At 44.3% G+C, this 72,089-nt stretch overlaps 1 protein-coding gene across 1 annotated transcript; it reads left to right on the plus strand.

Annotated features, from left to right (window-relative positions):
* The first annotated feature begins 31,854 nt into the window (after positions 1-31,854).
* LOC123401887 (U-box domain-containing protein 4) lies at positions 31,855-34,748 on the plus strand. The gene has a single exon (XM_045095745.1). The coding sequence runs from the start codon at positions 32,137-32,139 to the stop codon at positions 34,321-34,323; it is 2,187 nt and encodes a 728-aa protein (XP_044951680.1). The 5' UTR covers positions 31,855-32,136; the 3' UTR covers positions 34,324-34,748.
* The last annotated feature ends 37,341 nt before the right edge of the window (positions 34,749-72,089 follow it).

Genomic DNA, 72,089 nt, shown 5'->3' on the forward strand with positions numbered 1-72,089 from the left:
CATTAGAACTTTGAAAATTAATACGAAATAATCTGTAAGTCAAATGAAAATAATTTATATATGAAAGTTGCTAAGAAAAATCCCACGAATCCAAATACGTTGTCCGTTCATGTGTCACATGCCCCTAGCATGATGAACATGTACATTTTGGCGTTAGGATCACCTGTCCAGTAGTAGCCACAGACCTGGGAAATATCGTGAGATATTTTCCCGCTCCGTCCATGACGTGTAGTACTGCGTTAGCTCATCCCTAGCACTGCATATTTCCATGTCATGCATTGTGATGCATCTGCTTGCATTTGTTTATTGTTTGTTCTCCCTCTTCTCTCCGGTGGATGCCAAAGCTGACGCTGCTACTGGGTACGACTACCCCCGTGATGACCAGCCTTTTGCAGTAGAGAAAAAAGGCAAGCAACCCCCCTTGATCATCACTATATCGCCTATTCTTTCTCCCTCATGCTTGCATTAGATTTTGCTACTGTTGTAGATAACTCTTATTCTGATGCATAGCATGTTTTTGTTAAACTTCTATTGTACCCTACTACATATTAAATGCTTAGCATATGTGGATTAGTGATCCCAGTGACCCCCTTAGTCCTATTTGCCCCTGCTTTATCATCGAAGACTCGAAGACCCGAAGACTCGATCAACTGATGGACAAGCCATGACCTGTCACATCACTTCACACCCCTTAGTTGTACGACTCTGCAGAGCTACTATCGAGTATCGAGGGTGATACCACGTAATGTACTCCCAATGTTAACTCTGTAGTGTAGTTAAACGGAGGTGGATTACAAAGGGTGATTCCTCCTGCACCACTTCTGATAAAGACTCTGTCGTGCAACCCCTCATGTGTGGACCATTGAGGGTGATTCCTCTCCTGATACAATTGCCGATACCAGATGACAGAGCCGAGGAGATGGTTGATCCCACTGACGACTACTACCCCGACAGAGCCTACTACTACGTGGAGTCCGCTAAGGACCAGGAGTAGTTATGAAGTTCCCAGGCAGGAGGCATCACCTCTTCGATCCATGTTATGTTTTTGCTAGCCTTTTTAAGGAAAACTTGTTTGCTTATGTCTATACTCAGATATGATTTGCTTCCGCTGACTCGTGTGTACCCGAGCTTATGTATTTGAGCCCTCGAGGCCCTGGCTCGTAATATGAAGCTTGTATGACTTTAATTTGTGTCTAGAGTTTTGTTGAGATATCTTCCCGTAAGTCCCTAATCTTAACCGTACGCATTTCGTGTATGATTAGCATATGATTAAGTTGGGGGCATCATAGCTTTGTCTCTTCGGTGTTGAGGAAGCTATTCACATGTTTGTGCCTTTGCCCTTTTGTATGCCCTGTAGTGCTTTCGACCTAATTTAGCTAGGTGTAATTTCTCCTTTGTATAAGTTTTCGTTCGGTTTTCCTCTAATAAACCGAGAAGTTTCAGCCTTTGGCTTCTTCCTGTGCAACTACTAAGCGTGCACATGCAATGCACTAAATTTGCGAAAAGAAAATCCTTTTCTCATAGAACCATTTTGAGACATTTTTCGGTTCAATCTGATGTATAATCTAAGATGCATTGTCTGTGTCACATTTCATTTCGAATGCAATAACAAATTGAATTATGCATGCTCACTTAATCACCTAAAATTTGAATACATTTGATGACCCACAAGTGTAGGGGGTCTATCGTAGTCCTTTCGATAAGTAAGAGTGTCGAACCCAACGAGGAGCAGAAGGAACTGACAAGTGGTTTTCAGCAAGGTATTCTGTGCAAGCACTGAAATTATTGGTAATAGATAGTTGTGTGATAAGATAATGCGTAGCGAGTAGCAAGTAACAATAGTAACAAAGGTGCAGAAAAGTGGCCCAATCCCTTTTGTAGCAAGGTACAAGCCTGGACGAACTCTTATATGAGGTAAAGCGCTCCCGGTTTGGAGATGAGATGGTGCTGATGAAGATGTTGATGGAGATGAGTCCCCTACGATGAGAGGAGTGTTGGTGATGACGATGGCGACGATTTCCCCCTCCGGTAGGGAAATTTCCCCGGCAGGACGGCCGTGCCGGAGCTCTAGATTGGTTCTGCTCAAGTTCCGCCTCGTGGCGGCGGTGTCTCTTCCCGAAAGCCTCTCCTTGATTTTTTTTGGGGCGAAACCCTCCTTATATCAAAAGATGGGAGCCGGAGGGGCAACATGGGGCCCACAAGCCACCTAGGCGCGGCAAGGGGGGTAGGCCGCGCCTGGCAGGCTTGTGGCCTCCTGGTGGCTCCCCTCCGGTACTTCTTCCGCCCAGTATTTTTTATAAAATCCAAAATAATTCCTCGTTGATTTTCACGGATTTTGAAGTTGCGCAGAATAGGTATCCCAAACTTGCTCCTTTTTAAGACCAGAATTCCAGCTGCCGGCATTCTCCCTCTTCATGTAAACCTTATAAAATAAGAGAGAAAAGGCATAAGTATTGTACCGTAAAGTGTAATAACAGCCCATAAAGCGATAAATATCAACATAAAAGCATGATGCAAAATGGACGTATCAACATTCACTCTGCTTTTAACCAATAATAAAGACAAAATGCTGAAACAAAAAGATTTATGCTCATGCTGACTTTAAATTCACACAATACAAAATCGAATACTCGTGCATTGCCTTGGATTAATCAAAAATTATTGTAGTTCACAACCTTTCCTGTGTGACTTATGAGTGTGTTGGAAAAATATCATCTTATACTTATCAATGCAACAAAATCCATGTCACTCGCATTCAAATCATCATGACTCAACTTATAAAGTCTACCTTCTTGCTATTGCTTTGTGCTAAGCAAAGAATGAGGACGAAGATAAGGATATTTTCCATCCAACTTTGACAAATATCTTATCCACTCAACTTCGATAAATAAAAATATAGTCTCCATCCTAATTTCATAACTCACACTCATTTCAAAATAGTTCGGCCATCAATTTCATCAGCTATACGTGGATTGTTCCAAAACAACTTCCACATCTGTATCCAGATATGTTTCCTATGGTATAATTGTATGCCACATAGCACATATATTACTAAATAAATTAGTAGTCAAATCCTACACACTACTTTTTCTTTTCAAAATTCAATTTGCAAAAAACATGTTCTCTTCCTCTTTGCAACCCTTCTCAGCTTTGCTAAGAGTTTCGGTGTTGTAATTTCCATGCAATAAAAGCCTCACTTCAATATGAGGAACCTGAAACTTCTGGTTTTTTCTCTATGTATAAGAAGGCGAGAATAAATCAATATAATTAGTACTTAAGCACAAATCTCCATCTTACAAAAGGAAAACTCATAGAAAATCCACATGTCTGATCCAGAACACAACGATGCCTACAGCAAGCTCCCATGGTTAAATATAATATGAAACAATGAAACTCATAGAAGGACCACCAAAAAACTCTTGTGCTCCTCTACTTATAACGATAGAGTGCATGGACGATAAAACTGCAAAGACATAATAATATAGTTCGTGGGCACAAAAACACATAAAAGGAAGTTTCAACAAAAAGGATAACTTATAACTTTTACCCGAAAACAGATTCTTCATTAATACTTGCAGTGCCTCAATGACGAAAATTTAGGAGGTAAATTATAAGTTGAAGGAAATATCACACACTGAAATAGTTGAAACCATAATCAATACAAAAATAGTTTGAGGTTCGACACTTCAATAACACATTAACTAAATAAATGTTGCTCGAAGCACACCGTACCTCAAGGTAAAGATGAATGTTCTCGCACATGGATTCAAGAATATGCATACTTAAACTGGAAGCATGTCACATCCCAAAAATTAATCATATTTTTATAAATTAAAATATTTCCTAGAATAAATAATTTCAGAAATAATTTGCTTCATGACTCTTTTCAAAGCCTCTTTCCAAAAACTTTTCTTTTCGAGTGGCATTTTAAAGATCTTTTAGTGCTTGAGTCCTTACTTGAGATCATTTTAATTCTTTATTAAATCAAATGGGCGTATTCTTTTACATTTGACCATGTTTGGTTAAATCTTAATTTCTGGTTTCCATTAACTTCGGAACCACTTGTTTTTCCCTAATTATAAAGTTCTCCTCCAAGTAGAAGTTTTTGAAAATTATGTTGGGACTTGAGTGCTTCCATCAAAACATTTCTTTTCCTCTCACAAATTCATTGGAGACCTTTTCATAAGTATTTTGCCAAGTTTCACCTATTCGAAAATGGCTTTTAATTTCTTTAAGGGTCTCTTTTTGTACAACAACCTTTTGATAACCTCCTAAAAAATTCTACAAAAATTTGTAGGTGACATGTGATGTCCCTCGATCAATGTTATGCAAAAACATAAGCAAGTATTTGGGAAAAATTGAGCATACCATATTCCTTCCTATTCTGGTCGAGTTGGTGTTTTGAACTACAACCACTGGATATACTCTTTCAAAAATTCTATGAAAATTTGGAGATGTCAAGGGACTCATGTAGATAACTTTTATGCAAAAACCAAACTTTGTATTTTGGAAATTTTGAGCGAACCCTCCTCCTTTTCATTCTAGTCCAGTTTGGTATTTTGTACTGCAACCCCAATTTTAGTTTCTCCAAAGACCTTGAGATTTTTACTACTATTAGTTCACCCTACTAAAACCTTAAGTCCATGAGTTGAGCCCCATTGGAGGATTTTAAATGCATGTATTAACTGCCTAAACTTGCTGTCTAGAATTGTTTTTCTCAAAACTTTGCACTAGCAAGTTTTACTTTTTGCCAAACTAACTTTACCATCATGACTAACACCTAAGGAGACCTTGATCTAGAAATTTTGGATAGCATCAAAACTCCTTAGAGGCCCATGGCAAACTGTCGAACACCTTGAGTTCATGTACTGATTTGGCATATATTTTTGTTTGCATTGTTGAGTTGCTCCCCTGACCCTAGAATCTTATCTAGCAGTTTTGCCCTGACCTAGAACCTAACATTGGGGAGGTCCATAGCAACCCGAGCCTTGTAGGATCGCTAGACTTTTCGTCGAGCAGGTGACGTGCATGCTCTAGGCGTGGCCAGAGCGCATGTTTTGCAAGCGCGCTCCGGAGCCGCCGCACCCCTGTCCCTGCCCTTTTGCGAGCCCGTAGAGCCGCGCCGCGCCCCAACCAGTAGTCGCCGCCCCTGCTGTACCCTGTTGCTGCCCCTGACGCGCCCGAAGCATTGTCGTCACTGGCAAAGCCGCTACAGCCGGCGCCCCGCTTCAGCATTGCCATGGCTAGAGCTGCTCGAGCCCCTCCAAAGCGCGAGCCGCCCATGGTCCCACCCCCTGCATCGCCCTCCTGCTACTACTGCCCCTGCTGTGCCCTGCCGCCGCCCCTGTTGCCCCTGAGCGTCTCTAAGATGGTGTCGCCGACGTTCTTATCGGGGAGCCGCCGCGGAACCGCATTGACCGGCTATAAAAGGAACCCTGAGCCCCTTGGGCGGTTGAGCAACCACCCAGAGCCCGCAGCTGTCTTCCCATGCCCCTCAATTCGGCCGGAGCCTCTCGCATTGCTTCTCTATGGCCGCCGCACCACCGGTCGTCTATGGTTGAATTCAGGTAGCCCCAAGCCCAGTTGTTCTTCTCCAGCCCCTGCTAGACTCCCCAAGCCCCACCGAACCCCAATCCCCCTACTAAATCAGTGCCATGGCCGCTGTGAGGCACATCCCTGATCACGAGAGCTCTCTGCCGCCGTGGAGAGAGGATGCTCAACCCGAGATCCCCGGCGACCCTGTTGCCTCCAGGGGATGGGGGCCTCCCTTCCGAGCATGATGGTGTGCTTAGCTCCAGGAACTGAGCCTCCTAGCGCTGGCGAGCGTCGCTGGAGCTAGCCTCTGACCCTGCCCCGTGCGCGCGAGAGGAGGAAGGGAAACCCGACAAGCGGGCCCCGCCTATCGGTGAGCCAGCCAAGCTCCCGAGTGGCGCATGCCTCGTAGTGTGTTTTCCTTTTAGTAAAGCGCAATTAGCTTGTAGCGTTTCAAGTGAATGTGTTTTCTCTACTGGAAAGCGTATTCATTACTGAAACGTTTTCTTTTATAGCTGATCTAAAAATCAGGTTTGACCAGAACTTTGACTGGCTATAACTTTTGAAAGAAAACTCCAAATCAATCGATTCTTTTTCCTACCTCTCTCAAATTCCCTTTGATTTATTTACAGATTTATTTCAAATATTTTCAAACAATTGTTATGCGATGTTTTGGAATAGTGTGTTGAATTGAATTATTTTCAAAATAGGAATTTGGAGAGAGGAAACTTCCTTCAAGATTTTGGGGTGTGCACCACCCTCCTCAACTCCAAAGGCAAGCATCTTGAACTCTTATTTGCATTAAGTTGTGTGATGTTTGTTGAGGTGCATTGAATGCATGATTTTGGTTATGTTGATAAAAAACCCCCACATAAAATCACGTCTTGCATGAGTGCATGAGATAGGTATGTTGTTGATTTTATGTGATGCAGATGGTGAGTGGGTACTGCCTCATGCCTCGTTTGCCATGTTGGTCTGGACAACCTCGGAGAAAGGTTTGTTGTGGTGAATATTTGACCATGGTGCTGACATCTCGTGGGACGAGAGTGGTTAGTGAAGGCATGTCGGGTGTGATGGTTGTACCACTGAGATATATCAATCAGAAAAATTGTGTGAGACTAACCCTTGCAGGAAATCTTAAACCTCCTAAGTCAACCATTGATTGAGTCTTGTCAGTGTGTCACCTTACATTTCGTGCTGCCACAGGTCTTCCCGAAAGGGAATACAGTTTAGTAAGTCGTAAACCTATTACCAGATACACACCAAGTAGAGAGGTCCGGATGAAGGTATCCATGGCCCCAGACTAAACCCAGTCATCCGGTCAAGGGGCATGGGTGTTTCCGGTCTAGGATCGAGAGGGAATGACCATTCCGTTGTAGCACATGGTATAAATTTGATCCCATGCTAGTCGAGGTTGGAGCCTCCCCGTCTTATGGTTTTTCCCTGGTAGCGTAGTCCTCGTGAGTTGAGTCTCCGCGGGGGAAAATGGGTGTGTGCTGGTTCTAAGTGTTTACTTCTAAAAAACCGTACATGAGATTAGTCCGAGTGACTATTTAAACCTGTGGGTTGTGGGTAAAGAGTACAGTCTCTACAGTGTCAAAACTATTCGAGTAGCCGTTCCACAGTCAAAGACAACTGGTTGACTAGTCAAGCGTCGAGTTTGGTGTCGGTCTTTGGAGGAATTAAATGTAAACAGGGTGATCCAAATGATCCGGGATGATAAGTATTATTATTATTTCTATGAATTCTAATTTGGACTAATCATATGTGGTATATGAAATTGTTAGAGTATCCTTGGCACTGTTCTACCTCATGGATACTCAGTGTTGATATTATATAAGCCCTTTCTATGGTGTCATTTAGACGCCCGACTGTGGCAACTGTTATTTCTATCATATAAGCCCTTTCTGCGGTGTCGCATAGACGCCCGACTGTGGCAACTGCTATTACTTTCATATGAGCCTTTATGTGGTGTTGCTCAGACGCCCAACTGTGTCACGCATGCTATTACTTATTCATCATTATATTCATACATCCCCTTTTTGTGGTGCCGCTCCAGACGCCCAACTCTGACATGTTTAGTAATATTCCATTGACAAGTCCTTTTATGTGGTCTCGCTAAGATGCCTGACTATGGCTTGTATTAATTGTCCTTTCGAGGTGTCGCCTCAGACGCCCGATCGACAAGCTTAAAATTGAGTATTATCCTTCCTTGCTTGCTTATACATCATTGATGGAAATGGTTTATCTGCATGAATGCATCCATGAATTAATTCTTATGGCATGATAGAGTTATTAAGTGAATTATGCATGCATCTCACCTGCTTTAATTTATCTGTTTTCTTGATGTTTGCGAGTACACTCAAAGTACTCACTCGCTTGTCCATGGCTATTGTCTTGGCCAAATTTCACCGAAGAGGAGCACGATGCCATCAGCTCCGGAACCTAGGAGTCAAGGATAGCAGCCTTGAGAGATAGAAATTTATCCAGGTCAGCTGTTCCGATGGGAATGAAGTCCCATGGGCACGGGAGATTCCTCGAGTCGCTTCCGCCGTCAGCCTCACACTTTCGCCCAAATCAGTGGACCTTCAGGGTCTTGTAACCCAGATTTTGTATTTTTCTTGGGATTTCTGTATCAAATAAATGTCCACCAGCTAACAATAGTCCTGGGGCTGGTGAACACAAATGCCTGTTTTCTGGAAATTACCTTCCAAAAAACCAGTCGCCACAAGGCACTTGCAAAACCTCCTTCAGTATCATCTTTGTATCGTTATGTAGCATGAATCTATACTTTGTTAGCAAGTGGCTACATAACATGCACATAAATCACAAAAGGAATTAGTATTATTAGGACATGAGCAATGTGTCATAAAAACAATAAGATGGATTGACATGAATGTGGAGAACAAACCTGTGTTATCCCTCCAAGCAATGTACAAAGGATCGCAAGATTGTATATAAGTTAAATGCACCGCTTTCAGAACTCATAAAAACTGCTCGATAGAACGATTTTTCTAAAGCATCATGGGGGCAACATTTCAATTTTCTAGAGGATAGTCAAACTAAAATGGAAAATCTGCTATGTAAGTCTAACCCTGCCCAGAATTTCATGTACACCCTAGGGTGTGCATCAATAGTTCTATGCATATATTTTTCCAGCTCCAGACAATGATCTTTGAAATATTTGGGATGATACCCTATGCAGTTGCATACAGATGCCAAATACACAAATCTAGCGACTCAAAAACTGCAAAATATTCACGATGAACTGGAACATCACAATACATAGACTACCAAAAAACTGTAGAATACATAGTACCATCTATGAGATGAATACTAAATCCCTAAAGTGCAATATTTCTTGGCAATCAACACCAAATTGCCTACCTAGTGAAATTGCATAAAGATGTTAAAAAACAGGAAATCAAGAGCCCAAAAAACTGTAAAATATTCACAACGAACCGAAAGATCACTACACATCGACTGTCTGCCTTCGTGTAAGGCCAAGAGACCAATAAATTGTAAAATACATAGAACTATCTATGAGATGAACAACACCTCCGTAGAGTACATTATGTTTTGGTCATCAAGAGTAATCCCCTATTCCATGCCAATTATGAAAAATAGTACAGATGTATGGTGGCATACAGAGAACAACTAAAATATATAGCTCCTGAGCCGACGTCTCATTTTCGTTCATTCCAAATAGCTGCACACCATATTTGAAGAATGTAATTGGAGTTTATATCTAAACAAAAAGGAAAACTTCAAGCGAGACTGCTATATTCTAAAATAAAGGTACACCATATTTCCCTAAGGCGAACACACACAACTCTCAAGCAAGTACATATTACTCTCTGTGAAAATATATTAGTATTTATTTGCTTAAGGTTTCTTAGTTTGTGTAAAATTGTTGTTTATGGTGATCTCTTCCCCTACCCATTTTCTCTCTTAATTGCTAGTTACATCGTGCTAATGTCAACTTTTTATCTTGTTCAGACCCAAATTGTAGTGAAAGCTAATCAAGGTATAGTACATGAAAGTAAAATGTGGTCCCGGTAGAAGTAACGTATATGAGCGAGGATGTAACACCGCCAACAATAAGGAGAAGCAGCTCCAACAAACAAAACACAAGTTGAAAACATCCAAGCTGTTGTATACAAAACAAGTCACACAGCCTGACCTTTACTCCAATATCTGACCAAAATTTAAGGTGTGCACTTAAATTTTTCAAAGTTATGAACCTTAGCTCTTGAAGGGCCAATCCATTGGGCTAGTTGCTGGCCTGAACTATGTGTCCATGAGGCACGACAACGTCGAGAATACGTGCATTACCTATTCACTTAATCTTCAAGACAGCCTTACAACAATCAAGCTATTTTTTTTCTCTACTTACGTATACAACAATCCTTTTCGGGTGCAGGCATCAATGTAGTGGAAGCTTTTTTCAGGTTCAGTCATTCAGACAAATTCACAAGAAAATCGTGAAGGAAAGTATAGCAAGTGGTTGCACGATAAGTATTTGTAACATGGCCTCCAATGCCGGTTTGAACATGTGGTTCAACAACCTCCGGACTGAACAAAAGAAAATCGTGCTTACAACACTAAGGATAGTTTGTACTAAAATAATGCAACATTGATTAAACATTGCTCTGGGTAGAAAAGGATACATGTAATACACTTATATTGTGGACGGAGGGAGTATTTTGAAAAAGGCATGGCCAGAAAAGTCAGAACCACAAAACTATTTGCGAAAGATTTCTCTGAATTTACATATTTTAAACATGCGGTGACTTGCCACTCTATGTTAGTATGCTTCTGCCAATTTATTTTCCACGAGATGATCCAAAAATGTTTTTCTGGTTTGAAAGCATTAAGTTAAGTTGGTAAGCATTAAGTTAAGTTGGTTGGACACATTATTCCATTCCAGATAAGTACTGATAGATTTAAGCTGGTTGGACATGTTGTTTTCATTGTAAACAATAATATAACAACTTTATATTTGCAAGATCAATTACAACCGGACACAGGAAGACTCGTCCCAGCTTCTTTCTGGAGTTCTTGTACACCACTTTAAGCTTGCTCTTATGGCAGTCGAGTGTGAGCCCAGTTGTTTGAAAATAGCCATGCAGTGCCCATCTCAATATCCTTTCTCTCTCTCTCTCTCTTGTGGCTGGGTAGGAAAGACGGGACAAACTGCAAATATACAAGGTGATTGAAAGGGCAAGCGCTAAGCCTCTGCCGCCGTTGATAGCCTGCCGGAGTGACCCCTCTTCGCCGCCTCGCCCGGCCTCGCCCGTGGCCTGCATTTGGCAATACAGGCATTGCAATTGATGTCCCAGTCAGTGATTATAAATGGCACGCGAAAACAACTTGAATATTTGGAACAAAGCATAGCTGAATGAAATGCTAAAAAAATTCCCCACCAAGGCAAGGTGAAAGTGATGTGCAATGGAAACATCACGAGCACGAGGAGGACCAAACATAGAGAACGTTTGATTTAAAAAAAAAACTAATACACCTAACATTTAGGAATGGAGGGAGTATATTGTTTGGATGGGGTATCGGATCCTTTATATGAGGATCATATAAATTATAATTATATGCGTATATTTATTACCAATGTGAAATATTATCAACAAACATTATAATAAATCCACGAGTATTTTTGTAATAATAAATCTATAAGCAATATTGATATGAAATAGTGTATACAGAATACTGAAAATAAAGAGATTTGCATCAAAAGTATAAGGCATGCATCATATCGACGAAGATGAAATACTTAATTAGCAATACACGTATGATGAGGAAAAGGAATGATGATATGACCACTAGTTAAAATTGCGAGAGAAGGGAAATCATGGCATTCAAATTTGCAGCAAAAAATTAGCCTAAATCAGTATTATCTCTCGCAATCCCTATGATCTCCCGTGATTTTGGCCGGCATGAAAATCATCGCGGACGATTTTCCAGCAGCAATTGTGCTGCAACCATGGCCGGGTTTCACCTATGATTTAGAATCAAGAATATGATAATACTTTGGATCGGTTGAATCGATGTCGGTAATTGTCCGATCAGGCGCTGCGCGATGGCGTGATCCGTATATGCTTCTGTGGCACGCGCTGGGCGATGTGCATGAGCGCGTGCGACTCGCATAGTAGTTTTCAGAACCCATGATCGTGGCTGCCTGGCTGGGGGATACGGGAAACTCACGATTAGATCTCGGATGAAATTAGGAAAACTTTCTTTAGAATAGTATTTAGGAAAACTTTATTTTAGAAGATGTTAATTAGGAAACTGGACAGGCCTCACATAATCAACTCGTACGAGCCTATATGTCGGCTACAAGGAGTTCGGGATCGACCTATATAAGGGCCCTGAACGAAGAAGTGGATGTGTGCGTGGCCTGCCCAGCGCGGGTAGTTGCGACGGCTGCAGGCATGGGCTAGCTGGCTGCGACATTGCGTTTCTGTCGATCTTTGTCCTAGGCTGCCTACACGTACATACCCTAGATGGAGGCCCCTGTATCAGATTATATAATCCGGTTTTTATAATTTATTATGTCTCCAAACAGGACATATTATATTGCAGTTTGTAAAAACTAGATGACCAGATTATTAAAAACACATAATCTACTCTACCCAGCTAAAATCAGATTATGGATTACTAATGACCCATTACCCTTGAAAACTTGGAGATAATTACCTACTGCCACCGCCATCATCCTCCAAACATGCCCACCTAGATTATTACCTTTGCAGCTAAAAAACAGAGGGCATACATGTCATTGTACAATATAAAACCTGGATTACAGTTTATATAATCTCGGCTCCAGACATGCCCACCTAGATTATTTTTACTAGCAAAAGGACCCGTGCGTTGCAACGGGAAAAAGAATACCACACACTCTTAATTAACAAAAAGTGGTCTATAATTTAAGCATTTGTAGCTACGATCCAAACAAAGATCTTAGCTTACAAAAACACAGTTTAAGATTTCACGGGTCTTCTATTTTAATACGGCTTGAATGTAAATTTAATACGTATAAAGAAATGGTCAAGTGATCTTTAATTTTGTCTCTAATCCTTTGTTGAGATGTTCATCCACAATCCAATAGTGTCGGTATGAAAGAAAGACGGGTAATGCATTATTGATTAGATTGCATCCTACATAATATTTTTAAAATTGTTAACAGGTAAAATAATATCATATTTAGATTCTATATTTTTTTAATCAAAATTCATATATAACATGTTTAATTTGGAGTTAAGGTTTAGAAGATATTAATATTTAAAAAAAACATTTAATTTGTATTGTCGGTTTAATGTCAGAAACGTCAAAGGTTTTTTTTATAAAATAGAATGACGGACTAAGAATACCTATTTTTTTTTATTAGTAGGTATATATAAATCATATTATATAATCTATCTTCATAATTCAGATTATTATAATCTACTAGTACAAATGCCCGTGCATTGCACCGGGTTAGAAAAAAGTGCAGAACCTACTTGTTTTGTCATTATGCGGCATTAATTTTAATAAATGTCAATTATAATGTTAAATGTAAGACATCTATTTTTGGACGGAAGGAGTTTCGTTTAAAGTTTTAAAATATAATGTAATGCTTACATAAAAATTGAATTACTTTTTTAATAATAATTATCGTTTTTATTGAGTGGTAATAATGTTCACTGCACAACCTTGAAGGAGCATTATTGGTAATTTGGTAGTATACTTCATTTGGCTGATCCTAACATACCCACCTCACAATAGGCCATGAGCAGTCTGATAATTAATGCGGTAAGTCACAACTAAAAACTCGTCATCCACAATACTCTTGTGACATGCACAAGTTGAAAACCTTATGAAAACAATTAAATAATTGATTTGCTGCAAATTATACTTTCCCCCAAAAAATAAAGAATCAACTAAGTATAAGTATCATATGTTTATATCTAACAATGACCACAGGTAAACACCAGTGTTAACATACTCTCTTTTTTTAAAGGAAATGCTTGAAAACACACCTGCCTTGCTACCCAGTTGCCGGAAAATTATGTATGTTGTGGTAATTGGAGGGGGAACCTAAAAACCTGTGAAAAGGCAAATCAGTTCCATGACAACACATGTCGATGCTTAAGTCGAATATACAATAGAAAATTCATTGCACTGCGACACAGAAAAAAAATCAGTTAAAGCAGAAGCCGCAGCAAAGTATTAGAGCTCTGGATCTGGCAAAACAGACCCAAAAAAACATGACCTCAACTATCAGTTCTCTAAAATGCATGAACAAAAGAAAGGAGAAGTGAACTTCAGCACAACCATCTTCAGAGCTTGTGAAACAGTCATGCTGCCATGAGTGACTGACAAAGACAACACACGAATCAAGATACAACATCATTTGTCCCAACTACAACCTGAACATGAGCCACACTCGTTTATCTCACTACAATCTCCAGCATTTGTCCCAACTACAGCTACAAGTTACCTACCATCAGCCTACATTATTACATCACATCACTATCAAGAACAGCCCTATGCGCCCCTGGACACCATCACCGCCAGAGGCCCGCACTCCATTGCCTGGGTTGTCTTGAGGCCCTTCACCACCTCCACCATGCTCGGCCTCTTCCACGGCTCGTCCACGGTGCAGTCCAGGGCAATGGCGAGCACACGCACCATCTGCTCCCGCCACACGCCTGAGACTGGCAGGCAAGGATCAAACAGCTCGTTCCTGGTTCCGCGGGCAATCATCCATCGTGCCCAGCCAACAACGTTCCCACCCCCTTCCACGTCTTCTTGCCCTGTGGGTGGCCGTCCTGTGAGCAGCTCCAGCATGACGACACCGACAAAACTGGAAAACTAATACCTTGAAGAATGGAGCAATTCTTCAAGATGATGTCTTCGCAGGTGAATTAAACTTAATGACTTTTCTGATAATTTGAATGTTTTTCCAGTAAAAAAAATATGACGTGGATTCTAGTGTAAACAACCTAGCCCCAAAATTTGCTTAAAGCTCCTTACCCGCATGTTTGATGGTCATGCGTGTAGCAGCACGTGGACTTTAGTCCCACTGGCCCAAAAAGGTCAGTCCGAAACTGCTATGATTTAAGCCAATATGCACCATACGCTAGTACAGTTCAATGTAAACTGGCTATGTGGTAAAAAATGACATATTAGATGATACAGTTAAGTTTCTTTCAGTAAATAACCCTATATCCCCTCCCTCACACCACCATACAAACACAGAAATTTGCTATGTATGTAATCCTTGAAACTGCACTGTCATTTTTTACTCTAAGCATGGTGTGCGATGTTGAATGCTAACATGTACAATGACCTCTCTGTTGAGATTTTTACTTAAAACAATGTGAATATTATCTGAAATCCACTTTAGTATGGTTTCCTAAGACTTATGAAGCAGAAAGTAATTTTATCTTCCTAACTTCATAATTACTACAAGTAGTATGCCTTTGGTTTTGCTCAGTTGCCACTTTCCAAATAATTATAATTCAAGTGCAGCTGTTGATTTTTCTACTGGTGATGATCCATGGCACTACAAGGAATATGCTAATACACGATGCTATTTTTTCGTCGCTACATCGTCACGGTTTTTAATTTACGACGATCTCACGACGAAAAACCAAGCGTCGAAAACGGAGCGTCACAAATGAACAACAGCGATGTTTTGATCAAAATCGTCGTAACTTTTACGACGATTCCTGGATTGTCGTAACCTTTACGACGATCCTAAATCGTCGTTGGCAATCAAACCCAGTCCTACGTGTCAGTCCTACGTGGCAAAATTACGACGAAATCAAAACATCATGGTTGAAATCAGCCCAACCCATTTCAATTGATCACATGGGCTGATTTTATTTTTTTGGGCTTTTTCTTATTGAGCTTATTTTTGGGCCTTAGCCTATTTATAACCACTTTTAATTTTATTTTTTTCGAATTTTGGTTTGTGGCCTTTTACTTTCTATTGATTTTCTTTTTTGGCCATTTTATTTTTGTATTGGTCCAACATGTCATGCTGATCTTAAAATTTTGTCAAATTTTGGACCTCGAGATTTTTACATTTTGATATGTAGCATTATGAATGCACAAATATATCTGATCCAATATAGGTGACAGCACAAATTAGAATCAACCTAAATTTAATACGAATATAGTATTTTTGACCTATTTCAATCCAATGAATTTAAAATAGAACTAAGAACACATAAAATTGATCAAATATACGACTAAATAAATCTATTACAATCTTTACAACACAGATCTGCTACAATATGCTACTCTAAACTGAGTAAGACTTCACAGCTTCACACTTGTGTTCACACTTCATGGCTTCACACTTCACACTTGAGCTTGTGTAAAAGTGGAACCAACACAATTTTAAGTCTACAATACAACAATTGATACTAATCAAGGATAAAAACAAGCTGCATCAGAGCCTCTCATGATTCTCAGTTTCTGATAAGTAGTGGTAAACAAGCTGCAGATTATTGAATGATGGTAAGCATACATGAATAGCTAAATAATGCATGACGACTCATTCAAACAATATACATGTTATATGATGTGTATAGGAAAAATAATAATAGCATACACATTACAGATACACAGATAAAGGTGAGGTAATAAAGTATATACATTGTCCATCCATGACACAGAGGCCTGAGGCACATCTTTCATTTTCTAGAAGAAAAGAAGGGGTCTGAAGTTCCGTTTCAGGGAAGCTTCAGGAAAAACTAGGAAAAGTCAATAAGTACTGTATAAAAGTCTATCAAGAATTCCTGTAGTCACACAAAGTTCCAGAAGTAAGGCTAGAAATAATACTTATAGAGGCAGAATGCTATTCAATCGAGACAATGGAAAATACTGTACAAATATTTGACATCTACAGAGTCAACTGTAGACCATTTAGGAAAAAATAGAGTTAACTAAACGCAGGTTACTAAATGTTGCTTCCTTTGCTCCTATACGTAAGGAATGTTGTTAATGGAATATACTAATGTTTTCATTTTGTGTTAGTTCCTGTTATTTAGGAAAGACCAGACTATAAAGCTCAATTTGCAATCTACTTCTCTAATTTTTTTTCTCCCTTCTGAAAATGATGTTCAGTTAACCTAGTTAGTAACTAGTTTCTGTTCATTGACTAGGCTTGGAAACCGTAGTTCAGCTAGTGGGATTCACAAGTCAGACTTCTCGCTTTTCGACAGTGCTGACTGAATTCCTTCAAACTGGTCTCTCATGCAACATATCTAAGAGTAATGACAATGGCAGAACTATGTATCACCGTACAGCATGCTTTTGTCTGTGAATGAGCATTCCAGATTTTATTCGAAAAGGAAAACAAGTAAATAAGATGTCCCAATCTACCACACATTGCTAGCAGGAACATACCTAGAGGTTTGATGGACGAGCTAAAGAGCGACAGCGAAAAGAAAGCAGAGTACACACGGCGCACGGGCTGTGAATACATCTACGACATCCATCTCCAAAATCATGGAACCAGGACCAAAGTTCTTACTGAGCACTCGACCCTCTAGCATATTAACAAGCATTCCAGATGATAGATCAGGATGGACTTATTGTCAAAATACTTGACAGGAGATTCACTACTGACTATCAACAGGGATCCATTTCCCAAATGATCATAGGCTTCCGTTCGAACCGACGGTGAAGATGAAATGTTAATGAAATGGTACAAACACATTATATGACACCAAACCAGCAAGCCACACAAACATACCAATGGAACTGTAGCATGTCGAGGAACGCCATCAGCTTGGGGCGCGAGTAGTTCACTGGGCTGAGCGTCAAGTCCTTCCTTGCGTCCATATGGTCGTCGTCGTTCCAGATCACATCGAGGGGTATCTGCGCGCTCTGGCAGTTCTCCACGACATCCTCGACCACTGAAAGGTTATGGTATCCCCACCTGCATTGGTGGAACCCTGTAAACAAGAGCAAAAAACAGTAAGAGGTTTGCAGATTACAGTGATGGAATTCAAATACTCTGTTCTGGATGCGTTAAAATTCAAATGGTTGCAAGGTAAAAAATAATACGAGTATGATTTACAAACCAATTGGACCACATGTAGGTACTGTGCAGGATAACTGCTAGTATGATTTATTGTTGTTTGGTATTGTCTTCTCAGGTCTGTTGACCATATTCAGAGCAAGTGTTGTTTTGGTTTTTGCAGCGATATTCTCAGAATCACGAGTGTGAAATGTCAATAGAATGTAAGTTATGTCTACTAGTATCACAGTGAGAGACGGCCAACGCAACAGTTATCTACTTAGTACAAAGATTCATAACAGAGATATTCAAGATGGTCTCAAATTAGTGCGAATCCAGAAATTGTTGCTTTTTTACAAATTAGAGAGAATCTAGAAATTATGGTCTCAAATTATATATGGCCGAGTGATCATGCGAGGGGGCTAGATATAATTATGCTTCCTATTTATTCTTGCTAGAATTTGGCTCATTCTATATGTAGTACTAGTAGCATTGGCTAAAGGAAACTAAACATGAACAAAAATACAAACTTCCAAGTCAAAGACAAGTTGATGCATGGTCAGTTTGGAGGATATAAATGTCTATGACCTCTCTATCACGCTGTTGTCTAGCTTGTCCTACCCAACACGAATGTTCCATTGTTTAGAGTTCAAAAGTTAAAACAGTTATCAGGGGGAAATAATATAGACAGCTGCTATCATTTTCCTAGAAGAGTTAATACCACTATTGATACAAAACTTGTAGTGGTGGAAACAGAATCATACAAGAACTAAAAAACTCCAAAGAAGTGGTCCTTCAATTTAGCTAACAGAACATTTCCATACAATTCACAGGTTAAATTTGAATAATTAAAATTATTATTCACAGGTTAAATTTGAATAATTATTATTCACAGGTTAGCTAAATTGAATAATTTGAATAATTATTATTTACAGGTTAAATTTCCATACAATTTAGCTAACGGAACATTTCCATACAATTCAGAGGTTAAATTCATTGTTGCTTTTTTGCAATTATTAGTTAGTGAAAAATTACATAGAAGAAATTATTATTCACAGGTTAAATTTGAATAATGAAAATTGATCGTGTATATCACATCTGAATGAATAGAACTTATGTACAAAAAAAGATTTATTGGTACTGTTGAACGATGAATTTTGTCGACATGTTATTCAATGTGATATTTCCTTTTTAAGGCTCAAAAGTGGTGAATCAACTAACCTGGAGTTTAATGTTTCATAATGATTTATTCCCACAACAACAGATCATCTTTTATGTATCTACAAGATTACAACAGTAGTTGCAGACAATTCTCAACGCCTAATAGTTTCAACTTCTACAATGTTAGTAAACTTTTTTTCAGACTACATGAAAATGTCAACAAAATCTATAACAATTTCAGTAGAATGTTTCAAGCACAAGAACATTGGCACCATACTATAGTACACCACAAAATATCATTTTGAAAGAAAAATAGATGTCTCTGCTTTGCATATCAAGTGATGCTTGTTGTCTTGGTAACACAACGTAAAACAATGATATAGGTCGCGTGTTCAAATCGTGTGCAGCGGCTATATTTTTGTTTGTGAGAGACAGCAACCGCAACAACTGCAGTTAAGAGAAAATAGATGGTGTACGTCGGATTTAACAGAATTGTATGGAAAAGTTCTCTTAGCTAAGTTGAAGGGCCACTTCTTTGGAGTTTTTTAGTTCTTGTATGATTCTGTTCCCACCACTACAAGTGTTTGTATCGATGGTGGTATTAACTCTTCCTAGAATGATGGCAGGAATCAAAAGTTAAAACAGTTATCAGGGGAAATAACATGTTCGGACGACCAACTAAGAATTAATGGAACATGAGAGCACTGATTCATCTCAAATACAAAAAAATAAGACAAGACTCCGAAGTAATAGGAAATGTAATTCAGACCTATCTGCATTGCAGCCCATAATTGCAAGCCAAAGGGACAAAAACCCATGATTATGTAATTCAGACCTATAAAGGCGCACAGAGATCATAGGAAATTGCCAAGGACATGTCCATCCAGGCCAAGAAAGAAACCGAGTGCTGCTATAGCTGTGAACTTTGCATCAGACATGGAGCTGCCGCCTGCTGCTAGCGTCACCTAGCCATTGAGCCAAGCAGCCTTACGGTCCGAGAGGTCGCCAAGGAAGAGAGCCACCTCGTCGGAGGCCTCCATGTCGGCATCCTCCTCCCGCTGCTAGACGCGCGCCAACTGCTCGTCGAAATGCTCAAGTGAGTTGGACTGGATGGTGGAGCACTTAATGACAGCCGTAAATACACCCAAACTGTAAACAACAAGCGTGATTAGGATCAAAGCCTAGTACTACTTAGCTCATATAAATGAATCGCTCATGCCTCCACAATTAACCCGCATCCCGAGCATGTCCAGCAATTGATTGATTTTCTAACCAACGGCGTCCTAACCCAGCATTTCCTGATTTCGAGCGCCTGCACGGGCACGGTTTGACAGACGAACCCAGCGGCCAACCGAATCGCATCGGATCACCGTAGACGGGATACAAAAATTGGAAGCGGGGAGGAGGGGGGAGGGGGGCGTACCAGCTCGCGGTGCTGCTCGGCGCGGGAATTCTCGAGGTGCGCGAATGCCACGACGACGCCGACGCCGAGCACCAGCCCCACCAAGGCGCCGAAAAGAAACGCCATGGCTCGCCGCCGTGGCGCGCGATCGAGGTCGAGCTGCGCGTGTGGCGGGTGGTGCTCGATAGGGGCCGGAGAAGGTGCGTGCGCCGGAGGAGTGCGGGTGCGGCCCCCTCACCCTCCCCCTTTTTGCCTTCTGCCGCCGACCATGTTGATGACGTACTCGTCGAGCTGCACGAGGGAGCCGTGGCGGACGAGCCCCGAGCGCGCCTGGTCGCTGAGCTGGCCAGCAAACATCGCGGGGCACGTCTCGGCACCATCGGAGACGAGGACGCGCCACCTGTCGCTCCGGGGCGTGCCCCTGCCGTCGACGTTGACGCAGCGCGGGTTGACGAGCAGGCCTGAGGTTCGTGTCCCCCGCCAGCGCCGCCCCCATGCCGTTCGGGGTCAGCCTCGCCGACGCCATCGCCTCGCGGTGGACCAGATTCGCGGGGGCCCCGCCTCCGCGGCATGGTGGGGCGAAGCTATGGTAGAGGGAGGCTACGGAGACATTGGATCTGGATCTGGATCGGGAGACTGAGGGAGGAGGCTGGAGGGTTTGTCTCGCACGTGCGTTCAGAAAAGGTGATATGTGGAATGGATCGACGGTAGGTTGTGGACGGCATGGTGTGGACGGCTCAGATCGACTACAGTGAGGGTGATCCGTGGGCTGCCTCCTGATTGGTTCCAAACGTGAGTTTTTTTTAAATTATGCTTTAGTGCTTAAAACGGAGTGTTTTATGAAGCAACTATCAAAAATATTTTGTAAAATGACATTACTAAAATTTACACTAAATTTATGCCACATTTGATGGATGATAACCAATTTTTATGCATTTCCGACTCTTTTAGCTATTTTTGTTCATTTAAATAAATTTCTGTTGATTCGGTAGGAAGCGGGTAAAATTTAAACAACACGTGCCCATACCTGGCCAAACGGGCCGGCCCGGCCCGCCGTAATCGTGTCAGGCACGGCACGGCCCGCCTAGGCCCGATTAATATACGGGTCGTGCCGTGCCGGCCCGCGTGCCGGCCTCCCACGCCCAAGCATGGCACGCAGGCCTAATCGGGCCGGCCCGCGGCACGCTAGGCCCACGGCACGCTGGCTATTTTGATTTAAAAAAAGGCAAAAAAAAAATCAGCCCCCTCCCTTTCCCGCGCTCCCACCTCCCTTTCTCGCCCTTCCCTCCTTTTTTCGCGCGCCCCTTCCGCCCAATCGCTCCCACTGACGGCTGACCGCGCCCCCGCTCCTTTTTCGCGCGCCCCCTCCCGCGGTCCCGCTCCCGCCCAGTCGCTCCCGCTGGCTTTTTCGCGCGCCCCTCCCGCGGTCCCGCTCCCGCCCAGTCGCTCCCACTGGCTTTTTCACGCACCAGATCTATCGGCCGCCTCGCCGCCTCCTAATCGTGTCGTGCTGGGCTGGCACGCGGGCTGGGGGTCGCGGCCCAGGCACGACCCATGGCGTGCTCGTGCCTGGCCTGGGCACGATTAGTCTGTGTCGGGCCCGGCCCGTATCGTGTCTGGCCTGCGGGCAGTCGGGACGGCCCGGCCGGCACGACCCGTTTGGCCAGGTTTGCACGTGCCTCATAGTTTGCTCTTTATAAAATGTAGTTGCTTCACAAAATGAAAATATTACCAGAAACAAAGATTGGATGATGAGCTCACATGGATTGTTAGATGTGGCTAAAATTTTGTGGAGAGCTATGTTTTGGGCATGTAGATTATGTGGAAAAAATTCAACTCATAAGGATATTCCTATCTAGTACTTCCTTCACAAAGTTGTTAGCTGAACACAAACTTTGGAAATTTGCTGAGAAAGATTTACTGGGCAAATCGTTACGAAAGTTTTCATGAGGCAATGATTTGGATAGGAAATTGTGCCCCAAAAATATGAGGGTAATCAAAGAAATAGAAATAGCACTTCCTTCACAAAATGCTATTCTAAATAGAATAGGAAAATGAATATTGTTGAATTATTTTTGAACTATGGAAGGGAGGGTTTTCACATATTTGAGAAATATATGATCCAAAGTATTTATGAGAATTTTTCGAGAATTTTCAGAATGACAGAATAGTAGGTTGCTTCACAAACTAGGATGAGGTGGGAAAGAATGGACCCACGAGTGACATGTCAACATAGTTAGAACATGTTACGACATTTTTATAATTGTCGTAAAAGTTATGACGATCTCATCTTATGCGGTTACGACGTTTTTGACTCACATCGTCGTAATTTATATGTAGATTTGATCCCCTGAGACGGTTTACGACGATCTCGGATGAAATCGTCATAGATTTATGACGAATTCATCAACGACATCTTAAAAAACGTCATGTATGAGCATATTTCTTGTAGTGTGGCCAATATTCAGATTACAGGAGAAATACAACTTACCAGGAAAATCAGCCCCTTTAAGTGCGTAAGTGGTCCGAGGAAAATTGGGGGAGTAGGAATTGATCAATGAGCAGCAACACCACCTGGTTTACCAACTCACATACCCACAAAACTGGAAAAAAATCCACACGACCTGACAACAACAACACATCAGAGAAATGAGGTTCTCCAAGGGCTGCCGATGGAAGGTGACGCTGCAGGTCGAGCCGGGAGGCGCTCCGGTGGGGCCCGGTCGAATCCAGGCGGATCTCGCCTGGGTGGATCCATTTTTAGCGGATTTTTCGTGGAGGCGGTCGGATCCGGCGAGATTGAGGCCGACGGCTTCATGGAGGTCCCTGTCCAGGAGAAAGAGGGAGAGAGGTGAGAGGAGATCGAGAAGGAGGAGAAGGGAGAGGGGCGAGGCGGCGGAGCGGCCAGAGGTTCGGAAGGTACCGGCGGCGGGGCGTGGCGGAGCTGTGGGATCGCTGGCGAGGCGGTTGGCGGGCGCGAGGGGAGCGATGGCAGCTTACCCAATGGCCGGCGCAACACCGGACCGACCGTCGCCGGGGTCAGGCGGGGCGGGGAGGGGCGGGGCAGGAGGTGGCTGGAGAGTAGCGTGCTCATGGCCGCGGTGGAGGATGGGGTCGGAGAGAGGATACCGCGGTGGAGGACGATCCCGTGGTGGAGGTGGATAATGTGAGCTGGGGTGTTTTTTTAATAAAACTGAAACGTTTTTTGTTCACTCAAATGAGGAGTGCGGGTTGAATACCCAATACATCAGGTTTTTTTTTGCAAAATGCCCGACGACGAACGACGAGAAACCCAATTTGCTTTATTATTAGGGAGAGATAGAGGTTTCAAACAAGGCCTAATATGTCTAGTTGAATCTGCTTTCTCTTTCTTATTTTATGGCAGTAGATAGAAGATGAAATCTATCGCAGCAAGGGAGGTGTCATCTACGCAGAGTCAGCGATCTGCTCGACGAGCATGGAGCCTGGAGAGGGGGACTGCTGCGCCAACATTTCATGCCTATTGACGTCCAGGAAATACTGAAGATTAAAGTGTCTCCTCGCCTAGGGGACGATTTCTTGGCGTGGGGGGCTAATCGTACTGGTATCTTCACCGTACGGAGCGCATACCGGCTGGCGCTCGAAGGGAAGCTGCGCTCCTCTACAACAGCATCGAGTACTGCTCTGGACGGACGGCGTGCCGTCTGGGCATTACTATGGGGACGCTCTGCTCCCCCGAAGGTGCGAGTATTCGCTTGGAGATTGGCCACTAACTCTCTCGCTACTTGGTCCAACAAACATGAACGTCATATGGAGGCAGTGGCGGAGGCAGGAATATGTTTTAGGTGTGGCGAAGTTTATGAAACAAAAAAAACTACGTCCAAAAATCACAAGTAAGTACATGGATTTCCCATCATCAATTTATAATCTTTATGAAACAGATGAACATAACAAATCATGAATTAGTTATTATTAGGATATAATCGTACAAAACACTTTATACATGGGATGATAGTTAGAAAGAATACATACCTATAATAAAGTTTTACTTTTATTAAGTACATCGTGGCAGTGGCATTCTTCTAGGTTTATTTTGAATTTCCTTCTTAATTTCAGTAAGAACAATTCTTTTAAGTATCCATATCGCAGCTACAAGAGGAAAATAATCAATTAGTTTTTTAACTATGTGAGTATTGAAATAAATATAATGCGCAAGTACATATGTGATTTTCCGTAAAAAAAATGTACATATATGATTGGATCTAAAACTGGAGAACATACTCGTGTACCCCGTTTTTAATAGTTTATATCTAGTTCAATATCAGTCAACGACAACTCAACATGAATAACATGCAAGCGTCAAGATCTGCTCACCCTCGCGGCCTGGCCGGGTCACGGTCGTCGGTTGCCACTTGACGGTCGAAGGCGCCGCGCTAGCACGTTGTCGTGCCCTACTGATGTATCCGTCGTCGTCTCAACCATGCACGACCGCTGTTTCACGAACAAGCACACAAGTAGTTTGCAGTGCAAGGTTTGGTCGTGTAGTGCCCGCACTCGATTTTATCATCATGGAGTTGTGGCGAACCAGGCCCGTCAAAAGACATCTAACCAAGCCCAACAGGAGCTACGTATATGTCCTGAAAAGCAGTATAATAGTACGTATATTTGCAATGAGCAGGTTTGCTTAGGTATGGCGAGCGCCAAAGCTCGCCAGATAGCTGCCTTCGTGTCACGCCCAAGATGCGACCCTATCCTCAATTTGGCACGAAGGCCTCGTCAGGGATAGAAGCGCATCTCGTCGTGTCGCAAGAATGGATATCGTTACAAGTACATGTACTGAAAAGAAGAGATATATAAAGAGTTGGCTTACACTCACCACAAGCTACATCAGAGTCACATCAGTACATTACATAATCATCAAGAGTAAGAGCAGGGTCCGACTACGGACGAAAATAAACGACAAAAGAAGAACGACGTCCATCCTTGCTATCCCAGGCTGCCGGCCTAGAACCCATCCTAGATTGATGAAGAAGAAGAAGAAGAAGAAGCAACTCCAAATGAACAATCAACGCGCTCGCGTCACGTAACCTTTACCTGTACCTGCAACTGGTGTTGTAGTAATCTGTGAGCCACAGGGGACGCAGCAATCTCATTTCCAAAGGTATCAAGACTAGCAAAGCTTAATGGGTGGGGTAAGGTTAAGTGGTGAGGTTGCAGCAGCGGCTAAGCATATATTTGGTGGCTAACTTACGAGTACCAGAAATAAGAGGGGGAAGATCTACGCATAACGGACGTGCCTACTGATGATCAAATGAATGATCATGAACACCTACCTACGTCAGACATAACCCCACCATGTCCTCGATCAGAGAAGGAACTCATGAAAGAGACAGTCACTCTTACGCACACAGTTGGCAAGTTTTAATTACGTTAACTTCAAGTTATCTAGAACCGGTGTTAAACAAAGTATCCACGTTGCCACATAACCGCGGGCACGGCTTTCTGAATAGATTTAACCCTGCATGGGTGCTCCAACTAGTCCATCACAAATTACCACAAGCCGCATAGAAATCCTCAATCACGAAGCTCGCGATCTCGTCGGATTCCCTAGTGGAAAACCTCAACTCTGAGATTACCCAAAGCATCACCGGAATCCCGATGCACAAGATATGTCGTCAAAGGTAAAACTAATCCAGCAAGGCCGCCCGACGTGTCGACGATCCCGATAGGAGTCGCGTACCTCGTTCTCAGGACACGGCTGATGAGCTAGACGTCGGGATCGCTAAACCTCCGGGTGACCAGAGGGGCGCCGGACATCGCTCAGGTGGGGCCAACACTCATGAGGAGCACTGGCCCGGGGGTTGATTAAGTTATCCTCGGGGTCCGGAAAGTCCCTATGCAATTTTATTAGGTGTTTAGGCAAATGTAGTACCAAAGTTGGGCCTTGCCAGACCAGCTTTAATCTAAAACGAATTATCAAGGGGGTCCCCATAACAACCCCGACCGTGTTAGGAGCGCTCATTTATGGAACATAACACCGGTAGCCGGAACTAAGGGGGCAAAGGTGGAACAAAACACCAGGCTAGAAAGGCCGAGCCTTCCACCTCTTACCAAATATATAGGTGCATTAAATTAAATAGCATTAATATGGTGATATAACAAGGAACCCATGCTTTCGCATGGAAGCAACTGCACCTGCAACTAGCAACGCTACACAGGGTTAAGCAAGCAGTAACATAGCCATTCAGTGGTTTGCTAGGTCGAACAGGTTGATGGTAATCATGGCATTGTTGAGAGGCTGATATTTAACAGGTGGTAGGCAACGAGACATAACCGATAGAAGCGGTAAAACTAGCACGGCAATGATAGTAATGGTATCTGGGGAAATGATCATCTTGCCTGAGATCCCGCTTGAAAGAAGAATGCCTCCGTGAAGCAGACGAACCGACGTAGTCGAACGGGTCCTCACAATCCGGCACGTTTCGGAACTCTATCGAGACGAAGCAAACCGGAAACACAAATCAACACACGGAATTCAACTCACGATGCACAACACATTTGATGCATGAGCAGCTGAGTACATGCAAGTCACGGCATGACAATTCACACAATCAAACACTACACGTTAAGTGAAGTTCAGTATGCAACGAGTTGCATATTGACGAAACTCCACGTTTATTATTTAGTTCATCCCGATTAGATACACGACAATATTAAATGTGGTTAAACATGGCAAGAGGTGAAGCGCAATTAAACTACCTATCTAGGCATTTTAAATGAGGTCGGAAATGTCATATAGCACCTCCGAAACGACCTCACATGTTAATTTACAATTCTGTCCAGATCTGAATTAACGCATTTATTTGGTTGTTAAACAGCAAAACAAATAGGTTCACGTGATTCTACGCGTCATTTCAAGCAATCTACACATAAAGAACATCTCCAACGGAGCTACGGATCAAAAGATACGGACACCGCAAGATATGATGGCATGAATGCAAAATGTGTGCAACGGCGGCTACGAGCACTTCATCACATGCAACCAGCAAGAGAAAATGAAACTACACGAGATTCTACGCAAGTTTCATATACGACACGATCAATTCGGAGCTACGGTTCAAACACTACGAGCAAAACAAGAAATGACTACAAGCTGCCAAAATCAGCCACATAGCATTTTCAACGCCTCACAACTTCGGCTACCCAACTCCGATATGCTCAAGCAAGGCATGGCACGGAAGAGGGCAAGAAGCACTACTACAAACAACTAACAACAACTAGCATGGCAGCAAGGAGCACTAGGAAAAGAAGACACAAAATGACATCTCACGCACTATTTCAGACTTAGTGAAAATTACACCTCATGAAAGTGCAGTTTTCGATCGGAAGCAATATTGACAGCAGCAAAACCTATAGCTACAGGACTCCAAATGGCATGAAACTCAACAGAATGTTAGAGAAACATAAGGGGTACAACTAACTCCATTGGACCAACCCCAAAAGAGCTACAGATCACAAGATGCAAGCAAGACAAGACAACAACAAAATAATAACAGATTCCAGACTTAGAAATATTTCAGCAAGTCCAAAACACCACTATTTCTAGCAACTTGAGAACAATCAAAACACACCTAAACATGCATTTCTATTGCAACCAAAAATACCAGGGGCTAAACAAAACATCCAAGATCAACTCTCTAGTTGACAACTCCGTCAAACGACGCACGGAACAAATCCTACGAATTAAACAAAAGGGCATCGCGGCAAAATACCGCGCGAACTAACTTCCTCAAAAGCTAAAACTACCCCGGAAATATGTGGGGTTTGCAACACAAAATAAAGCCACACATTAAAGCGGGAAAAATAACCTATATACGAAAAAGTATACTACCGGCAAAGCCCTACACGTAAAAATACAATTGACTTCTCTAAAATACATGCAAAAATGATCCCTAAAACATGGGCATTTCTAAAACGGCATCCGGGCAAAACGGTCTAGCGCGAAAAATAAATACGGCATAAATCCTATTTGGACAGCACGCTAATCTATGCATATAGCACGCTAAATTACGTCAAACAAATGTGCAAGTTTCAAATTCGGATTCTACGCGAAATTCTACCCCGAAAACATATATAAAACGCTCCGATCTGATATACGGGTAAAAATCTACGGACGTTTAAAAATCTAACGTATATATCTGGAATTTATTATAACTCCGAAAAACCTACTAATCTATTGGGCCGAAACCTCAGGCGCACTATAGCAGAAAAGATGCATTGGGCGGGGAATAAGATCACCGGGTGGGCTCGGCCCATGCAGGCTGGGGCGGAGGCGGCCTGGGGACGAAGGCCGGTCGGGCCTCGGGGCGATGAGGCCGAGCTGGGCCACGGGCGAGGAGGCGGCAGCGAGGCCCAGGGGGCGCTGGCGGTCTGGGCCGCTGTCGCAGGGAAGGCCCAGGCGGCGGGGAGCGAGGAGGTCCCTCCCGATCCGATCTGGATCGCGGGCTATCCCCAGGCGACGGCTGGCTCGGCACGACGGGGCAACGGCGGCAGCAGGCGACCGGCGGGCAGCTGGGACGCGGCGGTGAGGCGCTGCGGGAGGCACCCGGGCGGCGCGGGCAGGCGGGCAGGCCGAGGGGAGAGCCTGGGGCTGCGGGATCCTAGTGCGCACATCGAGGAGGAGTGGGGTGACGGACCGCGAGGGACTCCGGCGGGGCGAGGCGGCCACCGGCGACCTACAGGCGGGAGGCGGCGCGCGCGGGAGACGGGGGCTGGCTCGGGGGCGCCTCCCCACGAGCTGGCGGCGGCCGCGGGCCGGGAGGGCTCGCGATGGGCCTGGAGGGCCGCGGCGGCGGGGCGGAGTCCAGGGGCTACGTGGCAGTCCCTGGTTGGCCGCGGGCGGCGGTTGCGGCGACGCTGGGCCGGTCTGGCAGCGACAAGTGGCGGCGGGCTGGTGGGAGGAGAGAGAGGCTGGCTGCGCGGCTAGGGTTTGAGGGCACGGATTTCGAGGTAGGTTAGAGAGGGGGCTGTCTAAAAATAATAGGAGGGGCTATATATAGACAAATGGGGGGCTAGGTTAGCCGGAATTTCGTTCCGGATCCAACCGCGGGGTCGGATTCGGACGATTCCGAACGCGGGACGTGCTAAGTGGCCGTATGGAGGGGATATCCGGAGACGAGAGGGAGAACGGGCGACGCGGCACGAATTTTAAAACACCGACAAACGTCCGACGAATAACCGGAGACGGTGCCGCTACGGTCGACCGTTCGGGTACCAGACGGACTCCGATCGCGATGAAATTCGACAAGCGGCCTAGCTATATATAAATAATACCACGCGTCAAACCTCACCTGAATCAGAGAAAGTTTTCCGCACACTTTTAAAACAGGGTTTCGACGGTGCCGCGGGCGCGTGCGAGTGCGGTCGGGCTCAGAACGGACGACGACGCGAACCGACAACTAACAATGAATGCAAGTTTTGAAAACTGGCGGCAACGGAGATGCCGATGCAATGCTGATGATGCGCATGATGCGATGATGATGCAACAAAATAAAACAGACACGCGACGAAAACGGAAAGAGAGGGGAATCTTCTGGAACGTCGGCATCGGGTTGTCACACTTCGCCCCTGTATGGAGGTCACTGATATTTGCCCCTTGTGCAGACTTGAGAGGGAGGACAGTTTCCATACTTTCTGCAGATGCCCGAGGGCAGTGGAATTGTGGAGAGCCATGGCACAAGTATGGCGGATTCCGCAACTTGAAGACGTTCGTAATACGGGGTCTGAATGGGCATTACACCTCCTGGCCAGCTGTGACGAGGGCGATCAGCTACGCCTGTCCATGCTGCTTTGGAGATGCTGGTTCGTCCGCAATGAGATCGTCCACGACAAACCTGCGCCCCCATCGAGGCCTCACGTAACTTCCTCCAGAGTTATGTTACGTCTATCTTGGGCATCCAGCAATTCCCCATGGGCGATTGGGACAAGGAAAAGATGGTGATACAAGACAGAGCGGGCCAGCCAGAGGTGCCGAGACGAGCTGCAGCTGGGGCGAACCACAAGTGGGTACCCCCACTGGAGAGCTGGACTAAGCTAAATGTTGATGGATCCTACAATCCACACGATGGAACGGCAGGGGCGGGCATGGTCCTCAGAGACCACAATGGAGACATCATCTTCTCGGCCTGCCGATCACTATGGTCGTGCCCAGATGCCCTCCATGCGGAACTGGCGGGATGTACGAAAGGGCTTGCCCTAGCACATCAATGGACGCAACTACCAGTTATATTGGAATGTGACAGCCTTCAAGCCGTCCAGATGATTAACAACACCAGCGGGAATCGATCGCAGTATGCCATGGTGGTAGCAGAGGTGAAGAGACTAATGGGTGAAAGGGAGTGTAGGGTGGCTCATATTTCTCGGTTGCAAAACCATATTAGTCATCTAATAGCTAATTTTGGTAGATTGGAGGACCGAACCATGGTCTGGATTCAGTCTGGTCCTCTAGATGTCCCTAAGGTGTGTAGGGATGAACTCCAAATTACTTGAGCAATACACTCTTTTTCCCTCGCAAAAAAAAAGATAGAAGATGAAATCTTAGCAGCTCTCGTTAACTTAAAAATACTACGTATATACTCCCTCCATTCCTAAATCTTACCTACTAATAAAGCAAATAGTGCTTCTTCCGTACGTCATCCAAATCGCCCTTAAAGTTGACTAAAATTATCCACCAATGCCACCTATAAGTCATAAAAATCGTTTCAAACAGGAAAATCTCCGGACTGGGCCGGCCCATGTAGGCACCTCCTATATTATGCTCTGGGCGCTGGAAAAGGATGCAGCACACCTGTTTGGGCTGGCCCATGCGTGGGCGCCTGTTTTTTTAGTTTAGTTTTTTATTTTTCTTTTCAGTTCCATTTTGTTTTTCTACTTTAACTAATTTAAAACTTCAAACAACTTTTCTCAATTTTGAGAAACTGAGAATTTCGAAATAAAATATTGAAAAAAACTTTTTTTTAAGAATTCAGAGGAGTTTTGAAAAATGTTTGCATATAAAAAAATGTGTACACTTTGAGAAAATGTCCATAAAATAAAAAGTCAACGATTCTAAACAAAAGTCAGTGTAAAAATCTTAAGAACAGTTCGTGCCTTTGTTTTTAGTCTCATTTTTTATTTTCATTTTTCCGATTCATTTTTTAGTTTAAATAATTTAGAACTTTGAAAAACTTTTGCAATTTATAAAACTAGGAATTTTGAAATAAAAGTTTGAAGAAAATAAAAAATGTTTGTTAATTCAAAAAATGCTCAGGATTTTTGTAAAAATATTCGCATATTGAAAAAAATGTTCATAATTTTGAAAACAATGTTGGTGAAAACAATAAAAGTCCATGACTTTGAAAAAAAATTATGTGTTATTTTTTGAGTGCAATTGAAAAAAATGTTTGCTAATTCAAAAAATGTTCATGCATTTCAAGAAATGTCCTAAAATTTTAAAGACATAATATGATCAGCATCATTGGAGATTATAATTGTTCTTCTTCCGTTGCAACGCACGGGTCCTTTTGCTTTAAGCAATTTGACTAAGGGACTACATACAGAACAAAATGAGTGAATCTACAATCTAAAATATGTCTATATACATCCGTATATAGTCCTTTAGTGAAATATCTAAAAAAAACTTATATTATGAAACGGATGGACTACTAGAAAGACCCAACCGTGGTCGGCCGTCTTCCATCGCCTTCTCCTCCTCCGAGTTGCACGCCATCGATTACTCCCACCTCTAGCTCGCCCCTCTGGTCTGGCCAACGCCAACGCGACGCGAGCCAGAGTCTCTCTCTCTCTCTCTGATAGAGGCTCGCGACCATTTCCACCTCTCGTCGGGCCGCCCCCTCTCTCCACCAAACCTAACGCCCACCTAATCGCTCGTCAAACGCAAGGATCCAAGAAAAGGGGGTGGACCGATTTCCTTCCCCTTTTCTCCTCTCCCCCCTCTCTCTCTATCTCGGCTGGAGGGAGGGAATCGGGGGCGGGCATGGACGCGCCGGCGTCGGCCTCGTCGCCGGTGGAGTTCCTGCTCCGGCGCCCCACGCCCAAGCGGAGGAGGCTGCCGCTCGCCGGCGCCTTCTTCGCGCCTACCGCCCTCGCGGGCGCCTCGCTGCTCCGCGCGCTCGCCTCGCTCGCCGCCGGGCTGCTCGCCGTGCCTCGCCCGCCGTCGCAGCCGCGGAACCTCGCCGCGCTCGCGCGCCGCCTCGCGCTGCTCAGCGCCCTCCTTGACTCGCTCCTCCTTGACGCGCCAGACCGCTTCTCCGACGCGGCCAACCTCTGCTTCCGCGAGCTCTACGTCGTGCTCTTCCGCGCCGACCTGCTCGTCTCCTACGTCGCCTCCGCTGGCCGCGCGTGGGCGCTGCTCCGGGGGGGCCACCTCGCCGCCTCCTTCCGCGACCTCGACGCCGAGCTCGCCGTCGTCCTCGACGTCATCCCCGCCGCCTCCATCCGCCTCTCGCACGACGCTACCGGCCACCTCGACCTCCTCCGTTCCCAGTGCCGCCGTCGAGCGCCCGCCCAGTACCACGACCCCGACGAGGCTGCCCTCCGCGACCGCCTCCTCGCCGCCGTCCAGAAGTTCGAGCTCGGCCAGCCGCCTGATACCGCTCCGCTCAAATCGCTCCTCTCCGACATCGGCATCTCTGACGCCGCATCTTGCCAAGCTGAAATCGACTACCTCGAGGAACAAATCTTGAGTCAAGATGAGGATACCGACCTCCTGCTCGTCGGTGGTGTTCTCGCCTTGCTCCGCTACAGCCTCTTCTCGCAGTTCGACCCTGGCAACGCAAAGGCTGTCCGGTATTGGCCGTCGGCGGGGAACTTGCAGCGGCTTCCATCGTGGGGCGGAGGCGGCTGCGAGGACACCTCCTTCTCGGTGCCCAAGGAGTTTTCCTGCCCGATTTCTTTGGATTTGATGCGCGACCCTGTGGTGGCGTCCACCGGCCAGACGTATGACCGGCCATCAATCATACAGTGGATCGGGGAGGGCCATTCCACCTGCCCAAATTCAGGGCAGGCACTGGCAGACAACCGCCTTGTGCCTAATTGTGCTCTCCGCAGTTTGATTTCACAGTGGTGCGGGATGTATTGTTTCCAGTATGATTCCCCAGAGAGCAACGAGGGGATGGCCGAATGCGTCGCCACCGCGTGCAGCAGCAAGGCGGCAATCGAGGCGAATAAGGCCACAGCCAGGATTCTGGTCAGGATGCTGGTGGAGAGGTCCGATAGCTCAAAGGCAGTTGCTGCCAAGGAAATTAGGTTGCTGGCCAAGGCCGGGAAGCAGAACAGAGCTTTCATTGCTGAGCTCGGTGCGATCCCGTTGCTCTGCAGGTTGCTGCTGTCCTCAGATCAGATAGCACAAGAGAACGCAGTGACAGCACTGCTCAATCTCTCCATCTATGAGCCAAACAAAATGCGGATTATGGAACAGGAGGGTTGCTTGTGGCTTATCGTCAGCGTGTTGCAGAATGGCTGGACTACAGAGGCCAGAGAGAATGCAGCAGCAACTCTGTTCAGTCTCTCCGTGGTCCATGATTACAAGAAGATGATCATGAATGAGCCAGGGGCTCTGGAGAAGCTGGCTTGTATGCTGAAAAAAGGGACTCCAAGAGGGAGGAAAGATGCAGTGATGGCACTTTTCAACCTCTCAACGCATGCAGAAAGCTCAGCTCGGATGCTCGAGTCAAGTGCAGTTGTAGCTTTAATCGAGTCACTGAGGAACGACACCGTGTCGGAGGAAGCTGCTGGTGCTTTGGCTCTGCTGATGAAGCAGCCTTCTGTTGTGCATCATGTTGGGAGCTCTGAAACTGTGATCAGTAGCCTCGTTGGATTAATGAGGCGGGGAACTCCAAAGGGCAAGGAGAATGCAGTGTCCGCTCTATACGAGATATGTCGTCGTGGTGGCTCAACATTGGTGCGGAGAGTAGCAAAGATTCCGGGGTTGAATACTGTAATACAGAACATCATGCTCACTGGAACAAAGCGCGCCAAGAAGAAAGCAAGCTTGATCGTCAAGATGTGCCAAAGAAGCCAAATGCCGTCAGCAATGTCGCTAGGGACTAGCTTGAGGGCGGTTGATCATTCTTTGGTAGGTAACAGCTCATTGAGGCGTGCTGCGAGCTTTGGCAGTGGAGAGTTGTCGAACCCTGTTTCGATATCAGTGCACGTGCCCTAGGTAATCGCCTTCCAATTGGGCAGTCCCATATATGTCTGGCCAGTTTTGTTCAAAAGTTCTTTCATTGCATGCTCAAAATGAAGGTATACAACATTTAATCTAAAGGAACTAATACTTGCAATATACTATCACATGTGCATGTGTCTGTGTATGGGAAATGTGGATAACTGAAGTATATAATCCATATACATGTAGAACTTCAGCTTGATATTCCATTTGAAGCTTGGAAGTTGTTCTATTTTTGTTTCATTTTTTAAAAACACTATGCTCCTTATTGTAAACTATCCGGATAATAATTTGTAGCTTGTACTGGGGCAACAATGGAAGGGATTGTAATTTACAGTACTATGTAAGTTATAGTTACAGGGACTTGTCCATTGGCAAGGAAAAATAACTTGAATATCAGGCAGTATAGCTTTATAGAAGAAATCTGGTCCAACTTTGTACCCCAAAAGGAGCTTTTTGAAGATTAGGCATCTTTATTCGCTGTCATCAACCTATTATTGGAAATGATCCTTCTCCATGTCATCATGCTCATTGTATGAAAGTGCTGACCTAGGACTCCTAGGAGACCAACAAGATATTCAAAGGGAAGATGCTAACAACTGTTGCATGAACACTTTGTTTTCTTGGTTTGCAGTCGCACTTTATTTCTTGGTTTGCCAGTCACCATCATTGCCTCATTAGGTGTTCATGGCAAACCGTGTGGAATACTGTGTTCGCTGGTGATGGAATTTTCCACCTTTTCGTTTGAATTATGGAGCACTTGTCTGTTTCCAAGTTGCAACCGCCATGGTCAAACACTTCTGTTGCAGAGACAGCCTGATTACTGTAACGAATGAACTGTCTATGGAAGTACTCCCTCCGTTTCAAAAGGTTCAGCTTGATTCGTTACAACAAGCGTTTGACCATTTTTTTCTTTTTCTTTTCAAATAATAACGCCCACACGTGTGACAGCACATATCCACATGCGTTAATTCACGTTGATGCTGTTTTATTCACGTTGATGTTGTTTTGCACGAATCCTAAAAGAATATGTTAGAAATTTTCGTGCCCGGAATGTTTGCCCACACGACCTACAGCGCACGGTACCAGTTGTGCAGTGTGGGTGGATCAATTTCTGCCCAAATAGTCACTACGTATGTGTCAACTAGGTAAACATACGTTGCAACTATGATTCGTTGCTATATAACAATTGTAATTGCGCGTACGCGACAACCAGATAAACACGCATGATACTCCCTCCGTCTCAGTTTACAAGTCCGACACATGTACCTAGATCATCAATTTGACCAACTTAATGAAAGACATATATTAAAAAATATATCATTTGAAACTTTAGATGTTCTATTTTCTAATGATATAATTTTTTATGTTAAACAATATAGTCTATATAAGTTAAATTGACAACCTAGATACACGTGCATACCTTCTAAACTGTGATGGAGGGAGCAACTATGATTAACCATATATAACATCCATGGTTGGATCATACCTGGCAACTAGGTAAACATATATGACAATTATTCTCGGGTAACTAAAGTAGCATCCCACGAGTAACTATACTTAACCAAAACAGAGAGAGTTGTCATGCTTTTACAACTACATTTGCCATCCCGGGTAACTAAAGTTTCCATCCCCTAGGGTAACTAAAGTCTTTTTTTTTCCAGAATACACCAATGGTGTACCATATTTTTATAGAAGATAGAATAGTTTGTACAAGAGGCGAGGCACACATGCATACATTTGCGACAACGCAAGGACCCACTCAATGCCAACACCTACGAGTTACTATAAGTCTATTCTCTCACGAATCTATGAATCTATGTAGGCTACCCACTCCGCCTTCCGCTTGCTTCCATTCTGCCACCTCGCCTAGGATTGCCATGGCCAGCTCTCTAGGCCTCATCTGTTGTTCAGTCCTATTGAAAACCATGGCATTTCTTTTCTTCCAAAGAGACCACGTGGTTGCTGTGATCAGTGTGTCAAATACTCGCTTGTCCGCCCTGCACCACTCTAGCATAGTTTCAGCCGTGGATGGGTCTTGAACACCGATTTGCAGTGTATCCGAGACCGTGTACCAAACCTCCCGAGAAAACAGGCACCTAGTGAGAATGTGCTCGACATTGTCTTCATCTTGCAGGTAGGTATAGCACGGAGAGGGGGCATCCTGCAGTCCATGACGAGCTCTCCGGTCACATGTCCATATTCGGTATTGTAAGGCCAACCAGACAAAAATCTTGCATTTGAGAGGTGCCCAACTCCTCCAAATGAACTTAGCCATGGGTGGGCGCGACAGATTAGCACAAAGACTGTTGTACACCGAGCGAGTAGAGTATTGCCCCAAGGCAGAGGATGTCCAGGTGAAGGCGTTCGGTACCTCCGTGTTCCTGCTCACCATGGAAATTGCGTGGCACAGGTGCATGCACTGCATATGAGCCATGAAGGAAGTCTCGGGCTGGCAGTTTGTCACCCATCTGTTGTCGAGGAGTGCCTACTGCACCGTGCGCGTGTTGGCCACTCTGGTGTTCACCGTAGCAAGTATCAAAGGTACAATGTCCTTGCTACCTCTTGAGCTTGCGCTGGTTTTCCCTTGAAGAGGAAAGGGTGATGCAGCGAAGTAGATACGTATCTCCCTCAGTTTGTTGAGAACCAAGGTATCAATCCACTAGGAGGAACAAACAAGGCTCCAATAGTAGTACCTACACAAATAATCAAACATTTGCACCCAACCTATAAGGGGTTGTCAATCCCTTCAATCTTATTTGCAAGGATGAGATCTGATAGAGATACATATAAAATAATGCGGAAAGAGTAAATAAATTGCAGGAATATAATTTTGGTATTTTTGGTTTATAGATCTGAAAATATGATATGGGAAATAGACCCTTGGGCCATAGGTTTCACTAGAGGCTTCTCTCATAAAGGAAAATAATACGGTGGGTGAACAAATTACTGTCGAGCAATTGATAGAAAAACAAATAATTATGAAGATATCCAAGGCAATGATTATGCATATAGGCATCACGCCCGTATCAAATAGACCGAAACGATTCTGCATCTATTACTATTAGTCCACACATCGACCGACTCCTCCATGCATCTAGAGTATTAAGTTCATGAAGAACAGAGTAACGCATTAAGTAAGATGACATGATGTAGAGGGATAAACTCGAGAAATATGATGGAAACCCCATCTTTTTATCCTTGATGGCAACAATACAATACGTGCCTTGCTACCCCTACTGTCACTTGGTGAGGACACCGCAAGATTGAACCCAAAACTAAGCACTTCTCCCATTGCAAGAATTACCAATCTAGTTGGCCAAACCAAACAAATAATTCGAAGAGGCTTGCAAAGATATGAAATCATGCATATAAGAATTCGGGAAATACTCAAATAATATTCATAGATAATCTTAACATAAACTCACAATTCATCGGATCTCGACAAACACACCGCAAAAGAGTATTACATCGGATAGATCTCCATGAAGATCATGAAGAACATGGTATTGAAGATCAAAGAGAGAGAAGAAGCAATCTAGCTACTACCTATGGACCCATAGGTCTGTGGTAAACTACTCACACATCATCAGAGGGGCAATGGAGTTGATGTAGATGCCCTCCGTGATTAATTCCCTCTCCGGCAAATTACCGGAAAAGGCTCCCAGATTGGATCTCTCGGGAACAGAGGCTCCCGGTGGCGTAGAAGTATTTTCGTGGCTCGTTTTGCCGATACTGGAATAATTGGGAATTTATAGGCCAAGAATTAGGGTTAGGAGACCTATAGGGGGACCACAAGCCAGGGGGGCGCGGCCACCCCCAGGGCGCACCCTGCAGGCTTGTGGTCTCCCAGCAACTGTCTCGCCCCCTACTCCAAGCCTGTTGCGTGTCTTCTGGTCCAAGAAAAATCTTTCCGGAGATTTTATTCCGTTTGGACTCCGTTTAATATTCCTTATCTGCAATATTCAAAAACGTGGAAAAAACAGAAACTGGCACTAGGCTCTAGATTAATAGGTTAGTCCCAAAAATAATATAAAACAACATATAAATGCATATAAAACATACAAAACATATAATATAATAGCATGGAACAATAAAAAATTATAGATACGTTGGAGACGTATCAGCATCCCCAAGCTTAATTCCTGCTCGTCCTCGAGTAGGTAAATGATAAAAAGAGAATTTTTGATGTGAAGTGCTACCTAACATATTTATCCATGTAATATTCTCTATTGTGGCATGAATATTCAGATCCATAAGACTCAAAACACAAGTCTATATTGACATAAAAACAATAATAGTTCCAACATACTAATAAGGTAATTGCTTCCTTTCAAAATAGCATGGTCTTAGAAAGTCATCCCTACAAAATCATATGGTCTGGCTATGCTCCATCTTCACCACACAAAGTATCTAAATCATGCACAACCCCGATGAAAATCAAGCAATTATTTCACACCTTTTATGTTCTCAAACCTTTTCAACTCTCACGCAATACATGAGCGTGAGCCAAGGATATAACACTATAGGTGGAATAGAATGTGGTGGAGGTTACAAAGGAAAAAAAGGAGAAGATAGTCTCACATCAACTAGGCATATCAATGGGCTATGGAGATGCCCATCAATAGATATTAATGTGAGTGAGTAGGGATTGCCATGCAACAAATGCACTATAGCTATAAGTGTATTAAAGATCAAAAAGAAAACTAAGTGGTTGTGCAAAAAATGTAATTCCACTAGTTCTATGAAAGTGACAGCATAGGAGACTCTCTATGAAGAACATGATGCTACTTTGAAGCACAAGTCTGGAAAAATATAGTAGCATTGTCCCTTCTCTCTTTCTCTCTTTTTTTTCTTTTTTTTTTCTTTTTTTTCCTTTTTTCTCTTTTTTAATGGGCTTCTGTGGCCTCTTTTATTTTTTTATGGGCTTCGCTGGCCTCTTTTATTTTTTTTGTAAAGCCCGGAGAATCATCCTAACTTGTGAGGGAATCATAGCTTACATCATCCTTTTTCTCACACGAGAAAATGCTCTAATAATGCATATCATCACACTTTTATTTACTTACAACTCAAAAGATTACAACTCGATATCTAAAACAAAGTATGACTCTACAAGCAACATGGAAGTGATGGTGCGTGTCATAAAAACGGGACAGTGGTGTTGCATGACAATATATCTCGGAATGGCTATGAAAATGCCATAATAGGTAGGTATGGTGGATGTTTTGAGGAAACTATATGGTGGCTGTTTTGAGGAAGGTGGGTTTAATGTACCGACGAAAGTCGCACGGTACTAGAGAGGGGTAGCAAAGGTGGAAGGGTGCGAGTGCGTATAATCCATGGACTCAACATTAGTCATAAAGAACTCACATACTTATTGCAAATGCCTATAAGTTATCAAAGCAAAGCATTAGACACATGATCATAGGGGAAGGGTTGGTAGGAGTTAACCATCGCGCGATCCTGACCTCCACAAAAAGGTTGACAATCATTAAACAAGTCATGCTCCGACTTCATCACATAACGGTTCACCATACGTGCATGCTACGGGAATCAAAAGATTTAACACAAGTATTTTTTTTCTAATTCACAATTACTTACTACCATGACTCTCATATCACCATCTTCACATCTCAAAACTATATGCAAGGAATCAAACTTCTCATCATATTCATTGCACTTAATATCAAAGTTTTTATTATATCCCTCTTGGATGCCTATTATATTAGGACTAAATTCATAACCTAAACCAATTACCATGTTGTTTAAAGAACTACCAAAATAATATAAGTGAAGTATGAGAGTTTACTAATTTTATAACACCGTCGTGCTCTAAAAGATATAAATGAAGTACTAGAGCAACATTGCCTAGCTCAAAAGATATAAGTGAAGCATAAAGAGTATTCTAATAAATTCATGATTCAGTGTGTGTGTGTCTCTCTCTCTCTAAAAAGAGGCGTGCATCAAGGATGATTGTTTCAAACTAAAAAGTAAAGACTCATATCATACAAGATTCTCCAAGCAAAACTCATATCATGTGGTGAATAAAAATATAGCCTCAAGTAAATTTATCGATGGATTGAAGACGGAAGAGGGGATGCCTTCCGGGGCATCCCCAAGCTTAGGCTCTTTGGTATCCTTGAATATGGCTTGGGGTGTCTTGGGCACCCCCCAACTTTAGGCTCTTTCCACTCCTTATTCCACAGTCCCTTTACCCAAAACTTGAAAACTTCAAAACACAAAACTCAATAGAAAACTCGTGAGATCCGTTACTATAAGAAAGATAAATGACCACTTAGGTACTGTTGTGAACTCATTCTTTATTTATATTCATGTAATATTTACTTTATTCTAACTTCTCCATGGTTCATACCCCCCGATACAACCCATAGATTCATCAAAACAAGCAAACAACACAAAGAAAACAGAATCTATTAAAAACAGAACAATCTGTAGCAATCTGTTTACTTCGAATACTCATGTGACTCCAAAAATTCAGAACAATTAGGAAATTCTGGGAAATTTTTAAACCAATCTTTTGTAAAAAATTCAGATCGAAATCACGTTCCAGTGAATTTATAACATCTCTGGACTGAGAGCGAAAGTTTCTGTTTTCAGCAAAATCAACTTGCAAACACCATAGACCATCCCAAAGGTCTTACTTGACTCAAATACTAATTAAAACAAGAAAACACAATTATTACAGAGGTGTTAATATGTGCAGCACACAAAAACAGAAAACAAAAACAAAAGCAAAAAAAATAAAATTGGGTTGCCTCCCAACAAGCGCTATTGTTTAACGCCCCTAGCTAGGCGTGATGATTTCAATGATGCTCGCATAAAAAGTAGTAATTAAGATATGCAAAAGAGCATCATGAATAGCATGGAAACCACAGTTAAGTCTAACCCACTTCCTAGCATAGGGATATTGTGATCAAACAATTTATGGGAACAAGAATCAACTAGCATAGGAAGGCAAAACAAGCATAACTTCAAAACTTTAAACACATAGAGAGGAAACTTGATATTATTGCAATCCCTACAAGCATATGTTCCTCCCTCATAATAAATTTCAGTAGCATCATGAAGGAATTCAACAATATAACTATCATATAAAACTTTCTCTTCATGGTCCACATGCATGCAAAGTTGACACTCCTCCAAAATAGTGGGATTAACATTCAGTAAAGTCATGACCTCTCCAAACCCACTTTTCTCAAAAAAATCATAAGATTGAACATTCTAAAAATACGTGGCATTCTTTTTACATAAAGTTGACAATGTTCCAAACCTACTTTTGATATTATTGCAAACCTTATTATCGATAACATGTTCATCATGAGGATTAAATAAATTTTCCAGATCATAAGAAGAATCACCCCAATCATGATCATTGCAATAAGTAGTGGACATAGCAAAATTAGCATCCCAAGCTTGGGGTTTTGCATATTATTAGCACATTTGACATTAATAGAATTTATAGTAAAATCTTTGCAATCATGCTTTTTAATCAAGCAACTATCATGAATCACTTTATAAATTTCTTCTTTCAGCACTTCATCAAAATTTTCAGATTCATGATTTTCAAACAAAACTTCATGGAGATAATCAAGTACACTCAACTTACTAGCAATTGGTTCATTATAATTGGATCTCTCGAAAATATTAGCAAGTAGATGAGGATCCATATCAATAGATTTTTAGCAAACAAAGATGCAAAAAAATATAAGGCACATGGTAACACAAGTAGACAAAAAGAGATCCTCCGAGAAAAAGGCGAATAAAACGACTAATTGGTGAAGTGGGGGAGAGGAAAACTGTTGGAAATATGCCCTAGAGGCAATAATAACATAGTTATTATTATATTTCCAGTTCCTGATAATTGTCTACTATTCATGCTATAATTCTATTAACCAGAAACCGTAATACATGTGTGAATATATAGGTCACAATGTGTCACTAGTGAGCCTCTAGTTGGCTAGCTCGTTCATCAATAGATGATCATGGTTTCTTGATCATGGACATTGGATGTCATTGATAACGGGATCACATCATTGGGGAATGATGTGATGGACAAGACCCAATCCTAAGCATAGCACTAGATCATGTTGTTCGTCTGCTAAAGCTTTTCTAATGTCAAGTATCATTTCCTTAGACCGTGAGATTGTGCAACTCCTGGATACCGTAGGAGTGCTTTGGGTGTACCAAACATCACAACGGAACTGGGTGATTATAAAGGTGCACTACGGGTATCTCCGAAAGTGTGTGTTGAGTTGTACGAATCGAGACCGGGATTTGTCACTGCGTGTGATGGAGAGGTATCTTTGGGCCCACTAGGTAATCCATCATCATATTGAGCTCAGTGTGACTAAGGTGTTAGCCACGGTATGATGTGTTATAGAACGAGTAAAGAGACTTGCCGGTAACGAGATTGAACAAGGTATAGGGATACCGACGATCAAATCTCGGGCAAGTATCATACCGATAGACAAAGGGAATTGCATACGGGATTGATTGAATCCTTGACATCATGGTTCATCCAATGAGATCATCGTGGAACATGTGGGAACCAACATGGATATCCAGACCCCGCTGTTGGTTATTGGTCGAAGAGATGTCTTGGTCATGTCTGCATGTCTCCCGAGCCCGTAGGGTCTACACACTTAAGGTTCGATGACACCAAGGTTACAGGGAAATAGTGTACGTGGTTACCAAAGGTTGTTCGAAGTCCTGCATGAGATCCCGGACGTCACGAGGAGCTCTGGAATGGTACAAAGGTAAAGATTTATATATAGGAAGTGAGAATTTGGACACCGAAAATGTTTTGGGCATCATCGGTAACTTACCGGGACCACAGGAAGGGTTCCGGGGGTCCACCGGGAGGGGCACCAGTCCCAAAGGCTGGCGTGGGCCAAAAGGTGGAAGGGAACCAGCCTAGAGTGGGCTGGTGCACCTCCCACCTAGGCCCAAGGCGCAACAAGGGAGGAAGGGGGGGGGGCAAACCCAAGGCGCAGGAGGGGCCCAAGGCCCATCTTGGTACGCCACCCCTCCTCTCCCTGCCCTGGCCGCTGCCCTCCTGGCCATCTAGGACTGCCGCCACCCCTAGGGAGGGAACCCTAGGGGTGTGCACCCTCTCTCCCTCCCTACTATAAATACCCAAGGTATTGGGGCTGATTGGATATACAAACTCTTTCTCTCTCGGCGCAGCCCTACCCCTCTCTCTCCTCGTCCTCCGCATAGCTTAGCGAAGCTCTGCCGGAGAACCACGTAGCTCGACCGCCACCACGCCATCGTGCTGCCGGAGCTCTCTCCCTCAACCTCTCCCTCCTCCTTTCTTGATCAAGGTGCAGGAGACGTCACCGGGCTACACGTGTGTTGAACGCGGAAGTGCCGTGGTCCGGCACATAGATCGGAATCCACCGTGATCTGAATCGCTGTGAGTAAGACTCCATCAACCGCGTTCATAGTAACGCTTCCGCTTAGAAATCTTCAAAGGTATGAAGATGCTCTACAACCTCTCTTGTTGCTGGTTTCTCCATAGATAAATCCTTGTATGACGTAGGATTTTTTTTGAAATTACTACGATCCCCAACAGTGGCATCCGAGCCAAGGTTCTATGCGTAGATTCTATGCACAAGTAGAACACAAAAGTTGTGGGCGCTGATTTGTCAACTTGCTTGTCGTTACTACTCTTATCTTTTTTCGGCGGTATTGTGGGATGAAGCGGCCCGGACCGACCTTACACATACGCTTACGTGAGACTGGTTCCACCGACGAACATGCACTTGATGCATAAGGTGGCTATCGGGTGTGTGTCTCTCCCACTTTAGTCGAATTGGATTCGATGAAAAGGGTCCTTATGAAGGGTAAATAACATTGGCATATCAACGTCGTGGCTGTCACGTACGTGAGAAATGTTCTTGCTAGAAACCCAAACCAACCGCATAAAACTTGCAACAACAATTAGAGGACGTCTAACTTGTTTTTGCAGGGTATGCTATGTGATGTGATATGGCCAAAAGGATGTGATGTTACATATGTGATGTATTATATTGATCATGTTCTTGTAATAGGATTCATGACTTGCATGTCGATGAGTATGACAACCGGCAGGAGCCATAGGAGTTGTCTTAATTTATTGTATGAGATGCAACGCCATGTTGATTACTTTACTTTATCGCTAATGGTTAGCTATAGTAGTAGAAGTAATAGTTGGCGTGACAACTTCACGGAGACACAATGATGGAGATCATGATGATGGAGATCATGGTGTCATGCCGGTGAGGATGATGATCATGGTGCCCCGAAGATGGTGAGCAAAGGAGCAAGATGATATTGGCCATATCATGTCACTATATGATTATATGTGATGTTTATCATGTTTTACATCTTATTGCTTAGAACAACGGTAGCAAATATAAGATGATCCCTCATTAAAATTTCGAGATAAGTATTCCCCTAAGTGTGCACCGTTGCGAAGGTTTGTTGTCTCGAAGCACCACGTGATGATCGGGTGTGATAGATTCTAACGTTCACATACAACGGATGTAAGCCAGTTTACACACGCAAAACACTTGGGTTGACTCGACGAGCCTAGCATGTACAAACATGGCCTCGAATACGGGAGACCGAAAGGTCGAACATGAGTCGTATGGTTGATACGATCAGCATGGACATGCTCAGCATTGATGACTAGTCCGTCTCATGTGATGATCAGACACGGGCTAGTCGACGTGGATCATGTAACACTTGGATGACTAGAGGGATGTCGATCTAAGTGGGAGTTCCATAGTAATTTGATTAGATGAACTTAATAATCATGAACTTAGTCTAAAATTGTTTTTATAAATATTGTAGATCCAATGGCCAACGCAAATATCCCATTCAACTTCAACGCGTTCCTAGAGAAAACCATGCTGAAAGACGATGGGAGGAACTATGCGGACTGGGCTCGTAACTTAAAGCTCATCCTCATGGCTTCCAAGAAGGCATATGCCCTTGATGCACCACTAGGTGATCCTCCCGTTCCCGCGGCAACCTAGGACGTTAGGAACGCCTGGCAGTCTCGGAGTGATGACTACTCTCTCGTTCAGTGCAGCATGCTTTACAGTTTAGAACTGGGGCTCCAAAGGCGTTTTGAGCAACACGGAGCATATGAGATGTTCGAGGAGCTGAAACTTGTTTTTTAAGCTCATGCCCGGGTTGAGATATATGAAGTCTCTGACAAGCTCTTTAGCTATAAGATGGAGGAGAATAGTTTTTACAGTGAGCACATACTCAGAATGTCTGGGTTGCACAACCGCTTGACTCAACTAGGAGTTGAACTTCCAGAGGATGTGGTCATTGACAGAATCCTCCAGTCGCTTCCATCGAGCTACAAAGGCTTTGTGATGAATTATAACATGGAAGGGATGGAAAATTCTATTCCCGAGTTGTATTTAATGCTGAAATCTGCAAAGGTAGAGACCAAGAAAGAGCATCAAGTGTTGATGGTCAATAAGACCACCAGTTTCAAGAAGGGCAAGGGTAAGAAAAGCTTCAAGAAAGACGACAAAGCTTTTGCCGCGCCTGGTAAGCCAATTGCCGGGAAGAAGTCAAAGAAAGGAACTAAGCCTGAGACTGAGTGCTACTACTGCAAGGGAACCGGTCACTGGAAGCGGAATTGCCCCAAGTACTTGCGGAGAAGAAGGCCGGCAATGTCAAAGGTATATGTGATATACTTGTTATTGATGTGTACCTTACTAGTGATCGTAGTAGCTCATGGGTATTTGATACCGGTGCCGTTGCTCACATTTGCAACTCTAAGCAGGAACTACAGAATAAGCATAGACTGGCTAAGGACGAGGTGACGATGTGCGTCGGGAATGGTTCCAAGGTCGATGTGATAGTCGTCGGTAGGCTACCTCTACATCTACCTTCGGGATTAGTTATAAACCTAAATAATTGTTATTTAGTACCAGCTTTAAGCATGAACATTGTATCGGGATCTCGCTTGATGCAAGATGGCTACTCATTTAAATATGAGAATAAAGGTTGTTCTATTTATATGAGTGGTATGTTTTATGGTCATGCCCCGTTGGTTAATGGTTTATTCCTAATGAATCTCGATCAAGATGTTACACATATTCATAGTGTGAGTGCTAATAGATGCAAGGTTGATAATGATAGTCCTACATACTTGTGGCACTGCCGCCTTGGTCATATCGGTGTAAAGCGCATGAAGAAACTCCATATAGATGAATCTTTTGAGTCACTTGATTTTGAATCATTTGACACATGCGAACCGTGCCTTATGGGAAAGATGACAAAGACTCCGTTCTCCGGAACAATGGAGCGAGCAACTAATTTGTTGGAAATAATGCATACCGATGTATGCGGTCCAATGAACATTGAAGCTTGCGGTGGCTATCGTTATGTTCTCACCCTCACCGATGATTTAAGTAGAGATGGATATGTCTACTTAATGAAGCAGAAGTCTGAAATCTTTGAAAAGTTCAAGGAATTTCAGAGTGAGGTGGAGAATCAACGCGACAAGAAAATAAAGTTTCTACGATCTGATCGTGGAGGATAGTATTTGAGTCATGAGTTTGGCACACACCTACGGAAATGTGGAATTGTTTCACAACTCATGCCGCCTCGCACACCGCAGCGTAACAGTGTGTCTGAACGTCGTAGACGCACCTTATTGGATATGGTGCGATCTATGATGTCTCTTACCGATTTACCGCTATCATTTTGGGGATATGCATTGGAAACTGCCGCATTCACTTTAAATAGGGCACCGACTAAAGCCGTTGAGACAACACCATATGAATTATGGTTTGGCAAGAAACCTAAGCTATCATTTCTTAAAGTTTGGGGCTGTGATGCTTACTTGAAGAAACTTCAACCAGAGAAGCTCAAACCCAAAGCGAAAAAATTCGTCTTCATAGGATACCCTAAGGAAACTATTGGGTACACCTTCTATCTTAGATCCGAAGGAAAGATCTGTGTTGCTAAGAACGGATCCTTTCTAGAGAAAGAGTTTCTCTCGAAAGAAGTAAGTGGGAGGAAAATAGAACTTGATGAGGTAGTTGTACCTCCTCTCCAACCGGAGAGTAGCGCATCGCAAGAAAATATTTCTGAGGCGCCTGCACCGGCTAGAGATGAAGTTAATGATGATGATCATGACACTTCGAATCAAGTTGCTATTGAACCTTGAAGGTCGACAAGGGTACGTTTCGCACCAGAGTGGTACGACAACCCTGTCATGGAAATCATGTTCTTAGACAACAGTGAACCTTCGGACTATGAAGAAGCGATGGCGGGCCCGGATTCCAACAAATGGCTTGAGGCCATGAAATCCGAGATAGGATCCATGTATGAAAACAAAGTATGGACTTTGGTGGACTTGCCCGATGATCGACGAGCCATAGAAAATAAATGGATCTTCAAGAAGAAGACTCACATGGATGGTAATGCGACCATCTATAAGGCTCGACTTGTCGCTAAGGGGTATCAACAAGTTCAAGGGATTGACTACGATCAGACCTTCTCATCCGTAGCGATGCCGAAGTCGGTCCGAATCATGTTAGCAATTGCCGCATTTTATGATTATGAAATCTGGCAAATGGATGTCAAAATAGCATTCATGAATGACTTTCTTAAAGAAGAATTGTATATGATACAGCAGGAAGGTTTTGTGGATCCTAGCAGTGCTAACAAGGTATGCAAGCTCCAGCCCTCCATCTATAGGCTGGTCCAAGCATCTCGGAGTTGGAACCTTCGCTTTGATGAAGTTATCAAAGTGTTTGGGTTTATACAGAGTTATGGAGAAGACTGTATTTACAAGAAAGTGAGTGGGAGCTCTGTAGCATTTCTCATATTATATGTGGATGACATATTTTTGATGGGAAATGATATAGAACTATTGGAAAGCATCAAGGACTATTTGAATAAGAGTTTTTCAATGAAGGACCTTGGAGAAGCTGCTTACATATCAGGCATCAAGATCTATAAGATAGATCGAGACGCCTCATAGGTCTTTCACAAAGCACATACCTTGACAAGATATTGAAGAAGTTCAATATGGAGAAGGCTAAGAAGGGGTTCTTGCCTGTATTGCAAGGTGTGAGGTTGAGTGCGACTCAATGACCGACCACGGCGGAAGATAGAGAAAATATGAGTACCGTCCTCTATGCTTCAGCCATAGGCTCTATCATGTATGCCATGCTGTGTACGAGACCTGATGTGAACCTTGCCTTAAGTTTGGTAGGGAGGTACTAGAGTGATCCAGGAGTGGATCACTGGATAGCGGTCAAGAATATCCTAAAGTACCTAAAAAGGACTAAAGATATGTTTCTCGTCTATGGAGGTGCCAAAGAGCTCGTCGTAAAGGGTTACATTGATGCTAGCTTCGACACAGATCTGGATGACTCCAAGTCACAAACCAGATACGTGTACATTTTGAATAATGGGGTAGTAAGCTGGTGCAGTTGCAAGCAAAGCGTCGTGGCGGCATCTACATGTGAAGCAGAGTACATAGCTGCTTCGAAAGGAGCACATGAAGGAGTCTGGATGAAGGAGTTCATCACCGACCTAGGAGTGATTCCAAGTACGTCGGGCCCAATGACTCTGTTCCGTGACAACACTGGAGCTATTGCTATTGCAAAGGAGCCCAGGTTTCACAAGAAGACCAAGCACATCAAGCGCTGCTTCAACTCCATTCGTGGATATGTCCAGGATGGAGATATAGATATTTGTAAAGTACATATGGATCTGAATGTCGTAGACCCATTGACTAAACCTCTTCCATGGGGAAAGCATGATCAACACCAGAACTCTATGGGTGTTCGATTCATCACAATGTAACTAGATTATTGACTCTAGTGCAACTCGGAAACTTTTGGAAATATGACCTAGAGGCAATAATAAAGTAGTTATTATTATATTTCCAGTTCATGATAATTGTCTATTATTCATGCTACAATTGTATTAACCAGAAACCGTAATACATGTGTGAATATATAGTTCACAATGTGTCCCTAGTGATCCTCTAGTTGGTTAGGTCGTTGATCAATAGATGATCATGGTTTCTTGATCATGGACATTGGATGTCATTGATAACAGAATCACATCATTGGGGAATGATGTGATGGACAAGACCCAATCATAAGCATAGCACTAGATCGTGTTGTTCGTCTGCTAAAGCTTTTCTAATGTCAAGTACCATGTCCTTAGGCCGTGAGATTGTGCAACCCTGGATACCATAGGAGTGCTTTGGGTGTACCAAACGTCACAACGTAGCTGGGTGATTATAAAGGTGCACTACGGGTATCTCCGAAAGTGTCTGATGAGTTGTACGAATCGAGATCGGGATTTGTCACTCTGTGTGACAGAGAGGTATCTCTGGGCCCACTCGGTAATCCATCATCATATTGAGCTCAGTGTGACTAAGGGGTTAGCCACGGGATGATGTGTTACGGAACGAGTAAAGAGACTTGCCGGTAATGAGATTGAACAAGGTATGGGGATACCGACGATCGAATCTCGGGGAAGTATCATACCGATAGACAAAGGGAATTACATATGGGATTGATTGAATCCTTGACATCGTGGTTCATCCGATGAGATCATCGTGGAACATATGGGAACCAACATGGATATCCAGACCCTGCTGTTGGTTATTGGCCGGAGAGATGTCTCGTTCATGTCTGCATGTCTCCCGAACAAGTAGGGTCTACACACTTAAGGTTCGATGACGCCCTGGTTATAGGGACATAGTGTACATGGTTACCGAAGGTTGTTCGGAGGCCCGGATGAGACCCCGGACGTCACAAGGAGCTCCGGAATGGTCCGCAGGTAAAGTTTTATATATAGGAAGTGAGATTTTGGACACCGAAAATGTTTTGGGCGTCATCGGTAACGTACGAGGACCACCGGAAGGGTTCCGGGGGTCCACCAGCCCCAAAGGCTGGCGTGGGCCAAAAGGTCGAAGGGAACCAGCCCAGAGTGGGCTGGTGCACCTCCCACCTAGGCCGAAGGCGCAACAAGGGAGGAAAGGGGGCAAACCCTAGGCGCAGGAGGGGCCCAAGGCCCATCTGGGTGCACAACCCCTCCTCTCCCTGCCCTGGCCGCCACCCTCCTAGCCATATAGGCCTGCCGCCACCCCTAGGGAGGGAACTGTTGGAAATATGCCCTAGAGGCAATGATAAATAGTTATTATTATATTTCCTGTTTAAGATAATCGTTTATTATCCATGCTATAATTGTATTGAATGAAAACATAGATACATGTGTGGATGCATAGACAAAACAATGTCCCTAGCAAGCCTCTAGTTGGGTAGCCAGTTGATCAATGATAGTCAAGATTTTCTGACTGTGTGCAAGTGTTTTCACTTGATAACTGGATCATATCATTAGGAGCATCATGTGATGGACTAGACCCAAACTATGAACGTAGCATATTGCTCGTGTCGTTTTGTTGCTATTGTTTTCTGCGTGTCAAGTATTTGTTCCTATGACCATGAGATCATATAACTCACTGGAACCGGAGGAATACCTTGTGTGCATCAAACGTCACAATGTAATTGGGTGACTATAAAGGTGCTCTACAGGTATCTCCGAAGGTGTCGTTGAGTTAGTAGGGATCAAGACTGGGATTTGTCACTCCATGTGACGGAGAGGTATCTCAGGGCCCACTCTGTAATACAACATCACACACAAGCCTTGCAAGCAATGTGACTAAGTGTAAGTCACGGGATCTTGTATTACGGAACGAGTAAAGAGACTTGCCGGTAACGATATTGAAATAGGTATGCGGATACCGACGATCGAATCTCAGGAAAGTAACATACCGAAGGACAAAGGGAATGACATACATGATTATATGAATCCTTAACACTGAGGTTCAACCGATAAGATCTTTGGAGAATATGTCGGATGCAATATGGGCATCTAGTTCCCTCTATTGGATATTGACCGAGGAATGCCTCGGGGCATGTCTACATAGTTCTCGAACCCGCAGGGTCTGCACACTTAAGGTTCGATGATGTTTTAGTATAGTTGAGTTATATGCGTGGTTACCGAATGTTATTTGGAGTCCTGGATGAGATCACGGATGTCACAAGGGTTTCCGGAATGGTCGGGAAATGAAGATTGATATATAGGATAACTTCATTTGGTTATCGGAAGGTTTTTGGGCATTACCGAGATTGTACCAGGAGTGACGAATGAGTTCCGGAAGTTCACCAGGAAGGGGCCAACCCACCCGGGGAAAGCCCAATGGCCCTAGGGGTGGCCCACCAGCCCTTAGTGGGCTGGTGGACAGCCCAAGAGGGCCTATGCTCCAAGGAAAGAAAACCAAAAGACAAAGAAAAAAAAGAGGTGGGAAGGAAGAGAAGGACTCCACTATCCAATCCTAATTGGAGTAGGATTGGAGTAGGACTTCTCCTCTCCCTTGGCCGGTGTACCCTTGAGGGCTTGGTCCTCAAGGAAAGCCTCCTCCCCCTCCCTCCTATATATAGTGGTGATTTAGGGTTGATTTGAGACAACTTTTGCCACGTGCAACTCAGATCTAGACACCATAGTTTTACCTCTAGATCGTATTTCTGCGGAGCTCGGGCGGAGCCCTGCAGGAGTAGATCCTCACCACCACCAGAGCACCATCATGCTGCCGGAGAACTCATCTACTTCTCCATCTTGCTTGCTGGATCAAGAAGGCTGAGATCATCGTCGAGCTATACGTGTGCTGAACGCGGAGGTGCCGTCCGTTCGACACTAGATCGGAACGAATCGTGGGACGGTTTGTGGGGCTGATCGAGGGATGTGAAGACATTCCACTACATCAACCACGTTTCTTAACGCTTCCTGCTGTGCAATCTACAAGGGTACACAGATCCAAATCTCCTCTCGTAGATGGACATCACCATGATAGGTCTTCGTGTGCGTAGGAATATTTTTGTTTCCCATGCAATGTTCCCCAACAGTGGCATCATGAGCTAGGATCATGCGTAGATGTTATCTCGAGTAGAACACAAAAGGTTTTGTGGACGGTGATGTTCGATTTGCTGCCCTCCTTAGTATTTTCTAGATTCGGCAGTATTGTTGGATTGAAGCGGACCGGACCGATATTATTCGTACGCTTACGAAAGAATGGTTTCATCGATTGACATGCAACCTCGTTGCATAAAGATGACTGGCGGGTGTCGTTTTCTTCAACTTTAGTTGAATTGGTTTTGACCGAGGTGGTCCTTGGAGAGGTTAAATAGCAATTTGCACATCTCCGTTGTGGTTTTTGCGTAAGTAAGATGCGATCTACTAGATACCAATAGCAGCCACGTAAAACATGCAACAACAAATTAGAGGATGTCTAACTTGTTTTTGCAGGGTATGCTTGTGATATGATATGGCCAATGACGTGATGTGATATATTGGATGTATGAGATGATCATGCTGTAATAGTTAATATCGACTTGCACGTCGATGGTACGGCAACCGACAGGATCCATAGGGTTGTCTTTAAACTAACGTTTGTGTTTGCAGATGCGTTTACTATATTGCTAGGACATAGCTTTAGTAGTAATAGCATAAGTAGCACGACAACCCCGATGGTGACATGTTGATGGAGATCATGATGATGGAGATCATGGTGTGGCTCCGGTGACAAGAAGATCGTGTCGGTGCTTTGGTTATGGAGATCAAGAAGCACATGATGATGGCCATATCATGTCACTTATGAATTGCATGTGATGTGAATCCTTTTATGCACCTTATTTTTCTTAGAACGACGGTAGCATTATGAGGTGATCTCTCACTAAAATTTCAAGATAAACTTTTGTTCTCCCCGACTATGCACCGTTGCTACAGTTCGTCGTTTCGAGACACCAGGTGATGATCGGGTGTGATAGACTCAACGCTCGCATACAACGGGTGCAAAACAGTTGCACACGCGGAACACTCGGGTTAAGCTTGTTGAGCCTAGCATGTGCAGACATGGCCCCGGAACACATGAGACCGAAAGGTCGAGCATGAATCGTATAGTTGATATGATTAGCATAGAGATGCTTACCACTGAAACTATTCTCAACTCACGTGATGATCAGACTTGAGTTAGCGAATTTGGATTATGTACCACTCAAATGACTAGAGAGATGTACTTTTTGAGTGGGAGTTTAGCATATAATTTGATTAAGTTGAACTCTAATTATCTTGAACATAGTCTAAGTCCACTTTGAAAATATTTGTGTTGTAGATCAATGGCTCACGCGACAGTCACACTGAATTTTAATACGTTCCTAGAGAAAGCTAAGTTGAAAGATGATGGAAGCAACTTTGTAGACTGGGCTCGTAATCTTAAGTTGCTCCTGCAGGCTGGGAAGAAGGATTATGTCCTTAATGCTGCGCTAGGAGATCAACCACCCGCCGCGGCGGACCAAGATGTTAAGAACACTTGGTTAGCATGCAAGGAGGACTACTCAGTAGTTCAATGTGCAGTATTGTATGGCTTAGAGCCGGGACTTCAACGTCGCTTTGAGCGTCATGGAGCATTTGAGATGTTCCAGGAGTTGAAGTTTATCTTTCAGAAGATCGCCCGGATCGAGAGGTATGAGACCTCCGATAAATTCTATGCTTGCAAGTGTTGGAATTATGCCCTAGAGGCAATAATAAATGTATAGTTATTATTATAATTCCTGTATCAAGATAATAGTTGATTATCCATGCTATAATTGTATTGAATGAAGACTCATTTACATGTGTGGATACATAGACAAAACACCGTCCCTAGCATGCCTCTAGTTGGCTAGCCAGTTGATCGATGATAGTCAGGGTCTTCTGATTATGAACAAGGTGTTGTTGCTCGATAACTGGATCACGTCATTGGGAGAATCACGTGATGGACTAGACCCAAACTAATAGACGTAGCATGTTGATCGTGTCATTTTGTTGCTACTGTTTTCTGCGTGTCAAGTATTTATTCCTATGACCATGAGATCATATAACTCACTGACACCGGAGGAATACTTTGTGTGTATCAATCGTCGCAACGTAACTGGGTGACTATAAAGATGCTCTACAGGTATCTCCGAAGGTGTTAGTTGAGTTAGTATGGATCAAGACTGGGATTTGTCACTCCGTGTGACGGAGAGGTATCTCGGGGCCCACTCGGTAATACAACATCACACACAAGCCTTGCAAGCAATGTAACTTAGTGTAAGTTGCGGGATCTTGTATTACGGAACGAGTAAAGAGACTTGCTGGTAAACGAGATTGAAATAGGTATGCGGATACTGACGATCGAATCTCGGGCAAGTAACATACCGAAGGACAAAGGGAATGACATACTGGATTATACGAATCCTTGGCACTGAGGTTCAAACGATAAGATCTTCGTAGAATATGTAGGATCCAATATGGGCATCCAGGTCCCGCTATTGGATATTGACCGAGGAGTCTCTCAGGTCATGTCTACATAGTTCTCGAACCCGCAGGGTCTGCACACTTAAGGTTCGCCGTTGTTTTATGCGTATTTGAGTTATATGGTTGGTTACCGAATGTTGTTCGGAGTCCCGGATGAGATCACGGACGTCACGAGGGTTTCCGGAATGTCCGGAAACGAAGATTGATATATAGGATGACCTCATTTGATTACCGGAAGGTTTTCGGAGTTACCGGGAATGTACCGGGAATGTACCGGGAATGACGAATGGGTTCCGGGAGTTCACCGAGGGGGGGGGGGGCAACCCACCCCGGGGAAGCCCATAGGCTTTGGGGAGACACACCAGCCCTTAGTGGGCTGGTGGGACAGCCCCAAGGGGTCCTATGCGCCAAGAGAAAGGGAAGGGGACTCCTCCCACCAAACCAAGTCCAACTCGGTTTGGGGGGGGGGAGTCCTCCCCCCCTTGGCTCAGCCGACCCCTTGGGAGTCCCTTGGACCCCAAGGCAAGGTCCCCCTCCCTCCTCCTATATATATGGGGCTTTTAGGGCAGATTTGAGACGACTTTCTCACGGCTGCCCGACCACATACCTCCATAGTCTTTCCTCTAGATCGCGTTTCTGCGGAGCTCGGGCGGAGCCCTGCTGAGACGAGATCATCACCAACCTCCGGAGCGCCGTCATGCTGCCGGAGAACTCTTCTACCTCTCCGTCTCTCTTGCTGGATCAAGAAGGCCGAGATCATCGTCGAGCTGTACGTGTGCTGAACGCGGAGGTGCCGTCCGTTCGGTACTAGATCGTGGGACTGATCGCGGGATTGTTCGCGGGGCGGATCGAGGGACGTGAGGACGTTCCACTACATCAACCACGTTCTCTAACGCTTCTGCTGTACGATCTACAAGGGTACGTAGATCACTCATCCCCTCTCGTAGATGGACATCACCATGATAGGTCTTCGTGCGCGTAGGAAAATTTTTGTTTCCCATGCGACGTTCCCCAACAGTGGCATCATGAGCTAGGTTCATGCGTAGATGTCTTCTCGAGTAGAACACAAAAGGTTTTGTGGGCGGTGATGTGCGTTTTGCTGCCCTCCTTAGTCTTTTCTTGATTCCGCGGTATTGTTGGATTGAAGCGGCTTGGACCGACATTACTCGTACGCTTACGAGAGACTGGTTTCATCGTTACGAGTAACCCCCTTTGCTCAAAGATGACTGGCAAGTGTCGGTTTCTCCAACTTTAGTTGAATCGGATTTGACCGAGGAGGTCCTTGGATGAGGTTAAATAGCAACTCCTATATCTCCGTTGTGGTGTTTGCGTAAGTAAGATGCGATCCTACTAGATACCCTTGGTCACCACGTAAACACATGCAACAACAAAATTAGAGGACGTCTAACTTGTTTTTGCAGGGTATGATTGTGATGTGATATGGCCAATGATGTGATGTGATATATTGGATGTATGAGATGATCATGTTGTAATAGAAATATCGACTTGCACGTCGATGGTACGGCAACCGGCAGGAGCCATAGGGTTGTCTTTATACTAACCTATGTGCTTGCAGATGCGTTTACTATTTTGCTAGGATGTAGCTTTAGTAGTAATAGCATAAGTAGCACGACAACCACGATGGCAACACGTTGATGGATGATCATGGTGTGGCGCCGGTGACAAGAAGATCGTGCCGCTGCTTTGGTGATGGAGATCAAGAAGCACGTGATGATGGCCATATCATGTCACTTATGAATTGCATGTGATGTTAATCCTTTTATGCACCTTATTTTTCTTAGAACGACGGTAGCATTATGAGGTGATCTCTCACTGAAATTTCAAGACGAAATTGTGTTCTCCCCGACTGTGCACCGTTGCTACAGTTCGTCGTTTCGAGACACCACGTGATGATCGGGTGTGATAGACTCAACGTTCACATACAACGGGTGCAAAACAGTTGCGCACGCGGAACACTCGGGTTAAGCTTGACGAGCCTAGCATGTGCAGACATGGCCTCGGAACACATGAGACCGAAAGGTCGATCATGAATCATATAGTTGATATGATTAGCATAGGGATGCTTACCACTGAAACTATACTCAACTCACGTGATGACCGGACTTGGGATAGTGTAAGTGGATCATGAACCACTCAAATGACTAGAGAGATGTACTTTTTGAGTGGGAGTTTAGCATATAATTTGATTAAGTTGAACTCTAATTATCTTGAACATAGTCTAAGTCCACTTTGAATATATTTGTGTTGTAGATCATGGCTCACGCAAGTGTCATCCTGAATTTTAATACGTTCCTAGAGAAAGCTAAGTTGAAAGATGATGGAAGCAACTTTGTAGACTGGGCTCGTAATCTTAAGCTAATCTTACAAGCTGGAAAGAAGGATTATGTCCTTAATGCCGCGCTAGGAGATGAACCACCCGCTACGGCTGATCAGGATGTTAAGAACGCTTGGTTAGCACGTAAGGAGGACTACTCAATAGTTCAATGTGCAGTCTTGTATGGCTTGGAACCGGGACTTCAACGTCGCTTTGAGCGTCATGGAGCATTTGAGATGTTCCAGGAGTTGAAGTTTATCTTTCAGAAGAACGCCCGGATCGAGAGGTATGAGACCTCCGATAAATTCTATGCTTGCAAGATGGAGGAAAACTCGTCTGTCAGTGAACATGTGCTCAAAATGTCTGGGTACTCAAACCGTCTAGCTGAACTGGGGATTGAACTCCCACAAGAAGCTATCACTGACAGAATCCTTCAATCACTGCCGCCAAGCTATAAAGGCTTTGTGTTGAACTACAACATGCAAGGGATGAACAAGTCTCCCGGCGAGTTGTTTGCGATGCTGAAAGTCGCAGAGTCTGAACTCCGTAAAGAACATCAAGTGTTGATGGTGAGCAAGACCACTAGTTTCAAGAGAAACGGCAAAGGCAAGAAGGGCAATTCGAAGAAGAGCGGCAAGCCTGTTGCCAATCCGCCGAAGAAACCCAAAGCTGGACCTAAGCCTGAAACAGAGTGCTTCTATTGCAAGGGTATGGGTCACTGGAAGCGCAATTGCCCCAAGTATCTGGCAGATAAGAAGGCGGGCAAAGAGAAATCAGGTATATTTGATATACATGTTATTGATGTGTACTTAACCGGCTCTCGTAGTAGTGCCTGGGTATTTGATACCGGTTCTGTTGCTCACATTTGCAACTCGAAGCAGGAACTGCGGAATAGACGAAGGCTGGCGAAAGACGAAGTGACGATGCGCGTAGAAAACGGTTCCAAGGTTGATGCAATTGTCGTCGGCACAGTGTCACTTCAACTACCATCGGGATTAGTGATGAACTTAAATCATTGTTATTTAGTGCCTGCGTTGAGCATGAACATTATATCTGGATCTTGTTTATTGCGAGACGGTTACTCTTTTAAGTCTGAGAATAATGGTTGTTCTATTTCTATGAGTAACATCTTTTATGGTCATGCACCGAATGTGAGAGGATTGTTCATATTGAATCTTGATAGCGACACGCATATACATAACATTGAGACCAAAAGAGTTAGAGTAAACAATGATAGCGCCATATTTTTGTGGCACTGCCGCTTGGGTCATATTGGTGTAAAGCGCATGAAGAAACTCCATGCTGATGGACTTTTGGAGTCACTTGACTTTGATTCACTTCACACGTGCGAACCATGCCTCATGGGCAAGATGACTAAGACTCCGTTCTCCGGAACAATGGAGCGTGCAAGTGACTTGTTGGAAATCATACATACCGATGTGTGTGGTCCAATGAGCGTGGAGGCACGCGGCGGATATCGTTATTTTCTCACCTTCACTGACGATTTAAGTAGATATGGTTATGGCTACTTGATGAAGCACAAGTCTGAAACATTTGAAAAGTTCAAGCAATTTCAGAGTGAAGTGGAAAATCATCGTAACAAGAAGATCAAGTTCCTACGGTTGATCGTGGGGGTGTATATCTGAGTTTCGAGTTTGGTACTCACTTAAGACAATGTGGAATTGTTTCGCAGTTAACACCGCCTGGAACACCACAGCGTAATGGTGTGTCCGAACGTCGTAATCGTACTTTGTTAGAGATGGTGCGATCTATGATGTCTCTTACTGATTTGCCATTATCATTTTGGGGTTATGCATTAGAAACAGCTGCATTCACTTTAAATAGGGCACCATCGAAATCCGTTGAGACGACACCATACGAACTGTGGTATGGCAAAAGGCCAAAGTTGTCGTTTCTTAAAGTTTGGGGATGTGATGCTTATGTCAAAAAGCTTCAGCCTGAAAAGCTGGAACCCAAAGCGGAAAAGTGCGTCTTCATAGGTTACCCAAAAGAGACAGTTGGGTACACCTTCTATCTCAAATCCGAGGGCAAAGTGTTTGTTGCTAAGAACGGAACTTTTCTCGAGAAGGAGTTTCTCTCGAGAGAATTGAGTGGGAGGAAGATAGAACTTGACGAGGTTGTCGAACCTCTCATCCCTCTGAATGGTGGCGCAGGGCAAGGGGAAACCTCTGTCGTTGCGATGCCGGTTGAGGAGGAAGTTAATGATGATGATCATGAAACTCCAGTTCAAGTTTCTGTTGAACCACGCAGGTCGACGAGATCACGCGCTGCTCCAGAGTGGTACGGTAATCCCGTCTTGTCAATCATGTTGTTAGACAACAATGAACCTGCGAATTATGAAGAAGCAATGGTGGGCCCAGATTCCAACAAATGGCTGGAAGCCATGAAATCCGAGATAGGATCCATGTATGAGAACAAAGTGTGGACTTTGGAGATACTACCTGAGGGCCGCAAGGCTATTCAGAACAAATGGATCTTTAAGAAGAAGACGGACGCTGACGGTAATGTAACCGTTTATAAAGCTCGACTTGTGGCAAAGGGTTTTTCGCAAGTTCCAGGAGTTGACTACGATGAGACCTTCTCACCCGTAGCGATGCTTAAGTCCGTCAGGATCATGTTAGCAATAGCTGCATTTTTCGATTATGAAATCTGGCAGATGGATGTCAAAACGGCGTTCCTTAACGGTTTCCTTAAGGAAGAGTTGTATATGATGCAACCCGAAGGTTTTGTCGATCCTAAAAATGCTGACAAGGTGTGCAAGCTCCAGCGATCCATTTATGGACTGGTGCAAGCATCTCGGAGTTGGAACAAACACTTTGATGAGGTGATCAAAGCATTTGGGTTTATACAAGTGGTTGGAGAATCTTGTATTTACAAGAAAGTGAGTGGGAGCTCTGTGGCGTTTCTGATATTATATGTGGATGACATATTACTGATTGGAAACAATGTAGAGCTTTTGGAGAGCATAAAAGGTTACTTAAATAAAAGTTTCTCTATGAAGGACCTAGGAGAAGCTGCTTACATACTAGGCATTAATATCTATAGGGATAGATCAAAACGCCTGATAGGACTTTCACAAAGCACATACCTTGATAAAGTTTTGAAGAGGTTCAAAATGGAACAGTCCAAGAAAGGGTTCTTGCCAGTGTTACAAGGTACGAGATTGAGTAAGACTCAGTGCCCAGCAACTGATGAAGATAGAGAGCATATGCGCTCCGTACCCTATGCTTCAGCCATAGGCTCTATCATGTATGCAATGCTGTGCACTAGACCGGATGTTAGCCTGGCCATAAGTATGGCAGGTAGGTTCCAGAGTAATCCAGGAGTGGATCACTGGACGGCGGTCAAGAATATCCTGAAGTACCTAAAAAGGACTAAGGAGATGTTTCTCGTGTATGGAGGTGACGAAGAGCTCGCCGTAAAAGGTTACGTCGATGCAAGCTTTGACACAGATCCGGACGACTCTAAGTCACAAACCGGATACGTATTTATTCTTAATAGGGGTGCAGTAAGCTGGTGCAGTTCCAAGCAAAGCGTCGTAGCAGATTCTACATGTGAAGCAGAGTACATGGCTGCCTCGGAGGCGGCTAAGGAGGGTGTCTGGATGAAGCAGTTCATGACGGATCTTGGAGTGGTGCCAAGTGCACTGGATCCAATAACCTTGTTCTGTGAAAACACTGGTGCCATTGCCCTAGCAAAGGAACCAAGGTTTCACAAGAAGACCAGACACATCAAACGATGCTTCAACCTCATCCGCGACTACGTCGAGGAGGAGGACGTAAATATATGCAAAGTGCACACGGATCTGAATGTAGCAGACCCGCTGACTAAACCTCTTCCACGGCCAAAACATGATCGACACCAGAACTGTATGGGTGTTAGATTTATTACAATGTAATTCACATGGTGATGTGAGGGCTAGATTATTGACTCTAGTGCAAGTGGGAGACTGTTGGAATTATGCCCTAGAGGCAATAATAAATGTATAGTTATTATTATAATTCCTGTATCAAGATAATAGTTTATTATCCATGCTATAATTGTATTGAATGAAGACTCATTTACATGTGTGGATACATAGACAAAACACCGTCCCTAGCATGCCTCTAGTTGACTAGCCAGTTGATCGATGATAGTCAGGGTCTTCTGATTATGAACAAGGTGTTGTTGCTCAATAACTGGATCACGTCATTGGGAGAATCACGTGATGGACTAGACCCAAACTAATAGACGTAGCATGTTGATCGTGTCATTTTGTTGCTACTGTTTTCTGCGTGTCAAGTATTTATTCCTATGACCATGAGATCATATAACTCACTGACACCGGAGGAATGCTTTGTGTGTATCAAACGTCGCAACGTAACTGGGTGACTATAAAGATGCTCTACAGGTATCTCCGAAGGTGTTAGTTGAGTTAGTATGGATCAAGACTGGGATTTGTCACTCCGTGTGACGGAGAGGTATCTCGGGGCCCACTCGGTAATACAACATCACACACAAGCCTTGCAAGCAATGTAACTTAGTGTAAGTTGCGGGATCTTGTATTACGGAACGAGTAAAGAGACTTGCCGGTAAACGAGATTGAAATAGGTATGCGGATACTGACGATCGAATCTCGGGCAAGTAACATACCGAAGGACAAAGGGAGTGACATACGGGATTATACGAATCCTTGGCACTGAGGTTCAAACGATAAGATCTTCGTAGAATATGTAGGATCCAATATGGGCATCCAGGTTCCGCTATTGGATATTGACCGAGGAGTCTCTCGGGTCATGTCTACATAGTTCTCGAACCCGCAGGGTCTGCACACTTAAGGTTCGACGTTGTTTTATGCGTATTTGAGTTATATGGTTGGTTACCGAATGTTGTTCGGAGTCCCGGATGAGATCACGGACGTCACGGGGGTTTCCGGAATGGTCCGGAAACGAAGATTGATATATAGGATGACCTCATTTGATTACCGGAAGGTTTTCGGAGTTACCGGGAATGTACCGGGAATGACGAATGGGTTCCGGGAGTTCACCGGGGGGGTGGGGGGCAACCCACCCCGGGGAAGCCCATAGGCTTTGGGGAGACACACCAGCCCTTAGTGGGCTGGTTGGACAGCCCCAAGGGGTCCTATGCGCCAAGAGAAAGAAATCAAAGGAAAAAGAAAAAAAAAAGAGGGAAGAAGTGGGAAGGGAAGGGGACTCCTCCCACCAAACCAAGTCCAACTCGGTTTGGGGGGGAGTCCTCCCCCCCTTGGCTCGGCCGACCCCTTGGGAGTCCCTTGGACCCCAAGGCAAGGTCCCCCTCCCTCCTCCTATATATATGGGGCTTTTAGGGCAGATTTGAGACGACTTTCTCACGGCTGCCCGACCACATACCTCCATAGTCTTTCCTCTAGATCGCGTTTCTACGGAGCTCGGGCGGAGCCTTGCTGAGACGAGATCATCACCAACCTCCGGAGCGCCGTCACGCTACCGGAGAACTCTTCTACCTCTCCGTCTCTCTTGCTAGATCAAGAAGGCCGAGATCATCATCGAGCTGTACGTGTGCTGAACGCGGAGGTGCCGTCCGTTCGGCACTAGATCGGAACGGATCGTGGGACGGATCACGGGACGGTTCGTGGGGCTGATCGAGGGACGTGAAGACGTTCCAGTATATCAACCGCGTTTGCTTCCTTCTTCTTTGACTAGCTTGCTTCCCCTATCAAATAGAACGGGAATGACTGCGTGCTTGGCCATCGTTAGTAAGCCCGCGTAGGATAGGACCATCATCGAGCAAATGTTCCTTCAAAGGCGCGGAGCGTTCCTACTGTGTGATCTACAAGGGTACGTAGATCCAAATCTCCTCTCGTAGATGGACATCACCATGATAGGTCTTCCTGTGCATAGGATTTTTTTTGTTTCCCATGCAACGTTCCCCAACAGGAACCCTAGGGGTGCGCACCCTCTCTCCCTCCCTCCTCTAAATACCCAGGTATTGGGGCTGATTGGATATACGAACGCTTTCTCTCTGTGCAGCCCTACCCCTCTCTCTCCTCGTCCTCCGCACATCTTAGCGAAGCTCTGCCGGAGAACCACGTAGCTCCACCGCCACCACGCTGTCATGCTGCCGGCGCTCTCTCCCTCAACCTCTCCCTCCTCCTTGCTGGATCAAGGTGCAGGAGATGTCACCGGGCTGCACATGTGTTGAACATGGAGGTGCCATGGTTCGGCACATAGATCGGAATCCACCGCGATCTGAATCGCTGCGAGTACGACTCCATCAACCGCATTCATTGTAACGCTTCTTCTTAGCGATTTTCAAAGGTATGAAGATGCTCTACAACCCCATAGATAGATCCTTGTATGGCGTAGGAATTTTTTTGAAATTACTACGATCCCCATCAAAAACAAGAGGCAAATGGCAAATAAAGTAAATGCAAGAGATGAGTTTGTGATGGGTACTTGGTAATCTTGCTATGTATCTTCCCCCACAACGGTGCTAGAAATCCTTCTTGCTAGCTCTTGAGCTTGCGTTGGTTTTCCCTTGAAGAGGAAAGGGTGATGCAGCAAAGTAGATATGTATTTCCCTCAGGTTGTTGAGAACCAAGGTATCAATCCAGTAGGAGGAACAAACAAGGCTCCAATAGTAGTACCTACACAAAGAATCAAATGCTTGCACCCAACGCTATAAAGGGCAGGGATGGCAATTTTGCCCATGGATTCGGATATTCGGGGATACCCGACCAGGTTGGGCAAGGGTATGGAGCGCATTTCTGTCCATGGATTCATGGATTTGGATACCCACGAATAGACGGGTTAGGCACGGTTATAATTTTTGCTCTATGGATATCTAGTGGATACCCATATAATAGACAGAACCATATGACAATGACACTGGGTTAAGCAAATGTTCAATCCAAGTCGTTCGTGATCAGAAATGGTTAAAACCCGACCCATGTTCCCTAATCCCCAACTTAATTATATTAAACCTAATTTAATCTGACTGCCCTGCGTCAACCCACACCGAAAAGACATGAGAAGTTTGAAAAGATGGCATGCCTTTTGAACAATGAATACATGTGTAGATTGGCTCTTGATTGTAAAACTAGGTGGAATTCTACCTACATAATGTTAAATGGTGCATTGAAATACAAAGATATTTTTGAAAGACTTTCTGTACGTGAAAAGAATTTTAATTGTCCAACCGGAGAAGATTGGGTCTTTGCTAAGGAGGTTTGTGATAGGTTGAAAGTGTTCTTTGATGTCACAGTGTTGTTGTCAAGCACTTCATATGTTACAGCTAGTCTCTTCTTTCCGCAAATATGTGGCATTCGGTTGGCAATTCGTAAATGGGAAACTAGTAAACATAGTGTCATAAAAGCTATGTCTAAGGAAATGAAAGACAAGTTCGAGAAATATTAGACAGATGTCCATGGTCTTATGGCTATTGCCACTGTCCTCGATCCACATTATAAGATGCATATGTTGAAGGCTTCATTTGGGTCATTGTATGGAGCTGAACATGCATCCACAGAAGTTGATATAATAAAGAAGTTAATGTTAGATTTGCTGGCTGAATATAAAGATGTATCTCAGTGTGCTGAAACATATAATGTTGGAAGCACCCCAGCTTTTCATAATGGTGGTGTGGATGAAATTTTGGGTGTATTTGAGTAGTACTTGTCTTCACAACCTGTTGCTCCATCCAAGTTTGCACAGAATTGGACAATTACTTGGACGAACCCCTTATCCGCAGAACAACATATTTTGACATTATTAATTGGTGGAAAGTTGGAGGTGCCAAGTACTCTACTTTGTAGAAGATTGCTCGTGATATATTATCCATCCCTGTTACATCTGTGGCATCAGAGTTAGTCTTTAGTACTAGTGGGAGGTTACTTAGTGCACATCGCAGTCGTCTTACACCAAGCATAGCTGAAGCTCTTATGTGTATGGAAGCTAGGTCATGAGCGGACATGTTAGGTAGTCTTGTTAATTGTCAATTTGTATCATGTTTCTTTGTGATATGCATAAATTCTTATTTTTTCTTCGTCTTTGCATTAGGTGATATCAACTTTGCTTTGCAAGCAGTTCAATCTGTTCTTGAGGATGAAGAAGAAATAATGGTAACTACTTGTTGTCATCTCAATTTATGTTTTATACATTTAAATAACAAGTGATGTGTGTGGTGCACTACTTGTTTCAGATGCATACTTGTGAATGTGCGGTTGATGGTTGGACTTTGATTAGATGCCACATTTTCATCCTTCATGCATGCACATTCAGAATTAACTTGTTTATTTTAATTCTTTGTTTTTTATATCAGGATGAAAATGAGTCCATCATTACTGAAGACTAATTTGGAGCCAAGTGTGCTCATGTGGACATGCTTCAGGGTCTCCAATTACTAGTGCACTCACTGTTGGAAGTGCATTTGAATTTTGAAATACGTTACGGCCTTCATTTATACAACTTCGGTTATGATGTTTAATAAGATCTTAAAACTTTGATTGTGATGTAATAAGATTTTAAGACAAGAGTTGTAGTGTGAGACTGTTTGAGTTGTCATTTTGTGGTCTACTTCAATATTTTGATGTAATAAGATTTAAGACAAGTTTTTTACTATCAGACTATTTGAGTTTTCATTGTATGTGTGGACATGTTTGAACAGTGTACTTGGTGCCTACTTATGCGTGTAGCTTATATTGTCATTTGCGAATGAACGATGATGAATTAATTTCATCTTTGGGAAGGTGTCATGCTGATATTTTATGCCCATGGAGCTCCATGGGTATATGGGTATCCAATTGGTTTGGGCATGGGCAGAATTTGTGCCCATGGATACTTTGGTGGATGGGCAGAAGATAGGAAGATGGGTCACTAGAGGCTTCTCTCATAAAGGAAAATAATACGGTGGGTGAACAAATTACTGTCGAGAAATTGATAGAAAACAAAATAATTATGAAGATATCCAAGGCAATGATGCATATAGGCATCACATCTGTATGAAGTAGACCGAAACGATTCTGCATCTACTACTATTACTCCACACATCGACCGACTCCTGCCTACAGCTAGAGTATTAAGTTCATGAAGAATAGAGTAACACATTAAGTAAGATGACATGTGTAGAGGGATAAAATCAAGCAATATGATGAAGACCCCATCATTTTATCCTTGATGACAACAATACGATACGTGCCTCGCTACCCCTATTGTCACTGGGTGAGGACACCGCATGATTGAACCCAAAACTAAGTACTTGTCCCATAGCTAAAATTACCAATCTAGTTGGCCAAACCAAAAAATAATTCGAAGAGACTTGCAAAGATATGAAATCAATCATATAAGAATTCAGGAAAGACTCAAATAATATTCATAGATAATCTTAACACAAACTCACAATTCATCGGATCTCAACAAACACACCACAAAAGAGTATTACATCAGATAGATCTCCATGAAGATCATGAAGAACATGGTATTGAAGATCAAAGAGAGAGAAGAAGCCACCTAGGTACTAGCTTTGGACCCGTAGGTCTCTGGTGAACTACTCACACAGCATCGGAGGGGCAATGGAGTTGATGTAGATGCCCTTCGTGATCAATTCCACCTCCGGCAGATTACCAGAAAAGGCTCCCAGATTGGATCTCACGGGAACAGAGACTCCCGGCGGCGTAAAGGAATTTTCGTGGCTTGTTTTGGCGATACTGGAATATATGGGAATTTATAGTCCAGGAATTAGGGTTAGGAGACCTGCAGGGGGCCCACAGGCCAGGGGGTGCAGCCACCCCCAGGGCGCACCCTGAAGGCTTATGGCCTCCCGACAACTGCCTTGCCCCCTACTCCAAGCTTGTTGCGTGTCTTCTGGTCCAAGAAAAATCTTTCGGAAATTTTATTCCGTTTGGACTCCGTTTAATATTCCTTATCTGCAATATTCAAAAACATGGAAAAACAGAAAGTGGCACTAGCCCCTAGATTAATAGGTTAGTCCCAAAAATAATATAAAACAACATATAAATGCATATAAAACATCCAAAACATATAATATAATAGCATCGAACAATCAAAAGTTGTAGATACGTTGGAGACGTATCAGTCCTTCACGACAAAGTCGTTGATCCATCAATCGCGCCAGAAAATAACTGTGTCTCCCCTTCCAGTCTCTATGTGTACCAAGGTATCGAACACCATTCGAGCCTTCAGGTCTTCTGCCAAAGCAAGGCCCTGCCATGACCTGTGGGGTTCCGTCCTTTTAAGCCATTCCCATCGGACACGCAGCGCTAGGGATTGATGTTTCATGTTCTTGATCCCAAGCCCACCATGGCACTTGGGTCGACATATGCTATCCAAAGCGACGATGCATTGTGCACCATTTACCTTGTCCTTTCCCGCTGAAAAGAAAGATCTCATCCACTTGTTGATTTCCTCGAACACCCAGGCCGGCGCATCCATTACCATGACATGATGTAGGTCTCTTGGATATGACAGATTGCACGAGGATCAGCCGTTTAGGCCGCTGAATGAGACCTCTTTGCCCAGCCGGAATGCGGCTCCAAACCTGATCGAGAAGAGGCTGCAACCCATCCCTGGTTAGGTTCTTGATGGCAAGCGGGAGTCCAAGATACCTACATGGGAACCCAGTGAGGTGGCAATGATGTAGGGCGGCTACCCTCATTTTGTCCTCCGGCTCCCCTCAAATCATGAACGCATAAGACTTCCGGTAGTTGACCCGTAGCTTGGATGCCTCACCAAAAGCATCAAGGGTGGCTTTAACCAAGTTCAAATCCTAAGTGGATGGCTTGATGAACAGTACCACATCGTCCGCGTATACTGAAATTTTCTGCATAGCCGTTATCCCCGAGAAGGTGCTGAGCACTCCCAGCTCCAGGGCCCTATTCACCAATGCTGAGAGCACATCCATTGATATGACGAATAGTAGGGGGAGATGAGACCCCCTTGAGGTAGACTGCACGCATGTCAAAAGCTCTTGCTAGGTACTCCATTCACTATGATCTTGGTCGTCGCGGTCCGGAGCAAGATCGCTATCCAATTATTCCATCTAGCACCGAAACCCTTGTTAGTCATGACCTCAAATAGGAAAGGCCAAGAGAGAGAGAGAGTCGAACGCTCGTGAGATGTCAAGCTTAAGGAACACCTCAAGTTCTTTACGTGCGTGAATTCTCCTGGCCACTTTCCAAACTAGCAGGAAGTTGTCGTGTAGGTGTCTTCCCTCGATGAAAGTTGACTGGTTGTTTCCAACGATCTCCTTCATGCGCCTACGTAGCCGGTTCGCCAACACCTTTGCAAACAACATTGGGATGCTGTGAGGTAGGCTTATGGGGCGGTAGTCACCAATCTCTTCAGCATCCGGCTTCTTAGGGACAAGGACAATGTGCGCCTTGTTTAGCTTCGTAAATCCACGACCGTCAACAACATATAGCTTCAGGATGACCGCCTTCACATTTCTCTTGATGATGGGACATGCTCTGTGATAGAACGCCCCAATGAAGCCATCCGGGGAGGGAGCCCGGTCCGACGGTAGCTCCTTGATCACTCCCCAAACCTCCTCCTCATTGATCATCTCTTCGAGGTCGCTCAAGATGTGTGACTGTATGCCCAAAAGCTGTAGGTCAAGGGTATGCCTTCTTGCCTGTTCATTGCCCAAGAGGTTGTCATACGCCTCGAAGAAAGCCTGTTCCTTGAGCTTTTGGTCTGTGACAATAACGCCATCGCTCTTGATGTGCGTGATGAAGTTCTTGGACCTGCGGATGTTAGCGCCTTCCTGAAACAACTTCGTGTTCGCATCACCTTCCTATAGCCATCTCAATCAAGATATTTGGCGGTCGATGGTGCATTCAAGGGCGGCCAGACCAAGCAGAGCATGCTTCATGGTACACCGTAGCCACCATTCTGGCCTCTCAAGGACTCGCCGCTCCTGCGCAATGTGCAGTCTATGGATCACCCAGTTTGCCACCCTCATAAGTAACTTCACATTCCTCATCTTGTGCTTCCCCCAAGCATGAAAATAAGATGCCATGTTCCTGAAAAAAGCGCCCAGGCACTTGTATGGGTCGACAATTGCGGGTCGCACACCCTGGCAGCCCTGATAGCGTCATCCAGGCCCTCAAGCTTGGTCCAAAACATCTCGAACCAAAATCTTGTCTTAGTACAGAAGCCCGCGGTGGTGGTCAGGTGAAGGGGTGCATGGTCCGATACTCCTGTCGACAAGGTCTGAAGTAGATACGTCGTGTTATCCAGCTCCCAGTCCATCGAGGTGAGGATGATCAATTTTTGTTAAGGTGAGTGCATCCCTCTCATTCGACGATGTATATCTCCTTCCATGCATGCACACCTCCTTTAATTCGCGGTCATCTATGAAATCCGTGAAACTCACCATCGTCCTTCTGTTGATATTGGTATTGCTCTTGTCCTCCATCCGTAGGATCATGTTGATGTCACCAAGAGCCATCCATTTTCCCGGGCAACCCAAGCACCTTTTACATAGCTTCTCTAAGAGTTATAATTTTAGCTCATCCCCATGCAGCCCATAGACTACACTGATCCACCATGGTGTGCCCACCTTGTTGTGTACCAGTCCTGTGAGAAAGTTTGCATTGAAGCTGATGTTTTCCACCGTGAGAAATGAGCTATTCCATGCCATGAGTATCCCACCTCGAGTCTGCACTTCCGAGAAGTACACAAAGCCATCAAAGGATGCCCCCAAACATTGCATTACAACATATTGATCTATTACATCCATTTTAGTTCTTGGAAGCACGCCAAGTTCACTCTTAGTGAGCTCACAAACTCCCTCGTGGCTTTACGCTTAGCAGGGTTTTTCAATCCCCGCACATTCAAACACAACACTTGTGGGTGTGTATCCATGGAATAATGACCCGCCAACCGCCACACATGCACCTAGTGAGACTAAACCAACACGGTGTTGCCAGCCTCCATCTCCTGCTCCTTTGGGACAACTTTGCCGAATAGGCCAACAATGATCCTCATGTGTTGCTCCCGCAGCGGCGAGTCAAACAATGCTTGCAACTCGTGCTCTACCCCGTCATCAACCACCATGTCCTCCGGTACCAGCCCCAGAGCATGTAGCAGTACGTTCTCCACCAGACTCTCGATGGTCCGGTGAGGAGTAGTCGACTTTTTGGCTATCCTTGTCGTTCACTTGGGTGTGAAAGGTACCGCCTCCGACCTCAGCTTGGCTGCCTGCACTTCCTTGAGCAGCGGTGGCGCGAGCTTCTTTATGATGTTGGAGCAAAACCCCTTTAGTTTGGTGTAAGCCATGACCTCTTGGGCGGCCATGCCCACCATGTCCTCCTCTGTGCTAGGAACAACAAGAGCAACGTCCTGCTAGTTGCTCACCATCCCTGCAAGGCCAACGTGACCAGTACCGCTGCATGGAAGTGGGCTAGCTTGCATGGCCTCGCTCGTGTCGCCTACTTGTGGCTCGAGGTGGGAGGAATCACCCTTTTCCCCGATACGCGGTGGGCCCCCATCTTGTTTCTCCATGGGAGATTCTAGAAGGGAGGGTCATGCCAATCCCGAGGCCTTCTCTGCACTTTTGGCTCCTTCGGCCCCAACAACGGGGTCCACCTCTACGGCCGCCGAACGAGCCATGGGGTACACCACCACAGCAATCGGGCACACGAGCGATTCTCTTGCCGCATGACAGTTCTCCACCGTCTCGGTTTGTGTCTTATGTCCCGTAGTGACTTCATCAGCATTCCTCACCACCAAGCCCGGACCCGAGGCCTTTGCCTCAATCATAGCATCGGTCTTCGCGGCCTCAGCATCGGACGTCTGGTCTTGTCCCTTTCCGCTATTTGTGTTGGGCACGTTTTTCACCCTGTGCTGGGTCTATTGTACCGGCTATGAGGTGGCCTCCACGTCCAGCTGTCGTCCAACGTGCCGAGGAGGAGCTCGGTCATTGGGGGTCCCCGAAGCTTCCGGTCGGCTTCCATCCACCTCCTTTTGATTTAAATTTCCAGCTGCCCACCCTGAAAGACGATCAAAAGCGGAGGGCTTGACAGATAACCCATTCCATACCATCACTATTGGCCCCACCTCTGCCACGTCAGCCACCCGTTCCATTGGTGGGAACCTCCACTCCAGGTCTGCCGGTGCGGCCAAGGCGCCAATGTCACCAGAGTAAGAGCACCGGCGAGCTCCAGGGCTGTGCCATGTGGTTGTGTAATGTCCAAGATGCGACTCTTTCCTTATTTGGGGGCGAGGCCTCAAAAGGGGAAAGGGGCACATCTAAGCGTTTCGCAAGAACGGTAAACATTGCAATACATACAAGAGGTATGAGTAATAAGATTTTGCTTACACTCACAACAAATTAAGTTAGAAGGTCCACACAACATTTAGTCAAATCATTCAGAAGGCAGGGTCTGAATACGGACAAGATAAAAAACAAAAGCAATATTCTCGCCTCACTAGACTCATGATCACGACCAAGGACCTCTAGTCATCGGGGTACGTCACGTACATACGGCCACTGTCCTCGTCAAACTCCCACTTCAGCTGAGTAGCCTCGAAAACATCTGGATCTGCTTCGCCTGTACGTGTGGGTGGTTGTAGTAATCTGTGAGCCACAGGGATTCAACACTCTCATGACCATGATCGCGAGTATAACTAAGTTATTGGGTAATGATGGGGTATGTGTTTGAGTTTGCAGCAGCACTAAGCATTTATGGTGGCTAACTTATGATAACATGAAGTAGTTTGAGTGGCCTACGCTTGACGGCCGTGAAGTACGAATAATCACTATGTGATCCTGAACACCTACTTACGTTAGTCATAGCGCCAACGTGTTCTCGATCAAAGAAGGAACTCTGAAGGAAACAATCACGATTACGCGCACAATTGGCAGGTTTTAGTTTAAGTTATTTCAAGTTATCTAGAACCGGATGTTAAACAAAGTTTCCATGTTTGCCACATAACCGCGGGCATGGCTTTCCGAAAGATTTAACCCTGTAGGGGTGCTCCAACTAATCCATCACCAATTGCCACAAGCC

Source organism: Hordeum vulgare, chromosome 6H (assembly GCF_904849725.1).
Source record: "Hordeum vulgare subsp. vulgare chromosome 6H, MorexV3_pseudomolecules_assembly, whole genome shotgun sequence".
Lineage (NCBI taxonomy): Eukaryota > Viridiplantae > Streptophyta > Magnoliopsida > Poales > Poaceae > Hordeum > Hordeum vulgare.

Coding starts and splice junctions, on each gene's coding strand:
- LOC123401887 (XM_045095745.1), top strand. CDS start 32,137: ATGGACGCGCCGGCGTCGGCCTCGTCGCCGGTGGAGTTCCTGCTCCGG.